Source organism: Lissotriton helveticus, chromosome 2_1 (assembly GCF_964261635.1).
Source record: "Lissotriton helveticus chromosome 2_1, aLisHel1.1, whole genome shotgun sequence".
Taxonomy (NCBI): Eukaryota; Metazoa; Chordata; class Amphibia; order Caudata; family Salamandridae; genus Lissotriton; species Lissotriton helveticus.
In genome coordinates, this window is record NC_136059.1 from 1,991,087,847 (window position 1) to 1,991,159,935 (window position 72,089).

Below are 72,089 nucleotides of genomic sequence, written 5' to 3' on the forward strand. Positions count from 1 at the left end.
TAGGCCATGGTAGTAACGTTCCAACTTGCACGCCCCACCGCCCCCGAGGGGGTGGGAAAGGGCATCGGAATGGATTCATGGGGGTTCATAAGAGTCTAGATACGTGTCGAGTGATTTCCACATCCCCTTGGTTGCTGGCCTCCAGGGTGAGTTCTGTAGTGCAATGTAATCCGCACCTCTGAGGTGCGTCACCCAGTTGACCCAGCCTTTGTATGAGGTCTCAGTTGTGTCTTTCCAATTGGTCAGGAGCATTTTTACTGCCGCGGTCAGAAGCAGGTCTAGTAGGTCTTTGTCATGCTCTGATCTTAGCCCTGTGGTCAGGAATGCGGTGGTGAGGGAAGAAAATTCAGCTGTTAGTGTGCAACCCAGTGCTTTATTTATGAAACCAAAGATTTTCTCCCAGAACGTTTTGAGTGTTGGGCAATAGTAGATAAGATGTGCTAGGTCCCCCTTAGTTATAATAGAATTTTACGTGCCAGACCCAGTTCAGAGTGCCATGGGACATGCAGGGGCTACATGGCCCCAACCGTGTGGATCAAGGTTGTTTGTATTGGATGTGCCAGTGCCCATCTTACTATTGCTCTGCAAATTGGGCCAAGTACAACCCCTTCAGCACTTGCCTCTTAGTGGTAGCGATGGCAAACAGTCATAAGGTTCTCAGGAAGGAAGTATGGGAGTACTCGAGCGAGCACAGAGCTCAACATTGCAGTAAATGAATGTCTAACTCAGTGCTTATCTTTCATGAAAGATAACACTTTATTGCATACTAGAAAGTAATACCACACATTACCACAACAATTTACAATTAAGTGCCCATAGGTGCTACAGGCAGTGCATGCCTCTAATGTTGCTCCATGTATAATACCAATGTATGTAATGGTACCTTGTAAAGGTGGCACATGACAGCTGACTTTTCTCTTGGGTCACTAATAGCAACATCAACATGGGGGAGAGGTTCATGATATTTCTAAATTCATGTTTAGAAACTATCACTTCTAATAAATGCCACTCAATGCAGTGATACCATCTAATGCAACAAAGTGAAACACATTCAGGCGTTGAAGGAATAAACGTTTCTTTAATTTTGAAGACTTTTTTTTACTTATTTCTAAATTACCTTTAACACAAAACATAGTCATACAGTTTGATGGATATTCCAATTGTCGTGTTTTAATAATTTTTAGAATTACATGATTAATTTGTCAATGATGCTGATTTTAAAGTGCATTTTAATAATTTTGAATTTACTGCTGCTGTCAGTGAGCAGTCCAACGCTGAAAGTGTTCTCTTAATGTGATACTGAATAATTCCTTTCCTTATATCTTCAGTACTCTTTTTGACTGGAGTCAGGAGAATTTGTCGAAAAGAAATTGTGGGCTTACATAATGATCTCTGAGCTAGAAAAGCCGGGTGGGAAGTGATGAGAAACTATGAACCTGCACTGTTCGAAGAGCTCACCTCTCCTAATGCTGAGCAGTCGAACTACTAAAGACCAGTGAACACAGGCCCGGCATGTCAATGACTGCCCTAAATACACTGTACAGTAAGAAGAGTTCAATTGAAGCTGGGGAGACAGTGACGTTGTTGATAAATACTGCCAGCACACTGTGTGCGCTGACCCACTAACAAACTGTTCAACCCAGCCAGCACTCGGCAGCTGCACTGGAATGGTACCAGCAGGACGTGCAGTGCAACCAAAAGCATAACATTATGCTGGCCCCTCGCCTGACCTTCGCCCCACCCTCCCCCCTCCTTGCTCTGTCAGTAGGGCTCTGTCTGCATGTCAATAATAGGGGGAACTTAACTCCTGCAAGGCAGGGTGGGGGGTTTTGGTTATCCATCTGTCTGGATATTTTGGGACAGTTATGTCTGCTGCTGTCGCTTGGAATGAACTTTTATGAACACAATGGGAACTACAAAACTGCAAACAAGCCTAGATTACTAATCTAATAATGAACTGACTTTGGCTTTTTAAAAATGCTTTCTTACGATTTCTGACTTTAATTACTTGTCTGGGTGAACAACAGCCAGCATGCTGACAGTATGCCTTGGATAAAAACGTAACATTTATAAATCTACAACCGTATACCACTACCCAGTTTTTTCAAAAAGATGGTCTGATCAGACAAAAATCACTTTAATGTGCAGGTTTTCATTTTACTGGTTGAAATCAGATTTTTGATGATAAGAGACCTACGTGCTTTTTTGCAAAGACATCTTATGTGAAGGGAGTAAATAGAAAAATGCAAACGAAAAATAGTCGTATTTTCCTTCTCTGAAATATTATAATAAGTTAGAAAAGTATTGGTTTCTCTGGCTGGTATGGCTAGCAACTTAAAAGTCACGGTAGTCTGAAACAAGCATTTGCAATGCAATAGGTCTCACATTTGTGCAAGTTAGAGCAATAGACGTTGTATGGTGCTATGTAAAGCGCTGTGATACCCGATTCGGGTCAAGTTTGCGCTATATAAAACTTTGTAAAATAAAATAAATAAATAAATGGCAATGTCTTTTACCTATGCATTTTCTGATTGGAGTGAAGTGAATGTATGTGGTGTGGAGTGGAATTGTTAGTGGCGGAATTTTGTGTGGGTGAGTTGTGTGGTGTGGAGTGGATTTGAGTATTGAAATAATGTGGCAAGGTGTGCAGTAGATTTATGTGGATAGTAATTATGTGGTTTTGAGTGTACTGGAATTATGTGTAGTAGGATTGTGTGTTATGGCGTGTAATTATGTGGAATGGTATTCTGTGTTGTGGAGTGGTGTGTCGTGGATTTTACTTATGTGGTGTGCTGTTGAATTTTGTGGCATGATGTAGAATTTTGTGGTTTGGATTGGATGTATGTAGTGTGTTGTGTAATCGTGTTTAGTTGAATTATGTGGTTTGTTGAATTATGTGGTGTTGAATGGAAATGTGTAGAGTTGAATAGGGTGGGGTGGAAGTGTGTGGCATTGAGTGAAAAATATGTTAAATGCTATTGTGTGGCATGTTCGGAGTGTATTTATGCGGAGTGTTGCTCTGTGGCATATACTGGATTAATGTGGAGTGTATTTATGTGGTATGGAGTAGAATGTAGTTATGGTGAGTTGAATTAGGTGGTTATGAGTGGTATTTAGTGGAGTGTAAGTATCTTGTGTGGGAATTGTGTATGGCTGAATTGTGGAATTGAATGGCATTGTGTGGAATTTTGTTGCATGGTGTGGTGTATAATTGTGCGGGTGGAATTATGTGGCACAAGGTGGAGTTTTATTTTCTGGAGTGTAATTATGTGTTTTGGAGTCTTGTGTAAATATGTGGTGTGAAGTGTAATTATGTAAGTTAAAGTGGAATTATGTGTAGTAGAATTGTTTGGAGTTGAATTGTTTTGTATGGAATGTAGTTATGTGGGTTGGATTGGTATTAAGTTGCATGGAGGGCTAATATGTGATGTGGTATTGTGTGGTATGGAGTGAAGTGGAAATGTGGTTTATAATTTTTAAGATTGTAAATATGTGGTAGGGAATGTTGTGGAGTGAAACTATTTATAGTTGAATTGTGTGTCATAGAATTATGAGATGTTCAAATGTGCTGTGTGGAAAAATTATGTGGTGTGGATTTGGAGACGCCATGCACGCTAGGGCTTCCATTTCATGCAGTATAATGTTGTCAGTTTGTTGGAAGATCACTTCTTTGGTACAACTAAAATGCAAGCGTAAACCGTTTACAAGAGTGTGAAGGGAAAAGTTTGCACGTGAGGGGTAGCCCATACATTAGAACAAAGCATAATTTTTCCCAGAAACCTATCACCTGAAAAATTCTCTTTGTATGTTTTGGTTGGTGCACGAGTTTGTTCCCATTTATATAAAACGTGCCCGAGTCACACACTACAAGGTTGGAACACAAGGTGTACATTGTATGTTATTGACTTTTTAATTTTAAATGTACAATAAAACCATCCTGTCTTCCTTCAGAGTGCCCCTGTTCATGTTGAGTTCACACCGTGTCCCAGACTGCAAATATACATTGCAGTTGAGAGAAATGTGGGGCTAAGACGACCCCTCCCACCAAATACACACACACTAATTCCCTTTTTGCACAAAAGTGACGGAAATGAATTATTATTATTTGCCTGGAGGCAAGAAGTTCAAACGTGAGAAAAGGGATCCTTTGTTGGGGTGTAACCCAGCGTGGTTCTCATCAGGTGCAACACTTGGAAGTATTTACACTTCAGTAGCAGTAATTTTTAGTGAACAACTTGGTAGAATTGGCAGCTTCATGGCAGGCAAGCGCTTCTAAATAGTAGCCATTTCTTTAGACATCGAGCGTGACCTTTTTTTATATTTAAAGTCTATTTGAACCCTGCTATTGCCATATAGGTGATCTGGCACCAATTAATCAGAATTTATGCACAAGGGACTGAATACCAGCATTCACTTTGCAAATATCGCAGTGAATATTTAAGTGGTTTACTGTAATAAAGAGATCATTAGGTTACACGCAGCGCACACCTTAATCACTGCCCTTATAGTAAAATATGTTTGGAAATACACCTTGGAATTCAATAAACCTCAGCACGAACGAGAGAGACAATCAAATATTATACTGCATGGAGTACTCCAGAATAGCTACCGAGTGGCAGTGATGAACACTAACAAATTTCCCAGGCCGGACCTCACGCAGATATTTGCATGCCTTGATGCCATTGGTCATCAATCTACGCACCTTTATCTAACCGTCATACTGACCAACGTCTTTTCTCGTCATACATGATTGGTCAACGTCAGAGACATCAATCATCTAAGATGTGCATAGTGCAGCTTTGGTTTTCGAACATCTCCTGTCCGGACTGCATTGTACTCATAGGAGGAAGGTTGCTGCAAGAGCCCAAAAGCGCTCATCCATGGAAAATGTTAAACGCTTTGCACATAATTGTTGCACTCACGTAATAGTTTACACTAACTGTTGCCTCAGGAAGACGCATGCGCTCACCGTCCACGCACTACAAAATTTCAATTTAGGAAAATTGTAATTAAGGAATTGCTATGTAATAGATCTTGAGAAACAAAAGCAATCTGCCGAAATTCAAAGTGGAAGACTACAAAAAATATTGCAAGTGTAGCCTTTTAATGATGTTACCCGACTGTTTTGCCTTTGCCAATCCTGGATTAATGCATAACAAAATGGCACCACAAAGCTGCTAGGCGCGTTCACTTGGGATTAGAGAGGGGCCGGGCGTGACTGTTGTGGGAGGGGTAAGGGGGTCAGGAGGGACAGAAGGAGGTAACTGTGAAGCGGTACTTTAAATTAAAAAAAACCTATTGGCATAGCAAGGTGAGTTGTGGAAAACAGACTTAATTTGTATTCAGGCCAAAAGCAGTTATTTTGTAGCATGGTATCCCCAGACCAGAGAGAGAGGCTGTGGTGCAGTTGTCAGAGCTGCCGAATCTGAGGATCCATGTTCGAGCCTCTGCATCGGCTCAACATCCATTGATATGTAATTCTTTCCTGCAGCGCACATAAAATAAAAACAAACAATAAATAGTACCTGTGTGAAAACGCACGCCCGTTAATTAAGGTAAATTAATCTGTAGTTGAGCGGTGCTGCTGAACTACAAACGGAAGAGATGTATCGGGTGCGGGAACCAACCAGGTGACAGCAAAGAAGAGTGACGCTGGACTCAGCATTTGGTGAGTAGCATGGCTTTAATCCATTAAAGCCCTTTTAGTGATTACTGAATGCTTACAGACAGCGCATGTGACGTCACGCTCGACCTAAAAAGGTAACATCCTTGGAAGATCTTTTATTATTTTGATTCTTTTTGTGACTGCTACACAGTATTAATCAGGTTCGGGATTTTATTTAAAACCAGTCCCTGAGTCCAGTAATGGTGGCTGCTAAATTTGAATTCATGTTGCGGCTGTCAATCATATTGTTTAGTCCAGAGGGACTCCAATGGGTGCAACCGATCAGAATTCATTTTTTCTTTTTTTTCTTTAGGACCCGGATCCCCCAGCATGCTCCACACCCGCATACCCACCAATCAATCAACTTAGAGAAAATGGTGGGTGCAAAAAGGCCATGTTTAATCACAAATTCATAAACATGACATATAGATTATTAAAACATTATCAAATTATGAGCAACATTCATCATTTATTATTAACTCATCTTATCAACTTGTATTATGCATTATTCAACTTGTATTTGCTCATAACTTCTTTATTCCCCCAGCATCAAGGGGCCCTCTGGTTCGCATCCCCCAGGTAGAGATGCCCACGCAAGGTGCAACCCACCTGCGCCCCTGAGCGATGGGCCCCAGCCCTCGGGTCCTTGTCCGCCATTTCCAGGGCCCCACCTCTCGTCCACCAGGCTGCCTAGGAGGCTCGTACCTGTCGCCCTCGCCTCCCCAGCCGGTGGTCTCCATCCCCCTGCGGAGAGCTTACCTTCTCTCACCTCAGTGCTGGCCTAGGGAGTGCGCAAGGCGGACTCCCATCCATTTTGTAAGTCTATCAGTGGTCAAATGTCTCTTTTCCGCAACACACACCTCCAAATCACTTCCCTAAGGGGACGGGTGGGTGGGAGATTAAACAAAATTCCTAATGGCGAGGGGAGTGGGCGAGCAGGTCCGGTGCTGGCGAAGAAAGAGGCCGAGTTGTCCGTGATCTTGACCTAAATAGGTCATGGCCTCTGCCCCCACGCCCCCACCGGACGTGCGTCACCCCTCCCCGACCCGGAAGTACTTCCCCGGCCGGTCGCCCATAGGGCAGCCGGCCAGATACTTTGGCCAATGGCGTGGCGTGGGCCGAGGGGCCTGGCCCTAAAGGCGGGCTCGTCTAGCCTCGCCCTTTGTATAGGACCAGGATCCCCCAGCATGCTCCACGCCCGCATACCCACCAATCAATCAACTTAGAGAAAATGGTGGGTGTAAAAAGGCCATGTTTAATCACAAATTCATAAACATGACATATAGATTATTAAAACATTATCAAATTATGAGCAACATGCATCATTTATTATTAACTCATCTTATCAACTTGTATTATGCATTATTCAACTTGTATTTGCTCATAACTTCTTTATTCCCCCAGCACCAAGGGGCCCTCTGGTTCGCATCCCCCAGGTAGAGATACCCACGCAAGGTGCAACCCACCTGCGCCCCTGAGCGATGGGCCCCAGCCCTCGGGTCCTTGTCCGCCATTTCCAGGGCCCCACCTCTCGTCCACCAGGCTGCCTAGGAGGCTCGTACCTGTCGCCCTCGCCTCCCCAGCCGGTGGTCTCCATCCCCCTGCGGAGAGCTTACCTTCTCTCCCCTCAGTGCTGGCCTAGGGAGTGCGCAAGGCGGACTCCCATCCATTTTGTAAGTCTATCAGTGGTCAAATGTCTCTTTTCCGCCACAAGGGAGACTAGGGCCCAAAGGTCCGTCGCCCTTCCCCCCTTCAGCCAAGTTCAGCACAAAGGACCCAATCCCTTTGATCCACGTGTCAGTGCCAGTGTCAGATAAATGTACTCCATCATGGTGAAACATATTTGGTCCTGAGATCATCTTGTGTGAGAGATGTAGCAAGCGGCCCTTTCCTGAGCACAACTTTGCCAGCTCCCCGTTGAGACGTCTGACTGACACATTTAACGGCCTCGCCCGGATTCCGTTGCCCCACCATTGTCGTGGGATCATGCAAGACCATGTTATCCTGGCCTGAGGGAAGGTCCGCCCAAGCCAAGCAAATTCCGTGAGCAGCGCTTCTTTGACTGCCAAGCGTCCCCTGTCTACCATATCATTGCCGCCCAAGTGGATGATGATCAAATCAGGAGACTTCTGTCCCCCACGTCCTCTGATTTCTTCCACGAGCCGCCGCAGGTGCCGGATACGCATTCCTCCCACACCGTGCCACAAGAATTCCGTCCCTTCCAGCCCAGGTGGTTTCCGCACTCGCCGCTGCCGCAATCGCACTGCTGCTCTCCGAACGAACGAGTGTCCCAATACCCACACCACCTTCCCTGGCATACTAGTAATCAGAGAAGAAATAGAAAAGTCAGGCATGGGCATGGTATTGCACGAAGTCAAAGTAATTCAGGCCTTACGTATCGCCTAAAGCAGTTGGACGACCAGTGGCCCACCTTCTTCACTGCATTGGATGACAGCCCCGCTCCTGCTGCCAAAGTAGCAGCCCCTATCCTGAATGAATGGGATGAATAACCAGAATCCCCCAGGCCCAGATCTACTAAGACCATCCGCAGCACTGCTTTGAATTGGTACTGCGACACACAATCCCCTCCCTCATGAATGAACAGGGCCTGACTCTTCCCCCCAGGGCGGATGGCTAAGTATGACTGCATACAGGCGACCGGGCAAATAGGCGCCTCCGGCGCAGGGCACAGCTGAATCACTGCCCCTTTCCCCAACTGATCTGTCTTAGATTTCCTCAGGATCACTTCTAAAGACCCCGCTCTAACCCTGGTGTCCCCAAACTGCAGTCCCCCGCTGTGGTCACTGCGAGATGTTCCTACAATCTCCCCCAAGCGGAATGCCCCATAAAAAGCTAGGGAGAAAACTGCCGAAAATAACGTGCCCTCAAAAGTAGAGGTGCACAGTCTCGGGAGGGCACCTAGCATGTCTTTTAAGGTCCTAACATCTAAAGGCCGTCTACTATCTCGCTTGGGGCCCTCCTTCCTGGCCCAACCCGCTAAGGCTCTTTTGACTACATAAGACGTCCCAGGGTCATACAAGCCCGCTAATCTGGGGAAAAACCCCACGGAAGTTACATGGGTCCTAGCATAAGACAGTGACCTGCCTTGATCACTAATTCGCTGAAGAAAATGAAACATTGCATGATCAGTGTGCCAACATGAAAAAACAGCCTCTTGTACCACTGTCCTGTAATAGAAAAAACTCTGTTGATATGCTTTCCGAGTGCGGTCACTCAATGAGGCACCTACCAGCCCCGCTAAAGCGGGGCTCCAATCTTCCACAGTGATGGTGGGAACACTGTCATCCGTTCCTCTGCTCCGGGATGGAACCTCCGAAAATCCTGCAGCTTGGAACGAGACAAAGCATCAGCAGCATGATTGTCAACACCCGGGATGTGTGCTGCCTTGAACATCAAATTCAATTTCAAACATGCTAACACCAGATGCTTCAGTAATCTCAACACATTTCTACATGTAGCCCCCTGCCGATTAATGGCCTCAACTACAGACATGTTGTCTGACCAAAATATCACTGATCTGTTCCTAAAGTGCTCTGCCCAAACGGACACCGCTACTAGGATAGGGAACAACTCCAAAAAGGCTATGTTTTTTGTCAATCCACTCTTGTGCCACTCTTCTGGCCATTCCGCCCCACACCACTGAGAACCCAGGATGGCCCCAAAACCAATGCTGCCTGCTGCGTCCGTGTACAATCCCAACTCTGAGTTAGACACCGGGGGAGATGGCCAGACAACAGCGCCATTAAAGTTTGCCAAGAAGTCGCGCCACACCCTCAAGTCCTCTCTCACCTCTGCACGGAGGCGCACCCTGTGATGCTTCTGAGTTAGGCCGACCATTGCCCTAGCAATTGATCTAGAGAAGGGGCGGCCCATTGGGATGATTCTCAGTGCGAAGTTCAACTGCCCCACCAGGACCTGCAACTGATGCAGTGTAACCTTGGGTCCAGCCAAAGCTGCATCTATAGCCTGGGAAAAAGCCTGCACCTTGTCAGATGGCAACCTGCACTCCCCAACCACTGTGTCGATCTCAATTCCAAGGAAAGTCATACATGTCGCTGGGCCTACTGTCTTGCCCGGGGCCAACGGGATATTAAACTCCTTGAACAAGGCCACCAGCTGGTCTAACGCTCGATCACATGCTGTTGATGCAGCTGGTCCCATCACCATGAAGTCGTCCAAGTAATGAACTACCTCTTTGTACCCTGTCCTATGCGAGAACAACCATTGGAGCATACAACTAAAGGTCTCAAAATATCTGCAAGAGACAGCGCACCCCATAGGCATACACCTATCATAGTAAAATTGATGGTTCAACTGGAACCCCAGCAAATGATAATCTTCAGGGTATACAGGCAACAGGCGAAAAGCTGACTCTATGTCTGTCTTGGCCATGATGGCATTAGGCCCCAGGGTCCTTACTTTATTCAACGCCACGTCGAAAGAAGAGTAGGTCACCGAACAAAGGGCCGGGTCGATAGCATCATTCACAGACTCCCCTTTTGGAGCTGACAAATTGTGAATCATTCTAAATTGGCCCGGCTCCTTCTTAGGTACCACTCCCAGTGGAGAGCACACAAAACCAGGGAGTGGAGGGGCCGAAAAAGGACCCCCACGCGCCCTAGCCCGCGCTCCTTTTCTACTTTCAACTCCACTACTGCAGGCTGTGACCTTGCAGACAATAGGTTATTGCAATACTCGACCGGCGGGACACCCTGCGCTGGAATGCGGAACCCTTCAGAGAACCCAAAGTACAACAATTTGGCTGCTGACCGGTCTGGATACTGATTCAGCCAGAAAATCAGTTTCCCAATGTCTACAGGAGTGGGCAGCTTATGGCTGAGAGGGCTTGGCCTCTCTGCCCCCTCCTCCCCGCTCCTTGGATTTTTTAATGCATTTGAATTCGGGATGGGAAGGGTGCCCGCAAAAGGAACACGCATGCTTGTATCTGCACTTCTCAGAGGACCATGTGCACACTTTTTTATTAAATGCCCAGCATGCCCCTCTCTGCTCCCCAGACCCTCCCTGTGAAGTCCGAAAGGGCTGCCTATTGCTCTGAGAGCCGCCTGACTTGCTATTCACATTTTCTAGCCATACATTGACCTCCACCTGGTCCCAACCCATGTCCGGGTCCTGCACCTTTTCCCCTGAAATCCCTATCGTAATCCAGCCAAGCTGTACCACCATGCGTCGTGTGCGCCTTCAAAATCCTATGCATGTAGTATACCAATGGCCCTGCCAACTCTGTTTTTTTCTCAATGACTACTGTTATAAACACCTGGAAGCCAAAGAGCCAATTCTTATCCCTAAAGGAGCTGTCCTTTCCCTCCTTGTCTTTGCTCTCAACCTCCACTCTTTTTGGTCTGATCAAAGAGAATATATCTACGAATTCTCCTTTCCAAATCTTCTCTTTCATTTCAGGAGATACATGAGTAGCCAGACGGCCTGGTTTAGATAAAACATAGCCCTGGCCCCCTCCAGCCTTCACACCCCCTCCGGGCTCAGTATTCCCGCCCTCAGGCTTACCTCCTGAAAAACTGGGAGCATTTGAAGGGGCCGAGACCACTGGATGCGCCGCCGGTACAATCAAGGACTGTGCCTTAACCAATAAAGCTAGCTGTTCCCTAATCTCGCCAAGGGGGCCCTCATCCGCCCTTCCCGGGGCCCAGGGCGCGACTGCTGCCGACACGGTCGCTACTGCTGACAAGGGGGGTGAAGCTGCTACACTCGGCAATGCCCCCGCTCCCCCTGGAGGTGCCTGTCCCTGTGCCAGAGCCCTTAATGCACTTAGTATTTCACTCAAGGCGCCCCCTTCCACAGCGCCCTCAGGTTGTAAGGGAGGGGGGCGCTCTCTGGTACAGGAGGAGTCACAGTCGCCATCCCAGGCGCCACCGGGACAGATCCTAGCGCTGCTATGGCCCCCCGAATTTCATCTAAAATCCCCCCAGGCGCATCTGCAGCAGGAGGCACTACCGGGGTACAAGGGGCGCAATGCGGTACTCCCGGGGTACAAGGGGCGCAATGCGGTACTACGGGCATCTGAGGTGAAGGAGGGGGGATAATCGTGACCACTGGTTCCAAGGGAACCCTAGGTGGATGGATCGCTCCAGCGCCCTTACCGCCCACTTTCTTCTTCCGCGTGCTTTTTCCACTCGGTTTCTGCACCCTAGGCTTTTTTAGCAAAGGAGGGAAAGCTGCTTTGGGCGGGACCCCCTGCCTGCGCAGGCGCTCTACAATGATCGGAGCCTCTCCCTCGGGCTCAGAAGGAAGCTCCTCGGCCTCCCCCTCGCTGCTCTCATCGTCCCTACTGAATTTCGCCAGCAAAAGGGAAAGCAACTGCGCTATTTCAGGATCCTTGTCCTTGCGCTTGTGGCTCTGCCTCCTGGCCAGCATGGTTCACAAAGGCTTACGCCGCTTTCACAGGCCTCCTTGCACGCCGCACCACAGGCGCTGTCGCTCCCTCCCCTGCCGGCGCACACCTACCCACCACGTCGCAAGGTGACGGTGCCGGAGCCCCCTACCCACGCTCAAGGCAGCTGCGGGCGCACGCGGGTCTCCAAGACGCCCTCCGTGCTGTGCACAGGCGGGGGGGGGGGGAGAAGGGCAAGAAAGCCTAGTTTCAGAACACCCGCGCCTGCCCGCAGCCTCAGCAAGCCCCGGCAGCTCACCTGACGAGTTGGTCGACGCTCACTCCGCCTCGGCTCGACTCGGCTCGACCGCAGCCCGCTCCTCCTCAGGATTCTCCGGCACGCGAGGGACTCGACTACGGGGGAGGGGAAGCTACTGGGTCGTGGCCAGAGAGATTAAACAAAATTCCTAATGGCGAGGGGAGTGGGCGAGCAGGTCCGGTGCTGGTGAAGAAAGAGGCCGAGTTGTCCGTGATCTTGACCTAAATAGGTCATGGCCTCTGCCCCCACGCCCCCACCGGACGTGCGTCACCCCTCCCCGACCCGGAAGTACTTCCCCGGCCGGTCGCCCATAGGGCAGCCGGCCAGATACTTTGGCCAATCACGTGGCGTGGGCCGGGGGGCCGGGCCCTAAAGGCGGGCTCGTCTAGCCTCGCCCTTTGTAGCAGGACTCCCTTGGTAACAGATATCTATACATTTTGAAGCTTAATTTTCTATAATACACCTGAACAGATTTACACCATATCACAAAAAGCATGCCTTCTGATTAAAGAACTAGCTTTCTACTACATTTGGTGCAATCCTGTTTAGCTGTTTTTTTCTATCATTGTCTTAATTTTCCCTATTAAAATTACATGAGGGAACAGCGTTTTGGGCCCCACTTTTTTCATGGTTCAGTTTAACAGTACACCCTGAAACTTTCCAGGAAGGAGCTGAAGTGGATGAACTCTTTTTTGTAAAACTTTTGTGCAGATTCCTAAAACGGTACCAAAGGTATTAGTGAAACAAAAAACATTTGTCCTACGGAAATGCTGACCTGAGGGGATTTACCCTCACTGGATGATGTCATCAGTGATGTCATGAGTGATGTTCTCAGTGATGTCACTAATCATGTCATGAGCAATGCAATATGTGAGGTCATAAGCAGTGCATTCCAGGGGGGTAAGTTATAGTTAGCTCAGGTTACTATAATTGCTGAATTTCTATGGAGGGAAATCCGAGCCTAACTATAACGTTCCTGTAACCTTTGTTGTTTTCAGTGAATTTCGAAGGTTTTTTAAACTCTATTTCCTAACTATAACGTTCCTATAACCTTTGTTTCTTTTAGTGAATTTCAAAGTTTTTTTTTGCTTTACAGTAAATATGCAAAACTAGACGTGTATTCGTTTTGCCATAAAAAAATGCTAAATTACTACAGGTAGAAACCAGCTCCATAATGAGCCAAATTGTTTAATTGTAAAATGTTTCTTTACAAATAAAATCAGCTAAGAAAACAGCTGGACTTAAGTGTCCATAAATTGTAGGCAAAACTGCCATTTCTGATGGACTGACCATTACAATTATTGTGTATATAATTTATATAACTACATAGAATACGTTTAAATAACTAGAACAGCAAACACAAAGGGCAGGCAGATGAAATATGTCTGTAAATTAAGCAGATTAAATGCGTCTTTAAATGAGCTGGACAGAGCGATTCATGAGTTAGTGCCCTAAAGTACATCAGCAAGGGGTCACACTGGGCAGAGGCCGGGAGGCTGCCCTGCCTGTTCACTTGCAGGATGCTGGAGATGTTGCAGGGCCGGGCTCTGCTGTGTGCGACCTCCACGATCTTCTGGCGGGTGGAGTTGAGCAGGGGTCTGCCATTCACAAATACTCCCCCGAGCTGGGTGACTTCACTATGACCTGCAAGAAGGGGCCAGAAACAGACAGGGTGAACTCAGTTACCACTTCTACAGTGAGACACCATACAATGGCCGCAGCAGAAAACCATGTGCAACAGCACTGTAGTAAACAGTGATCATATCTGACTAAAAACAAATACTAAAAAAGTCAGTTCCAGCAGAGTATTAGCATTTCATTATGCGCTACGGCCTTTTAATATATATATAAAATTGGTTGTAATTTATAATAACATTTTACTTCCTTAACAAACAAAAATATACCAAACAAAAAACCAGAGAGAGGATACAATGATTTCCACAACACAAAATAAAACACAGCAAACTATTAAATTTAAACATGTCCTCACTTTCTAGGACACTGAGCTGCTTCGCAAACCTGCAGGGCCCAGCCAGAAGCTTGCAGGTCATGGTACAGTCTCCTTTATGGATATCCCTCACCCAGTTAATTTGTTTGCTTTGCCTCTGCAATGCAATATTCTTACTTTTCCCATGCAGAGCACAGTCTGCCAAGGAGGGTACCCGGATGCAAGTAGACAGTGTTAACACCCCACATGAAGTGAAATCCAGAAGAACCCCGATGTCGAGTAGGAGGAAAGTCATTTTTTTACATTTACAGTGTCCCTTGATCACCATTACACAGTATTTCAACCTGTGAACACACAAATGGCCAGAAAATAAAGTTAACCTCACATACATTCAGGAAAGGAGAAACCAGCAGATGCACACAATATGTTATGGAAGGCAACACATATTTAGGCTTGTACACTTGGTGGAGTATAAACATTCAGGCCTTTAAACATTGAAGCCTACAAACTCTCTGACTTTCCAACATGGTAGAATTCGGGGCTGAAATACAATCAAGTGCGGGAGACCGTGTTTGTTTTTATTTTCAATTATGAGGCAAATTTGTGGATCCACTGTAATTTAGAGGCAACATTGAAACAAATGTTTTTATCCCCGACTTGGTCACTGTGGGACCCCACCACCAGACCTAGGGGATCAGGGTATTCCTACTCTGCCCAATTTTCTTTGTTTTTAAAAATTTTTGTGGGGCTGAAGACGAGTCCCAAGATGGCTGCCAATGCTTCCTGGCTGAGGTGTTGGCAGCGAATCAGATTTCAGCATGGGGACTGTCAGATATGCGGAGGATCTGTGCCCCCAGTGGAGAAGTGTGGCTCACTGGTTAGAGCAGGCAGACCCTGAAGCAGAGGTCAGACCCGGGACCAGGGTTCAATTCCCGACGCGGCAGGGTCTCGAGCTCAAATGTCCACGGACTCGATAATTCTCGCTTCGGTGCCTGACCTAATCATGGGTTCACACTCTGCAACTCTGGGCATTAAGCTTGCTTAATCTCCACAACGGCCCCCTGTGGCGGGATGCCTGGCTTTCACCTTGGGGATGCCCTGTAGGGGCTATCTCACAGGGAAAAGCCAGGACGGGTTCCCAAGGCAAAGCGCTTAGAGACCCCTGGGTTATAAGCGCTATATAAATCCAAACATACATACAAATTTGTTTTCAATTTAATATCTCTAAAACTACTGAGCAGATTTACACCAAATCACAAAATGCATGCTTTCTGGACCAAGAGCTAGCTTTCTGTCAAATTTGATTTAATTCTGTTCTGATGTTTGGGCTGCAGTCATGTTCAAAATTTCTATTGGAATTAACATTGGGGAAAACGTGTTTTGGGACCTCCCCCTTTCTTCTGCCCGCTTTATGGATCACTCCGAAACTTTTCAGACAACAGCTGGAGTGAGCATTAACATTTTTTGGAACATTTTGTGAAGATTCATCAACCGGCACCAAAGATGGAGGCAAGTCAAAAAATGTTTCTCCTGTAGAAACTAGGTACTAACTCTACCTACCTACTGGCAACCGTCAGTACGTGATATATATATATATCTATATATGGATATATATATATATATATATATATATATATATATATATATATATATGTGTGTGTATATATATGTGTGTATATATATATATATACATACATATATCTATAAAATTCACTGAAAAAACCATAGGTTTCAGGGACGTTATAGTGAGAAATTAGCATTTAAAAAACCATAGAAATTCACTGAAAAAACCATAGGTTTCAGGGACGTTATAGTTAGTTGGACATTTCACTCGTACAAAAACAGAGAAATTCGGCCGTTATAATTAGTTGAGCTAACTATAACTTGCGTGCCTGCAATGCACTGCTGATGATGTCACATATTACATCACTCATGACATGGTCAGTGACATCACTCGTGACATCACTGATGACATCTCAAATGACATCCCTGATGACATCACTGATGACACCATCCAGTTAATGTATGTTACTGTAAAATTTAAATTTGTTTTATAGATGTATATGCCAAGGTGTATTAAAGAATGAGTGTGTATATAATTGTCTGAAAGGATGATTTTGTTTGTATGAGACTGATTGTATAACTGACTGATTAAGCGTATCTTAGTGAATGCATGGGTTAGTGAGTAATCTGTAAATGTGTAATATCCATATTAGTCTGTCACTTTGTATATAAGTGGCTGCATGGGTTGGTGAGTAGCTACATGAGTGTCTATAAGGATTATTGATTGGTTTTCTGAGTATCAGTTTGGGTGCCTGAGTGTCTGGGTGGTTGGGCGGGGGTATGACTTAGTGCACAGATGCGTAAGTGAGTGAAACAGTGTGTGTATCTGTTGAAGACAGCATGTGTGCAGGTCTGTATGTGTGGGTGAGAGTGTGTATGGGTGTGTTGGTGAGTGGATGGATGTCTCAGTAGTGTCTGTGTGAGTAACTACATATGTTTTAAACTAGTATATGTGAGCATTAGTGTATATAAGTGAGTATATGTGAGTGTGAGAGATTGGAAGTGTACCTGTATAAATGAGTGTGTGTTTGTATAAGTGATTGTTTAAGAGAGTAAGTATGTGTTAGTTTCTGTACAAGTAAGTGCTGTGGTGTGTGTATGACTGTATACGCAAGTAAATGGGTGTTTGAAACTTTCTTTGCAAGTGTGACTAGGTGTGTGAGTAACTGTATGGATGAGTGGTGGTGTGTGAGTGTATGTATAGGTGTATGAGTACATATGATGAGTGAGTGCATATATGAAAGACTGTATAGGACAATTGGTGAATGAGAGGATGTGTGTGTAGATCTTGGAATTAGTGAATGGGCATGTTGTAACTGGTATTGTTGTAACCATGCTTTTGAAAATTGTAGTTTGTATTTAAGAATGTGTGTATGAAAGGTTATATTAGAATGTGAGGAGGTCCGCCACTCTATCACAAGGATGATGTCACCATTGATGTCATCAGTGATGTCATTTGAGATGTTATCGGTGATGTCATGAGTGATATCACTGAACATGTCATGAGAGATGTAATCTGTGACGTCATCAGCAGTGCATTGCAGGCACGCGAGTTATAGTTAGCTCAACTAACTATAACAGACTAATTTCTCTGGTTTTGTATGAGTGAAATGTCCAACTAACTATAACGTCCCTGAAACCTATGTTTTTTTCAGTGAATTTCAAAGGTTTTGTGAATGTTGATTTCTAACTTTAACGTCTCTAGAAATTATGTTTTTTAGTGAATATAGAACATTTTTAAAATTGTTATTTGTTCCTATAATATCCCAAAACAATTTTTTCTAATTGTTATAACAATAATATATTATTTTCACATTTCTATAAAATAAATATGGGATTTCTATTTTTTTAATATAAAACTGGGTTCGTGCCCCGGTCGTGCACCAGTCTCGGTCGGTGCGCGTATCCAAGCTGCCATATTGGTAAAGTCGTGTAGGATCCGCGCTATGTAAGCTATAGCTGCGCGAATTATGACCCCACGTAACGTTATGTACGTTGTTGCGGAGGTCGCGCCGGGTGCGCGAATCCCCACAAAAGTTTTAAGTTTTCAAACTACATATATATAAGCTTAATATGTATATTAAACAAAGAGATTATTTAATTCTTTTATAAAAATCATATATTTGTGTAAACTAGAATAAAGATAAATTATTGTTAAATATATTTTTACAGGTTCGCGATCGGTCCACGCTGGGTGTGTGCAGCGGTCGCGAATCCAAGTGACCTTTTTAAAAAAGACTTTGATTGGTTCATACCTTTCCTTCTAGAAGTTACAAGACCCCACCCAATTTTTCACTTCTTTGCAGAACATCACTAGAGACACACCTGCTGTGATTTCTCTCTATCTTTTGCTCATTTGTTCTATGTTTTGCTTACCCACAAACGGCTTCAACCAGCTCTAAGCAACAGGATGAAGAACAGCAACAACCATTGCAGCCAGAAGAAAGAAAAAAAAGATATGAAAGTGTGGTCTGGACCTTTTTTACATATCCAGAAGGACAAAAGAAGGTGAATGCTCAAAAGGTTACCTGCACTCTGTGTGATACTGTCCTCTCACGTGGGTCGGACAAGAAATACTCCTGCGGAGCATCGTCGATGCTCAAACACTTATCGACCATCCACCCATGGACCCTTGCACGTGAGCAACATCGACATGCAATGGAGAAGCAGGCTAAGGATAAAGCTGCAGGAGTACCTACTTCTGGGATGACATCCAACATCAAGCCAGAATTGTTCCGGGTGCAGCAGTGTTGCATTAAATGCAACAAAGTTCTTTCTCAAGGAGAACAGTCTGTGGAAGCAGTTGTGGTAGCAATTAGCAACGACTTTTGTTAATTTTTGTTTTGCATTTTGCAACTAGTTACTGTTTACAAAATGTTTTCAAAGTTATGAGTCTGTTCTGTTCATTTTTTGTTTCATTTAAAAAAAAAAAACAATTATAAAAAGTTAGAAAATCACAAACAAAAAAAGAAAACACAAAAAGAAAAAAAACCCAGTTCTTGTTAGAACTACCTATTCTGGTTAAAAAAAGAGAAATTTGTATGTGTTGTATGTAGTATATGGATATTCTCTACATGATTACATGGATACATGAGTAGTGCCTGCATGACTAGATAAAGATTGCATAGTAAAAGAGTGATTGGATGTGTAGTTCAGTACTGAATACATGGTTGCAGTATTCCATTTATACTGCATGGGTGATTGCATGACAGTATCGGTAATGTTTGGTTAATAGCTAGAGACTATGAGTAGTGCTTGATTGATAGTGTGACTACATCAGTAGAGCCTCCTGCGTGATTGTATGAACGCATTAGTAGTATTTATGTATTTGCATGAGTGCATAGGCACAGCTTGTGTGATAGATTGAGTCTATTGCTAATGCATGTGATTGCATGAGTACACGGATAGTACCTGAGTGAATGCATGAATGCATAAGTAGTGTTTGGGTGATTCAAAGAGTGCATGGGAACGGTGTGGGTGATTGCAAAAGTGTATGTACAGTGCATGGTTGATTGTATGAGTGCAAAAGTAATGATAGGGTGATTGCATGATTGCATCAGTACTATGTACATTGTTAAATGAGTACATAAGTAGTGCTTGCAATATTGGTTGACTCTATAGATAATGTGTATGTGTTTGCAAAAGATCATGGGTAGTCTCTGAGTGATTTTATGAGTGCAGGGATAGTGCATGACTGATTCGGTGAATGGAAAGAAACTCTGTGAATAATTGAACTTGTTTAAGATGAATGTCTAGGATGAGTGCATGTGTCCATGGGTAATGACCTGGGGGTATATTATCAAGGGGGTTTACCTCCGTTGTTTTGGCTTTAAAAGCCAAGAAAGCAGAGATAAAATTATCTCCCTATTACCTAGCTGTCGCTAACACCAGTTAGCGACAGCTAGTAGGAGATAGCGACCATCTTGGGCCCCACTTTGCATGTCAGTGATATTTATCACTAATGACATGCAAAGCGGGCTATCTCCTATTACCAGCTTATGGAGATATTTGCGCTAAGCGCGAATATCTCCAAAAGCTAACACCTGCCCTGAGCAGTTCTTAGCCATGTTATCCAATGGGAGGTGGATAACATGGCTAAGAGCATTAGCTCGGTAATGCATGAATATCGCTGACTTTTCAGCGATATTCATTCATTGCGGCCGATTTTTATCGCATTTACGATAAACCTTGGTAATACCAAGGTTTATTTGCGATAAAAATCGCCGCAACTCAGCGGTAAATTTTTGTCTCTAACCAAGCAATAGCGATAATTATCGCTATTGCTTGGTAATATGCCCCTGAGTTATTGCACAAGTATATAGATAGTATTTTGGTATTTGCAAGAGTGCATGAGTAGTATTTGGATAAATACATAACTACATAGGTAATACGTGGGCGAGTGGAGAAGTACATTAGTAGTGTTTGCATGATTGGATAAGAACATGGTTAGAGTTTACTAATTCCATACATTTATGTGTAGTGACTTAGTGAATGGATTACTGCAGGAGTGCATCAGTAGTGTCTGGATTGTTGCATAAGTGCATCTATAGCATGTAGGTACTTGTATTACTGCATGGGTAGTGATTGGATTATTGTAAAACTGCAAACATAGTGTGTGGTGATTTTATATACACTTTAGTATTGATAGAGTGTTTGCTTACCTATATAGCTAGTAGCTTCATGATCAAAAGAGTGCATAGGTAGTGTACAGGTGAATAGAGAACTGTATGTGTAGTAGTTGACAGCAAGGTGAGTTTATAAGTACTTTTGTTTTAGCAGAGTGATTAGATAAGGACATGCTTCTGTCAGGATTATTGTAGGAGTGGACACAGACTCACAGTGTGAGTTCAGACAAGCATGAGTATACATCGATTTTTGCAGGACTGAATCAGTAGTCTGCAGGGACTTAGGTGTCCGCATACATTGTGCACATTTGACTGTAGCACTGCTTGTCTCAATGCCTGAGTCATTGTGCAAGTGCATAGAAAGTGACTGGGTATCTAGAGTGCTAGTAGTTGATAGCAAGGTGAGTTTATAAGTCCTTATGTTTTAGCAGAGTGATAAGATAAAGACATGCTTCTGTCAGGATGATTGTAGGAGTGGACACAGACTCACAGTGTGATTCCACACAGGCATGACTATTACCTGGATTTTTTCAGGACTGAATCAGTAGTCTGAAGGGGGTTAAGGGACCACATACATTGTGCACATTTCACTGTACCACTGCTTCTGTCAATCCCTGAGTCATTGTACAAGTGCATAGATAGTGACTGGGTACCTAGAGTGCTAGTAGTTGACATCAAGGTGCGTTTATAAGTACTTATGTTTTAGCAGAGTGATTAGATAAGGACATGCTTCTGTCAGGATGATTGCAGGAGTGGATACAGACTCACAGTGTGATTCCAGACAAGCATGACCATTACTTGGATTTTTGCAGGACTCACTTAGTAGTCTGTAGGGGGTTACGAGACCGCATACATTGTGCACATTTGATTGTCTCAATGCCTGAGTCATTGTGAAAGTGCATACACAGTGACTGGGTACCTAGAGTGCTAGTAGTTGAAAGCAATGTGAGTTTATAAGTACTTATGTTCCAGCAGAGTGGTTAGATAAGGACATGCTTCTGTCAGGATGATTGTAGGAGTGGACACAGACTCACAGTGTGATTCCAGACAAGGATGAGTAATACCTAGATTTTTGCAGGACTGAATCAGTAGTCTGCAGGGGGTTAGGGGACCGCATACATTGTGCACATTTGATTGTATCAATGCTTGTCTCAATGCCTGAGTCATTGTTAAAGTGCATAGACAGTGACTGAGTAACTAGCGTGCCAGTAGTTGACAGGAAGGTGAGTTTATAAGTACTTATGTTTCAGCAGAGTGATTAGATAAGGACAAGCTTCTGTCAGGATGATTGCAGGAGTGGACACAAACTCACAGTGTGATTCCTGATTTGCATGACTATTACCTGGATTGTTGCAGGACTGAATCAGTAGTCTGCAGGGGGTTTCGGAACCGCACACATTGTGCACATTTGATTGTAGGAGTGGACAGAGACTCACAGTGTGATTCCAGACAAGCATGACTATTACCTAGATTTTTGCAGAACTGAATCAGTAGTCTGCAGGGGGTTCAGGGACCGCGTACATTGTGCACATTGGACTGTACCACTGCTTGTCTCAATGCCTGAGTCATTGTGCATGTGCATAGACAGTGACTGGGTACCTAGAATACTAGTATTTGACAGCAACGTGAGTTTATAAGTACTTATGTTTCAGCGGAGTGATTAGATAAGGACATGCTTCTGTCAGGATGACTGTAGGAGTGGACACAGACTCACAGTGTGATTCCAGACAAGCATGAGTATTACCTGGATTTTTGCAAGACTGAATCAGTAGTCTGCAGGGGGTTAGGGGAGCGCATTCATTGTGCACATTTAACTGTACCACTACTTGTGCCAATGCCTGAGTCATTGTGCAAGTGCATAGACAGTGACTGGGTACCTAGAGTGCTAGTACTTGACAGCAGGGTGAGTTTATAAGTGCTTATGTTTCAGCAGAGTGATTAGATAAGGATATGCTTCTGTCAGGATGAATGTAGGAGTGGGCAGACTCACAGTGTGATTCCAGACAAGCATAACTATTAGCTGGATTTTTGCAGGACTGCAACAGTAGTCTGCAGGTGGTTAGGGAACCGCATAGATTGTGCACATTTGACTGTACCACTGCATGTCTCAATGCCTGAGTCATTGTGCAAGTGCATAGACAGTGACTGGGTACCTAGAGTGCTAGTATTTGACAGCAACATGAGTTTATAAGTACTTATGTTTCAGCAGAGTGATTAGATAAGGACATGCTTCTGTCAGGATGATTGTAGGAGTGGATACAGACTCACTGTGCGAATCTAGACAAGCATGAGTATTACCTAGATTTTTGCAGGACTGAATCAGTACTCTGCAGGGGGTTAGGGGACCGCATACATTGTGCACAATTAACTGTGCCACTACTTGTGTCAATGTCTGAGTTATTGTGCAAGTGCATAGACAGTGACTGGGTACCTAGAGTGCTATTAGTTGACAGCAGGATGAGTTTATAAGTGCGTATGTTTTAGCAGAGTGATTAGATAAGGACATGCTTCTGTCATGATGATTGCAGGAGTGGACACAGACTCACAGTCTTACTCCAGACAAGCATGACTATTACTTGGATTTCTGCAGGACTGACTCAGTAGTCTGCAGGGGGTTTCGGAACCGCATACATTGTGCATATTTTATTGTATCACGGCTTCTCTCAATGCCTGAGTCATTGTGAAAGTGCATAGACAGTGACTGAGTTCCTAGAGTGCTAGTAGTTGACAGCAAGGTTAGTTTATAAGTACTTATGTTTCAGCAGAGTGATTAGATGAGGACAGGCTTCTGTCAGGATCATTGTAGGAGTGGACACAGATTCACAATGTAATTCCAGACAAGCACAAGTATTACCTGGATTTTTGTAGGACTGAATCAGTAGTCTGCAGGGGGTTAGGGGGCTGGCGTTTAGACACATCGGCTGACAACAAAACCCGGTACCGTGAAACCATTACCGAGTACAAAACTCAAATAAAAGCAGCTCAGTCGACGTATTTCGCCGACAAAATCCTGAAAGCTAGATCTAAACCCAAAGAGATCTTCCAGATCATTAAAAAGTTAACGAACCCATCCCTTGCGGTGCATGTCGAGAAATCTGTCACCCAATGTAATGACGCTGCCAAATTCTTCTATCAGAAAATCAACAAAATGTATTCAACTTTTTCTTCCCCAAACATTGGCCCGTCTAGTCAACCTAATAACCTTCCTAGCCTGCCACATTCCCCCACTCCTTACAGCCTAACTCACTTTCCCCCACTAGACCTCTCCACTTTAGAATCATTAGAATCATTAGCCCTCAGTGTCAAATCAGGTTCTCCGGCCGACCCTGCCCCTCCTGACATCCTAATGGCAGCATCCCATACCATCCTGCCCGTCATCAGAGAGGTACTAAATTCTTCCATCTCCTCTGGCACCGTTCCAACCGTTTGGAAGCAGGCCATGGTTAGGTCACTGATCAAGAAACCCAATCTGGACCCGTCTGATCTGGCTAACTATCGCCCTATTTCTCTGCTCCCTTGGTTGAGCAAGGTTCTGGAGAAATATGTGAACCCACAGTTAGTGAACTATCTAGAGGACCATCACATACTGGATCCCACTCAGACGGGTTTCAGACCTAAGCACGGGACAGAGACCGCCCTCCTCATGGTCATAGAGGAAACGAGAAAAATCTTGGATCAGGGAGGATCAGTGGCAGTGATCCTCCTTGATCTAAGCGCGGCCTTCGACACGGTCAGTCATGACACCTTACTGAGCCGCCTGTCCTGTGTGGGGATTAAGGATAAAGCTTGGGCATGGTTTGAATCCTTTCTGGGGAACAGATCTTTCAGGGTTTTTGATGGCGATTCAGTTTCCTCCAGCAGACCTCTAAATTGTGGAGTACCTCAGGGCTCCTCTCTGAGCCCTGCTCTATTCAACCGCTGGCTAGTGTCGTCTGCCCATTTGGAGTCAAAATCATCTCATATGCGGACGACACGCAGCTGGTGGTCTCACTGGCGCAGGAGGCATCTCGAACTGCGCCAGGCGGGCTCAGAGAATGCCTGAAGGAAGTGAGGAACTGGATGTCGTCATCATCCCTGAAACTGAACGGAGAAAAAACTGAGCTGATGCTCCTAGGACCATCAGAGCCGGCATTTCCCCCTTCCCTATGGCCCTCATGCCTAGGACCCCCCCAACCCCAAAAAACACCATCAAAAGCCTCGGTGTGTGGCTGGACAGTTCACTATCTTTCAATGTCCAAGCCACAAAACTGTCAGCCACCTGTTTTGGCATTTTGAGAGTGCTAAATAAAATCTTTCCCCTCCTTCCCATGGAAGCCAAACAGGCTGCCATTCAAGTCCTTATTCACTCACGCCTTGATTTTAATAACGCACTTTATCTGGGCGCACCAGAATATACCCTTCGTAGGCTGCAGACTGTACAGAACTGCGCAGCTCGCCTTCTACTAAAAATCCCTCGCAGACACTCAGTGAGGACCGGACTGACTAGCCTTCATTGGCTACCGGTCCGGCAGAGAGTTCTGTTCAAGGCGCTATGTATAGCCCATCAAGCCTTCTGGGACATGGGACCTATCATTGCCCGTGATCTGGTCACCCATTACATCCAAAATCGTAGTCTTCGTTCCAGCCAGACTCTTTTAGCAGTAGTCCCAAGAATAAAAAGATCTAGAACCGGCGGAAGGACGTTCATGTACAACGCAGCCAAGGCCTGGAACACTCTGCCATTTCATCTCAGAGCCACTCAGAACCTTACTATGTTTCGCAAGCAACTGAAGACTCATCTATTCACATCCGCTTGCTAAACCCGTTGTTTTTCCCCTTCCTTGTTCTCTGTAGGTCACGGTTATCCCAGCGCTTGGACGCCTTCGGGCAACAACTGCGCTCTATAAATTCCCAAGTTTACAAGTTTACATACATTGTACACATTTAACTGTACCGCTACTTTTTGCCAATGCCTGCGTCATTGTGCAAGTGCATAGACAGTGACTGGATACCCAGAGTTCAAGTAGTTGACAGCAGGATGAGTTTATAAGTGGTTATGTTTCAGCAGAATGATAAGATAAGGATATGCTTCTATCAGGATGATTGTAGGAGTGGACAGAGACTCACAGTGTGATTCCAGACAAGCATGACTATTACTTAGATGTTTGCAGGATTGAATCAGTAGTCTGCAGGGGGTTAGGGAACCGCATAGATTGTGTACATTTGACTGTACTACTGCTTGTCTCAATGCCTGAGTCATTGTGCATGTGCATAGACAGTGACTGGGTACCTAGAGTGCTAGTATTTGACAGCAACATGAGTTTATAAGTACTTATGTTTCAGCAGAGTGATTAGATAAGGACATGCTTCTGTCAGGATGATTGTAGGAGTGGACACAGACTCACAGTGTGATTTCAGACAAGCATGAGTATTACCTCGATTTTTGCAGGATTGAATCAGTAGTCTGCAGGGACTTAGGGGACCACATATATTGTGCACATTTTACTGTACCACTGCTTGTTGCAATGCATGAGTCATTGGAGTGGACATATACTCACAGTATGATTACAGACAAGCATGACTATTACCTTGATTTCTGCAGGACTGAATCAGCAGTCTGCAGGGGGTTAAGGGACTGCATACAATTTACACATTTGACTATACCACTGTTTCTGTCAATGCCTGAGTCATTGTGCATGTGCATAGATCATGGGTACTCACAAACTTTCTCTCGGGGGCCAAATTTACAGTGTGGTTTGTGTCCGAGGGCTGCACCGGTGGGGGCGGGGTCAGTGGGGGAGGGGGCAGGGCTAGAAGAAAAAAAAACTGACCATGAGGTTGATCACAGGTCCCTGCAGCGGACGCCTTCGTCCACTGAGCCACCACACATTTCTCTCTCTCTCTCTCTCACTCACTCTCTCTCTCTCTCTCTCTCTCTCTCTCTCTCTCTCTCTCTCTCTCTCTCTCTCGTTCTTTCTCTGTCGCTCTCTCTCTCTCTCTCTCTCTCTCTGTCTCCCTCCCTCCCTCTCTCTCTCCCTCCCTCTCTCTACCTCTCTCTCCCTCTGTCTCTCTGTCTCCCTCCGTCTCACTCACTCTGACTGTCTCACTCACTCTCACTCCCTCTCTCCCTCTGTCTCACTCACTCTGACTGTCTCACTCCCTGTCACTCCCTCTCTCCCTCTGTCTCACTCCCTCTCTCCCTCGGTCTCACTCACTCTGACTGTATCACTCTCTCTTTGTCTCCCTCTCTCTCTCTCTGTTTCCCTCTCCCTCTCTCTGTTTCCCTCCACCTTCCTCCATTTCTCTCTCCCTCTCTCCTTCCTTCTCCCTCCTTCCCTCTGTCTCCCTCTGTCTCCTTCCCTCTCCCTCCTTCCCTCTGTCTCCCTCTCTCTCCTTCCCCCTCCCTCACTCCTTCCCCCTCCCTTACTCTGAGGTCTCCCTCACTCACTCTGAGGTCTCCCTCACTCACTCTGAGGTCTCCCTCACTCTGAGGTCTCCCTCCCTTGATCTGTCTTTCCCTCGCTCTCCCTCTCTCTGCCTGTCTCCCTCCCTTACTCTCCCTCTGTCTGCTGTCTCCCTCCCTCGCTCTCCCTCGCTCTCCCTCTGTCTGCCTCTGTCTCCCTCGCTCTCCCTCTGTCTCCCTCGCTCTGCCTCCCTCGCTCTCCCTCGCTCTGCCTCCCTCGCTCTCCCTCTGTCTGCCTGTCTCCCTCCCTCACTCTCCCTCTGTCTGCCTGTCTCCCTCCCTCGCTCTCCCTCTAGCTGGCTCAGCCTCCCTCGCTCTCCCTCTGCTTCCCTCGCTCTCCCTCTGCTTCCCTCGCTCTCCCTCTGTCTGCCTGTCTCCCTCCCTCTCCCTCTGTCTGCCTCTGTCTCCCTCCCTCGCTCTCTCTCTGTCTGCTTGTCTCACTCCCTCACTCTTCCTCTGTCTGCCTCTGTCTCCCTCGCTCTCTCTCTCCCTCTGTCTGCCTGTCTCCCTCCCTCCCTCTCCCTCCGTCGCTCTCCCTCTGTCTGTCTATCTCTGTCTCCTTCCCTTTCCCTCCCTCTCCCTCTTCATCTCACCCTGCCTGTGTGTGCCCGGGCTGAGACAGCTTCTGGACACACACACACTCAGCAAGCCAGCCAGCCGCACCCGAGCACTTAACAGGTCTTTAAAAGACCATTCGCATGCTAATGAGGCTTTGTTCACCTCTTAGGCCCCTGCAGCCCCACTCTGACGGAAATCGCTCGGCCCTCACAGAGAGTCTCTGCATCGCGCTGCAGCAGGGGTGTTTGCTGAGATTCTTTAAGAAAAAAACCAAACACGCGTACGATGTCTGCACGGTCCGCGGGCCGCCAGGGAAGGCTTGCCGGGCCGCATCTGGCCTGCGGGCCGTACTATGAGTACCTGTGGCATAGATAGTGACTGTGTACCTAGAGTGCTAGTGGTTGACAGCAAGGTGAGTTTATAAGTAGTTATGTTTTAGTAGAGTGATTATATAAGGACAATGCCAGCAGGGACTGTGGGGGCATTGGGGCTCCTACCAGGGCCCCCAACGGAAAGGGCCGACCCCGGGGAGAGGGTCCCCAGGACCAGAAGGCCCACTTCCATTTTATTTTTTTATTTTATTTAAAAATAGGGGTCAAGCCCTGGGGGATTGGGTCCCCAGGACGCCAAAATGGGAAAAGAAGGGGGGCCACACAGCCCCATTCTGAGGAAACAAAAATGGTATCGCGCCGGAGGCCCACCCCCTCCCTGCAGCACTCTGCAAATGCACCCCCCTGGCGCGTTGTAAGTTAGGGTATTAAATCCCCTTGAATACTGACAGTCCCTGGGGGCCAATTAGTCCACCAGGTACCTCCAATATGCGCCAGGGAGGTGTGTTGCAGAGATATGGTCCAAGGCCATTCCCAGTTTTTACACCACTTTGCAACACAGCTCTGTGGTGCTTACTGGAGGTACATGGTGGGCTAGTTGTCCCCCAGGGACCCCCACGACTCAAGGGGACTTAATCCCCCAATTTACAATGCGCCAGGGGGCCTGAGGAGATGTGTGCAAACACGCCCTGTGGCGTGTTTTTAGTTAGGAAATAATTCCCCTTCAATCCTGAGGGCCCCTGGGGGCCAACTAGCTCACCAGGGGGCATATTATCAAGGGGGGTTATCTCCGCTTTTTTGGCTTTAAAAGCCAAGAAAGCAGCGATAAAATTATCTCCCTATTACCTAGCTGTCTCTAACACCAGTTAGCGACAGCTAGTAGGAGATAGCGACCATCTTGGGCCCCGCTTTGCATGTCAGTGAAATTTATCACTAATGACATGCAAAGTGGGCATGCCAAGATGTTAGCGACTGGAAACAGTCGCTAACATCGCTATCTCCTATTACCAACTTTTGGAGATATTCGCGCTAAGCCAACATAGCAATAATTATCGCTAGTTGTTGGTAATATGCCCCCAGGTGCTTCCAGTAAGCGCCACTGCGCTGCGTTGCAGAGAGGTGGTCCAGGCCTTGCCCCTTTTTACACCTCTCTGCAACACAGCCCTGTGGCGCTTACTGGAGGTACCTGGTGGGCTAGTTGGACCCTAGAGACCCTCAGGATTCAAGGGGACTTAATCTTCCAACTTAAAACAGCCACAGGGCGTGTTTACACAGTGGTGAAGGGAGGGGACGCGGCTTGAGGTGACATGTGCAAACAAGCCCTGTAGCACATTTTAAGTTGGGGAAATAATTCACCTTCAATCCTGAGGGTCCCTGGGGGCCAACTAGCCCACCAGGTGCCTCCAGTAAGCGCCACTGCACTGCGTTGCAGAGAGGTGGTCCAGGTCGTGCCCCATGTTACACCACTCTGTGGAGGTTACTGGAGATACCTGGTGGGCTAGTTGGACCCAAGGGACACTCAGCATTCAAGGGGTCTTTATCTCCCAAATTAAAATGGTCATAGGGTGTGTTTGCACACATGTCACCTCAGGCCCATCCCCCTCCCTTCACCAGGGTGCAAATGCACTCTGTGGCACGTTTTAAGACGTAGTTTTAATCCCCCAGCCCTATTATGTACAAGGGTCTTACAGAGGAGTTCATGGTAATCACAGGGGTACCTCAACGCATTGTGTTCCCTAGTGTATGTAGGTGTTTTCACTGTATTTTAAGTGTCTTTTAGCATAGCACTGGCTCTAGGCCTGGTTAGTCAGATTCCGTTACCACCAGTACCCATCCGAAAAAGTTGTGCGCACAGGAGGACTTTCTGCTCCTCTGTTGGTTCTTTCTGTACATCTCTTCTTCTTCCTGCACTTTTCTTCGTCCTTGTGGACTTCTGTTGCTTCTTTCTACATTTCTTTTTTCTTCTTTCTGTGCGTTGTTTCTTCTTTCATGACATGTCCTACCTCTGTAGGCATAGCTAGAAACTAGTATTTAAAAAACCTTTGAAATTCACTGAAAAAACAAACCATAGGTTTCAGGTACATTATAGTTAGAAATTAGCATTTAAAAAACCGTACAAATTCACCAAAAAAAACCGTAGGTTTCAGGCACGTTATAGTTAGAAATTAGAATTTAAAAAACCTTAGAAATTCACTGAAAAAAACATAGGTTTCAGGGGTGTTACAGTTAGTTGGACATTTCACTCGTACAAAACCATAGAAATTCCCCCATTATCGTTAGTTCAGTTAACTTTTACTCGCGCGTCCGCAATGTACTGCTGATGAGTCACATATTACTTCACTCGTGACATGGTCAGTGACATCACATGACATCACTGATGACATCTCAAATGACATCACTGATGACGTCATACAGTGAATGTGTATTTTTCTGAAAATTAAATATGTTTTATATATTTACATCTCTAGGTCGATGGAAGAATAAATGGGTATATATGTGTCTAAATGGATGTTGTTTTTTGTAATATTGATTATATAACTGACTGATTAAGTGTATCTTAGTGAATACATGAGTTAGTGAGTTATGTTTAAATATGTAAATATCTGTATCAGTCTCTCACTTTGTGTATAAGTGGCTGCATGGGTTGGTGAGTAGCTACATGAGTGTTTATATGGGTTATTAGTTGGTTTTGTGAGTATCAGTATGAGTGTCTGAGTGTCTGTATGGTTCGGTGGGGGTATTACTTAGTGCATAGATGCATGAATGAGTGACACACTGTTTGTTTGTGTTGAAGACGGCATGTATGCAGGACTGTATGGGTGGATGAGTGTGTGTAAGGGTGTATTTGTGAGTGAATGACTGTCTCAATAGTGTCTTTATGAGTAACTACATATGTTTTATACTAGTATACGTGAGTATTGGTGCATGTGAGAGATTGGAAGAGTTCCTGTATAAATAAGTATGTGTGTTTGTAAGTGATTGTTTAAGAGAGTAAGTATGTGTAAGTTCTGTAGAAGTAAGTGTGGTGGTGTGTGCATAACTGTATATGCAAATAAATGGATGTTTGATACTTTGCATGTGTGACTATGTGTGTGAGTAACTCTATGGATGAGTGTCAGTGTGTAACAGGATGTATAGGTGTATGAGTACATATGATGAGTGAGTACCTGTATGAGTGACTGTATAGGATTGTTGGTGAATGAGTGGATGTGTGTGTAGATCTTGGAATTACTGAATACGTTTTTGTAACTAGTAATTATATGCCCATTGTTTTGGAAATGTTAATTTGTATTTTTGAGTGCGTGTATCAAAGGGTATATTAGGGTGAGAGGAGGTCTGCCACTCTATCACAAGGATGATGTCATCAGTGATGTCATTTGAGATGTCATGAGTGATGTCATCAGTGATGTCACTGACAATGTCATGAGTGATGTAATATGTGAGGTCATCAGCAGTGCATTGCGGGCGTGCAAGTTATGGTTAGCTGAACTAACTATAACGGGGAAATTTCACATGGTTTTGTACGCGTGAAATGTCCAACTAACTATAACACTCCTGAAACCTATGGTTTTTTTCAGTGAATATATATATGTATACACCAACGCTGTCTCCTTATCTCGAACAAAACCCCATGCTGTGGACAGCAAATGTTGCAAAGCGGTATTTATTTAAAGCTTAGACAAACACCCTACGCGTTTTGGAGCTTGAGCCCCTTGCTAACTCGTGAGCAAGGGGCTCAAGCTTTGAAACGCTTAGGGTGTTTACCTAAGCTTTAAATAAATACTGCTTTGCAATATTTGCTGTCCACTGCATGCTGTTTTATTCGTGATAAGGAGACAGTGTTGGTGTATGTTGAGGGATTCGCCATCCCGCAGTGGAATGCCATCATTATGGTTCGGGTAAGGCGACTGCACTTTGCTTTTGATGTGGGGTATATATATATATATATATATATATATATATATATATATATATATATATATATATATATATATATATATATATAGTATTCCACATCATATTCAGTCAACTACTTAATGTAACATTTGGTATTTTGCGGATTAGCAAACTGCACTGTACCCCTATTGAAAGGAGAACTACTATAACGTGCAAAATTGGCACAAATACCAGTTGCAATCGTTATTCCCTTATTTTATCCTGATTTGTGAAACTCGGTGACCAAGTTTGCGTTATTTAGGGGAATCCTTCAAACCTAAGCCAGGTAGAGAGGTTCACACGTTTTGGGATCCAAAGTGTCCTGATGAATGCTGGAGTGACTCAACACTGTGGTCACATATCAGATGGAAGAAACACGTCGACACCTTGGCAGTAAGGAGGGTTGAAGGAAATCTTAATCTTTTCCTATCACCACCATCCTTCACGTTTTTAACCTAGCCGGATGGCCCAGGAATAAAATATTGAGTGAGGATACGTCCGAGCTAGTTACGTTATATGTTATAAACTGTTTTGTAACGCACTCAATTACTACCGGAGTATCCTGGCGCGGTATACCGCTGGGGAACCCGTCCTGACTTTCCCTGTGGGATGGTCCCTACTGGGAGTCCCCAAGGTGAAGCCAGGCATCCCCGGCGTTGATGGGGCCGTTGTGGAGATTAGGCAAGCTAATGCCCAGAGTTACCGAGTGGGACCCCTGGTTAGAGTAGGCACCGAGGCGAGAATGATCTAGTCCGCTGACCCTGGTCCACGACCCTGCCGTGTCGGGAATTGAACCCTGGTCCCGGGCCGACTCCTGCTTCTGGGTCTGCCGCCTCTAACCAGTGAGCCACACCACTCCACTGCCATAATTTTAACCTTCACTGCACTTTTCTTAGGTGATCCCAATTTTTATGTTTGTTTTGTTTTCCCCTCCCTTTTGCTCCACCCCAGGCATTGGTCTGCACAGGGGTGTATTGAAGCAAGCCCAATGATGTAGCATGTCCCAATTTTGTGAGTGAGGGCAGTATTTTCTCAGTGAGCACATGCCACCTTTTCCTACTCCTTTGTGTGTGTTGTGGAAATAGGTGAGCCCGCATTCAGCCATTGATTTTATAGTGCCGTCCAAAAACATAACATATATCTTGGGCTCTATGGCTCCCTTTTTTTAGGTTGAGCCTAGATGCAGAGCACAATCGCTGCTCTGCGAGGCACGCTGTATTCACTCTGTGAAGATTGAACATGCCCACCACTTTTCATTGGTTGCTTGGTCTGCCTTTACAAATTCAGTAGCTTTTGTTGGTGAATAGTTTACATATGTTCTGCCTTATGGCTGTTTTCTTTCCACCCTGGCGACTGTCCCTGATACGTGAATCCTTTCACTATGGGCCATATGTTTTTGTTTGAGTGTACTACTTTTTCTTTCATCCCTCTCCTGAGGCTCACTGGCACCTGGCACTGCTTGCAGTTCAGTTAATGTCCCTGGGCCTTCCCCCAACAACACCTCCCGCCCATCGCAGTTTCTTTAAAATTACACAATGTTGTGTTGCTAATGCATTCTGTGCTCGCACCACTATTTTATCATTTACATCATCGTCTGGACTCTCCTGTGTACTGATGGAGGTTTGAACCACTGTGGGAATACACCATCGCACCCATGCTCCGCCACACCATCAACCGCTCCCTGGAGAACGCCTCCTTCCCCAACGACTGGAAACATGCCGAGATCAAGCCCCACCTGAAGAAGCCCTTGGTGAACCCCAAAAACCTCAAAAACTACAGACCCATCTCCCTGCTCCCATTCCCAGCAAAAGTCATTGAGAAAGCCATCAACAGCCAACTTGCCACCTTCATCGAGGAGCACAACATCCTCGACTCCTCCCAATCCAGCTACAGAAAAAACCACAGCACAGAAACCACCCTCCGCGCCGCAACAGATGACATCTGCTCCCTACTGGACAGAGGAGAAACAGTAGCCCTCATCCTCCGTAACCTCTCAGCGGCCTTCGACACAGTCTCCCACCGCACCCTGACACGCGGACTCCACAACTCAGGGATCCGGGACAAGGCCGTCGACTGGATCCACTCCTTCCTCTCTGGCAGAACCCAGCGGGTCAGACTCCCTCCTTTCCTGTCAGACCCTACACCAACCACCTGCGGAGTCCCCCAGGTGTCCTCCCACAGCACCATGCTCTTCAATGTCTACATGGCTCCTCTCTCCCCCATCGTCAGAACCCATGGACTCAACATTGTGTCATACGCAGACGACACCCAACTCATATTCTCCCTATCCAACGAACCCAACTCAGCCAAACACAACTTTCAAGAAGGCATGGAAGCTGTTGCCAAATTGATGAACAGCAGCTGCCTACAACTTAACACCGACAAAACTGAAGTACTCATCATGGGCCCAAACCCCGATGCCTGGAATGACACCTGGTGGCCCCCTGCCCTCTGAAGCCCACCCACCCCCACGGACCATGCACGCAACCTTGGAATCATCCTAGACCCTGAGCTCAAAATGGACTGCCAGATCAACTCTGTTGCATCCTCCTGCTTCCACACCCTCCACCACCTATGTAAGAACTTCAAATGGATCAACCTCAAGCACAGAAAGACCAACACTCACGCCCTCGTCACCAGCAAACTCGACTACAGCAATGCACTCTACGCCGGAATAAACAAATACCTCATCCGTAAGCTACAAAACATTCAAAACGCCACCGCAAGACTGGTCCTCAACCTGCCAAGAGACTGCCATATCTCCCAGCACTTTCACACACACCACTGCCTCCCCATCGAGGCTAGAATTACCTTCAAGATTCTCACCCACGCACACAAAGCCCTCCACAACACCGGACCAACATACCTGAACAGCCGACTCAAATTCCACGTACCCCAAAGGACCCTACGATCAGCCCAGCTCTCCTACGCTGTGGTCCCCTGAACCAGAGAGACCAGATCAGGAGGCCAGTGTCCTTCCTCGCAGCCAGTGCCTGGAACACCCTACCGCTCCACCTCAGACAGACAACATCACTCCCCATCTTCATGAGAAACCTCAAAACATGGCTCTTTCGCAGACTCTCTCCTTGATGGACTGGAACCTACACCCCCACCCCCACACCCCAGCACAATGAGACCCTTACTAGTGAGTAGTTGCGCTTTACAAACATGTGATTGATTGATTGATTGAATATAACTATTTTCTTAAAAAAGCAGACAGGTCTTAGGGTTGCCATCTTTTTCAAACAAAAATACCGGGCCATTTATACATTGGTGTTCTGGAAGGACTGCGTACTGATATTGTAATAGCAGTTTGTGTACAATTCTTTTCCACTTTTTGTTTGATCAAGGGGAGGGACTAGCAAGCAACACACCAATCGCAGCACATAAATGGTGAGATAGCGTCAGCCCATCACTCAAGGAATTATTTATATCACGTGACACTCACTAAGGAAGCTGCTTCTCCCATTTTGGTGACTGGAGAAGTGGTGTGTGTTTCCGTTAACTTACTAAATTAAGGTGCTATTAAATAGTAGTGAAACACTAGTTATTCATTTAAACAAAAAGGCACATATGATTCGTCTTCTCTTAAAAAGGAGCAGCAGTCTTAGTGGTTGGCGTACGTTCTGCAGTTCACACAACATAACTGCCATTTGGCACAGTGGTAATGCACGCTACTGCCATCTATAATGAGTTGAAGGGCTTTACCCCCTCTTTTCATGCTGCTTTACCCCTTCCAACCTCCCTGTCATAGCACTTTCTTCATAAAGTTTAGCCCTGTTCCATGGTTGAAAGTTATTTTAAAAAAGCCCTGTGCTGCATTATAGCGCAATCATAAAAGAGCTCTTTTTTTTCTTCCAGCCATGCGGCATGCCCAGCAGCCCTGCTGCTGTACAGTATGGACATTGACAAAGCCTATAATTCTCAGATCAGCGAGATCTATTGGCTTTGCCAATGCTTGTTTTATAGCATGTGCTGCCCAATTGGGGTAGGAGGAGTGGCAATGGTGCCAAAAGGCAAAGGCCCTTATCAGCAGAAGAGAAGGGAAAATCAGTGTTTATTATTTTGCCCCTGTGGGGGGGGGGCACCCATGGTAAGTCAGCTGATCCCTCCATACAACAGATATCTCTGGTGTGCACCCTCGATCCACAAGCAGGGATCAGTTTGAAAAGGGCATCATTGGAAAGTAGACACCCTTCCCTTTCCAACGATGCCTCTTCAAACATTGTGCTTCTCGAAGGTGCCAGAAAGGCCCTGGGTAGGACATGGTCTAACACGAAATGCCTGGCGAATTTTCTCTTCCCTAGGGGACAAAATGATGTCCCCTTTGGTGACCAATCAGCCCCCCACCGAGTAAAGCAAAAATGATTAAATATAACTATACCCCCAATTGATGGCGACCCATGTCAGGAGGCTAGCCTGCCCACACGAAACAGAAATCCCTGGCGCCTAGTGGGATTTCTACTAGAGGATCGCGGTGCACTCTCAATCCATGAGCTGGAATCTGTTTGAAAAAGGCATCGCTAGAAAGGGGATACTCTCCCCTTTCTAGGGATGCCTACCTCAAACATAGAGTTGGGGGCTGGTGGGAGATATCCCACCAGGGGTGCATTAAGCTGTACTCAGCTGCTGGCACCATCCGATGGGATCTTTGATGTTAGCATGCCATGTGGTACGCTGATGCCACTTATGGGCTTTGGCAAGGGTAGTGGCTGATACAGAAGTGATTCAGTGTCAGCCCATACAGTTGCCCACATCTCGGGAAGCCTCATGTGGAAGCACCAGAGTTCCCCTCCCCCCCACACAGGTTCTCCCTAGGAAGATGATCTTTTGACATCCTCCATATTGTGGCGGTAGCACGGAGGACATCAACAGGTTGTCCTCTGCACTGATAGGGTTGATATAAATAATTAGAAATTAAGATTGCAACATTAAAAATTAAGATTCTGAAAAAAAGTTATAAAAATGTATTTACCAATTACAACACAGACCACCAACAGCAGCGATAGTTGATAAATATTGCTTGAAATGTCTGGAAAAAGACAACCCACATTTTTAGAAATGTAGGTAACTGGGATGGTGACTGAGATAATTAAGGTTGATCCCCAGTTGTCTGGTGCACAGTCCCAAACAACAACCAAGAGCCGGAGAAGGGAAATGTGAGCCAGAATCATGGAAAAAGTGAATGTGGTTTCTACAAAACCGAATGCTCACAGGAGAGCATCTGCTAGCAACGGAATGACCTGCAAAAGAGAGACTGTTCCCTTTCGTCTAGAGTATACCAAGAGGGTCTAGCAACTGGTGGTGGATCTCCCAGGCCCCTCAAGCTTATTAAGGAAATCAAAAGGGGGGAGTGAAGAGGTGATGCCGGTGGGCACCGAGGTGGGCACGTCCTCCTCTTATCAGGGATATAAGTTAATCAAAAAGGGCCACCTCACAATGGGTGGGTGTATATCCGGATGTCATTGGAATACACCTTCTTTGTTAAAATACCCCTCACACACCAAAAGGGCCCTTGGTGTCATGCTTCATCATCGGGGTCTTCCCGTCCCGCTGCGGGGCGGGGCAGTGCTGCGACAGCGGATACGCTGGAGCACCTTTAGATGGAGGTGCTATGTGTTGGGAGTGAGTGTCAGTGGGGTCAGGAGTGATATAAGAGTGAGTCGTTAAAAAATACCTGGCCTAGTGGAAAAAAGAAATTTAATTAAACACTGGCTGGTATTATTAAAAGAAAAGTGAAGCGGAGAGATGGAGCTAATTAATATCCACGGAAGCCGCAGACGAAGGAGGAAGCACGAGCGCGCGAGGGGCCCATTGGGACCCCACCTTACCCTTCTGTCTCAAGCTGGCTCATGGGGCATTGACTCCTATATTGATAAGCATACTACATTATTAGTGTGGAAGCATAAATGTGTCGTAATTATTAATTGTAGTTACACACATAGTTTACCCTTTTTTTCACTTTTACTGTATATACACTTTTTCTACCTCTGTGGAGAAACACTAGTGAGTGACAGGGGGATCTTCCCCTAGGTCCTGACGAAGAGGCCCCGCGCCTCGAAACATGTTGACCCACATAGGAGAGAGAGCCCATTAATTAGCTCCATCTCTCCGCTTCACTTTTCTTTTAATAATACCAGCCAGTGTTTAATTAAATTTCTTTTTTTCACTAGGCCAGGTATTTTTTAACGACTCACTCTTATATCACTCCTGACCCCACTGACACTCACTCCCAACACATAGCACCTCCATCTAAAGGTGCTCCAGCGTATCCGCTGTCGCAGCACTGCCCCGCCCCGCAGCGGGACGGGAAGACCCCGATGATGAAGCATGACACCAAGGGCCCTTTTGGTGTGTGAGGGGTATTTTAACAAAGAAGGTGTATTCCAATGACATCCGGATATACACCCACCCATTGTGAGGTGGCCCTCAAGCTTATTCCCTGAAAGGAGAAGGTTTTGTCCCAACTCCACACTGAAGATATTGTGGTAATGGCAGGTTCACGGGAGACTAGTAAGTAAAAACACCGGGGGCCAGATTTACTAATCTTTCACTCAACGCAGTGTAGAAAGGCAACTTGCTGCACGGTAGTGCGTTAAAGGAATAGAGCAGAAATGTGCCATGTCTAATTAGATAAGGTGCAATTCTGCTCCCCCATAGCGCTGGAGCACTTCAGGAAGCCAAGTTCCAAAGTAGGCACCCTTGCACTACTGCCTAAGTTAAAAGGAGAATTTTTTGGGCCAGAAAAACAAGCTTTTTACAAATTCACCCTCTTTGTACTGTTCCATCTCCAATCTCTAGGACACATCTCTAAACTAATGACAGCTTACTCACACAAAAATGTTTTTTATTGAGCAGAATTATTAACATAGAGAAAAAAAAGCAATTTGACATAGAGAAAAGCAGTACTCATCACAAATTATTCTAATCTGGGAAATGATCAATTCATATGGACTAAAGTGCAAATGCTAAAGTGCAATAAATCCGACAAATACAGTTCATCCTTAGGTATCCTGTTACTTAGAAAAGGCATTATATACATATTAAATATTAATGCATTGAAAAAGATCGTATTTACTAAAGTGCAGGTGCTAAAGTGCAGAAGAACCATCGAATGTATAAGCCCTAAAAATCATTTCTATTAAATCAATATTCAGATCACAGAGCAATGACATTTTAAGAGAAATCACTTCATATAATGAAAATCCAAATGCCTAAAAGTAGCATATAGCAAACAAACATAATATCCCTAAAAGTCCTTTTCCATTTATGTCTTAATTCAAAAAGGAGATGTCAAAGTGACAGTGCTTAAAGTGCAAAAAAAGTCCAATAAAGATGTTACACCTGGAGATCTCTTTCCATTTGATCCAGATACTTCCAAACTGAGATACATTTTCTACTAGCTCCCACCCTTTTTGCATAGGCTTCTTTATAAGTTCTTACTCGTTTCATTTTATTATACCATTCAAGGAACATCGTATTTTGGTAATTTTCTAATTATGTAGAATCAGTGAGCGTGCAACCAAAAAAGAGATTGATAAAAACATTTGCCCACCTCTTGTTAAATCCTGGTTTAGATTCTGTTTTAACAGGCCAAACAGTACAAGCCCTGGCTCGGGTTGTATAATGTTTCCAAGAGCGCCACTAAGCTTGACACTCATTTTCCCCCAGAACTCGCTCAAATTTGAACGTGTGCAAAAGATATGAAGCCAACCGCCCTCCCCAACCTGCTGGCAGCGGTAACACTTAATTTCAACCTCAGGATATGTTTTATGGAGAGCGTAAGGGGTATGATAGGCCATCCAGTGTGACAGGGACGACATTCTCTTAAAATTTGTGGCTCTCAGAGCCTTGCTGCCATGTTGAGATATAGCCTGCCACTCTCCAACTGAAAAATTGCAGAGCAGTTTGTGTTTTATTTTTTCGAGAAAATTAGTAACGACTAAGGGCTCCCCTTGATTTAGAAAAATTCGATACAAATTCCCAATACCTCGTAATTTAGTTCTAAACACGGCAGTAAGAGCTGACGGGGTCCCTAAATTTGCTAATGGTATATATTTATTTATCAATGATTTAATCGGAAGGAAGCTAACAAAAAGTAACCTGCTCTGAATACCGCATCTTGCCTCAACCTCCTCATAGTTAATACATCTGCCTCCTATTATAAAGTGGCTTACTTCTTCAAAACCTTTCGATTCCTAAAGTTTAGTATGACCATTGCGGATGTAAAGGCTCAGACTTCTGGCCTCTGTCAAGCCCAGATATTCAACCCCCGTAGATTGGGCCTTTTGAGAATACAATTTCTGGAGCCTATTAGAGAGAACTTGAAGAGTCTTGTACCTTACTTTTTTAGGAAGCTTTGATGTTTTTAAGAAAACCAGAAGGTGAATCATGGCTTCATGAGCCATCTTACCAAGGAAAAAGCTATCCAAAGATCCCCTATCTTCAAGCAAGATGAACTACTATGTCCATAAATGCTGCTTCATAATAGGTATGAATATGAGGGAGAGCCAACCCACCCCAGCTAGTATCGAGTTGAAGGTTTGTTAATTTTAACCTTGGCGTCTTTTTGTTCCAGATAAACTGGCTAAATACTTTTTCCATTTCTCTAAAATAAACTGCGTTGACTTTAATCGGTATGTTAGAAAAAAGAAAAATTAGTAAGGGTAGTAATGACATTTTTATTAGCGCAACCCGGCCTATCAGTGTAAGGGGAAGAAGAATCCACTTTTCCAAGAGATCTTTAACTTTATTGAGTGTGTCTTCATAATTTTGTCTAAACAAATCCATATAGTTATTTGAAACATAGATTCCCAGATAACAAATCGGCTCCGAAGAACATGCTTGTTGTTTTAAATCGTCTGGGAGAAAATTACAGCAGGCATTTAATGCCAGTACTTCAGTTTTTTATGATTGATTTTATATCCTCCCTTAAAATCAGCAAACACCCTCAAAATCCTATCAATATTTTGTTTCTCTGGTTCAAGATAAAGTATAACGTCATCAGCAAATAATTTTATTTTTGACATCCCCTCTATTAGAGTTTTTATATATAAATTATCCCTAATCCTGACGGCTAGGGGTTCGATAAAAAAAGTAAATAAAACTGACAACAAGGGGCAGTTCTGGCGGGTCCCGCGTCCAATATCAATTGTACCTGCCGACTTAAAATTGATCCTAATCTGAGCCTGAGCTCCTTGATAAATATTCTGGAGCATAGTAATAGTTTGTGCTAGAAACCCAAACCTTTCAAGTTAATAAAATAACGCACTCCAGTTCACAAGATCAAATGCCTTCTCAGCATCAACCATAATTATTATTGCAGTAGTTTGATGGGTATTAAAATAATCAATTACTTGTATTAAATAGCAAGTGTTTGATGACATTGACTGACCTGCTATAAAGCCTTATTATTATTATTATTATTATTTTTAATTTTATTAAGCGCACAGCTACCCAGAGGTTTCCCGGCGCTGACCAACAAGGTGTGACAATTGCAACAATTACTGGTTGAATAGCCATGTCTTCAAGTTCCCGCGGAACTTCAGATAGTTGGGCTCAGTCCGAAGATAGAGCGGAAGAGAGTTCCACAGGGATGGACCCAAGAAGAAGAATGAGCGGCCACCCATTCTTGCTCTCTTGATCCTAGGAATCAGAAGCTTGGATTGGGAGGATGATCTGAGAGTGCGGGAAGGAACATACGAGATAATAAAAGATTTAAGGTATTGTGGGGCATTCCCCGCAATAATTCTGTGTATAAAACACAGAGCCTTAAACTTAACCCGACTCTCAATACGGAGCCAGTGAAGACTACGTAGAAAGGGGGAGATGGAAGACCTGCTCGGGAGTTTGCCAAGGAAGCGGGCTGCCATGTTTTGAACAGTCTGAAGTTTCCGGACAATCTCCTTGCCGGCACCCAGAAAGAGAACATTCCCATAGTCCAGACGGGAGGTGATAAGTGCCTGGACTACGGTTTTCTGGGTGTCAGGAGGGAGCATCCAGATAATTTTCTTTAACCACTTGAGAATGACGGTACAGGTGGCACAGACTTTAACAGCTTGATCCCTCATTGATAATTGGTCATCAAAAATGATGCCCAAATTCCGAGCAGTTCTGGAGGGCAAGGGGAGAGTGCCCATTTGGTCAGGCCAATGAGAGGGCCCCCATAAATCACGATTAGTACCAAACAGGAGAAGCTCAGTTTTCCCTCCATTCAGTTTTAATTTGTTCTCATACATCCAAGCAGAGATTTTACTAAGCCCGAGACGTAAGGAGGAAGGGAGGGATGTGTGACTGGTGGATAATGAAAAGATTAGCTGAGTATCATCAGCATACGAGTAAATAGCGAGCCCCGCTTGCTCCGCAATCGTAGCCAAAGGTCTTACGTACAGATTGAAGAGAAGGGGGCTCAAGATGGAACCCTGCGGAACCCCGTATGCTGATGTATGGGTTTTGGATGCTGATGAGGCTGAAAAAACTTGAAACGTCCGATTACTCAGGAAACTAGTAAGCCATTCTAAGGCAAGATGGGAAATGCCAATAGATCTAAGGGTGTTAATAAGGATAGAGTGGGAAACCGTATCAAATGCGGCACTTAAATCCAGTAGGATAAGTGCCACGGTTTCCCCTCTATCTACCAGATGCCTGATAGTTTCCGACACTCCCAATAATGTAGATTCGGTGGAGAAGCCTGAACGAAAACCCGACTGAGAAGGGTGTAGGATAGTATGGACTTCGATATAATTGGTAAGTTGTTGATTAATGTGCTTCTCCAAGATTTTTGAGAAAACTGACAGAAGGGAGATGGGACGGAAGTTAGCCAGATTATTCGGGTCAGCATTGGCTTTTTTTAACAGTGGTACAACCATCGCATGTTTCCATGATTGGGGGACCTTGGCCTCCCTGAGTGAGGTATTAAGTAACTCCAGAATAAGGTTAAGTGAAGGGGAATCAAGGATAGACAGAATTTGAGGGGGGATAGGATCTAAAGGAGAACCAGATTTTATGGTACTAATGATGTTGCATAAAGTGAGTGTGGTCAAGGGAGTCCAGGCAGCAATTCCAGATTCTAATGTACAGAGATCCGATTCCGGAACTTGGGAGTAAGACGAGGGGGGAAGAGTAGTGGAAACAACAGGAATAGTGGAGCCGAAATCAGAGTAAATGTTTTCAATTTTTGAAACAAAGAAATCAGCTAAGGCATCACATTGTGTCTCATCTAAGCAGGGTGCCTTAGGTTGCTTAGTGGCACCCGAGAGTTCTTGGACCACCTTAAACAAAGCTTTGGGGCGGTTCTGAGCATTAAGTATAGAAAGATTCACATATTCCGTTCTAGCGTTTTTACAAAGGGCATGATAGCTGGATAGCGCAGCTTTATATTCTAGTTTGACGAGAGGGTCATAATTGGAGCGCCATTTCCGTTCAAGATGTTTGCAGCCGGATTTAGCTATTTTGAGCTGTTCATTAAACCAGGGGGCTGGGGGGTGGTGTAAATTACATTTCTGTTTTCGAAGAGGGAGGCAGGAATCAACAGCAGAGGTAAGCCAGTTATTAATGATGTCTGCCTGCGCAAGACAACTAACCTCACTAAGTGGTGTAGAGACCAAGAGGGCAGCATTCAGTTTGTTTATATCCAAGTTTTTCCAGTTTCTAGTCATTCTAGGTCTGGCTGGTGTGGCTGGAGAGGTTCGGCCGGGTTCGGTACTGATAGAGAACTCCACAAGAAAGTGGTCAGACCACGGAACCGGTAGAGCAGGCTTACACTCAACCGCCATAAGATTGGATAGCACAGGATCCAGTAGATTGCCAGCTCTGTGAGTGGGGCCGGTATTATGCAGGCTAATGTTGAGGGCAGCTAAGTCAGCTAACAGAATAGAGCTACTGGGACAAGCGTTGTCATTAAAATGAATATTGAAAACTCCAACGAGAATAAAGTTTGTTGAGCTCAGTAGCAGTGGAGCTATATACTCAGCAAGTGAGGATGCCCATAAACCGGCTGGACCCGGGGGCGATAAATAAGGACACCAGACAGCGTGTAGTTGGCAGATAAAGATATTTTAAACAACCCAGCTTCACAGTTGGGGATGTTTTGGTCCTCCCATTTGCATGAGTAGAGTTTTTTTTAAACAATCGCAATCCCTCCACCCTCCTTTTTTTTTCTATTCCTGGAACCATAGGTATAACCATCCGGAAGAGATGCGACAATGTCAGGACCGGAGTGGTCATTTAACCAAGTTTCCGTCAAAAACAAAGCATCCGGTTGAAATGAAACCAGGAGATCAAAAATATTTCTGCAGTGTTTTGGAAGAGATCTGCAGTTTAAATTGATAAACTTCATAGTATTAGAGGGGAGTTTCCGTTTCTTTTTACATGGAAAGATTGATGACGAAATGTCTAACCTGGAGGGTAGTGCTAAAAGGCTGAAAGAACAATCAGGACAGGAGCAGGGGGAGGATTGAGCATCCATGGGAATAGTGTGCGAACATTGGGGAGGTTTAAGAGCCATAAGGATATCTCTGGAGTATGTCATATTAGAGGCTGAGTTTTTACTAACAAGGTGTGTGGCCCCTGGCCGCGTCCGGTCGCGGACGGGCGCAGACGGGCTGGACTCTGGCACGACTCCGGCGCGCCATCGTCGCGCCCGCTGCGCTCGTCCGCTGCGCGTCGACCAGCACATCGATTAATATAGGGAGGCGGCGGTGTGCTGACTAGACCGCTCACCCCCGCTTCCGCCGGAAATGGAAAGGGATAGAGAGACCTCCCTCCACCCACGAGCGAGGCTCGGGGAAGAACAGGGAGGGGGAATAGCAAAATTCAACAGTGAGTGTTACTTCTGTATTTTAAATGCGATGTAAATATTAAAAGTTTGCATAAACACACAAAGCCTGCTGCCGGTGTCTCCCTGCCCTCTCACAGCAGAATACACACAGAAGCTGCAATGTTAAGTATTTTCGTTGAAGAAGAAAAAATAAATAAAACGCTATGTGCGGAGCACCTCAATCGAGCCCCACACAGATTAAAATCATCAGAGCAACACACACGCACAATTTGGTGCAAGCACAAAGTCGTGCCCCCCGCAGAATCAGGCTTCAAAAGAATGCACAAATGTAACGCGGTACCGACACATAAATCGTGCCCCCCGCAAAAGATCTTAAGTCAGCAGTATTACAAACACGTACCCTTGTTCAATAGGTCCAGAGCCTAACTTTCCCCTGCATTAAGTAGGGAGGCGGCGGTGTGCTGACTAGACCGCTCAGCCCCGCTTCCGCCGGAAATGGAAAGGGATAGAGAGACCTCCCTCCACCCACGAGCGAGGCTCGGGGAAGAACGGGGAGGGGGAAGAGCAAAATTCAACAGTGAGTGTTACTTCTGTATTTTAAATGCGATGTAAATATTAAAAGTTTGCATAAACACACAAAGCCTGCTGCCGGTGTCTCCCTGCCCTCTCACAGCAGAATACACACAGGAGCTGCAATGTTAAGTATTTTCGTTGAAGAAGAAAAAATAAATAAAACGCTATGTGCGGAGCACCTCAATCGAGCCCCACACAGATTAAAATCATCAGAGCAACACACACGCACAATTTGGTGCAAGCACAAAGTCGTGCCCCCCGCAGAATCAGGCTTCAAAAGAATGCACAAATGTAACGCGGTACCGACACATAAATCGTGCCCCCCGCAAAAGATCTTAAGTCAGCAGTATTACAAACACGTACCCTTGTTCAATAGGTCCAGAGCCTAACTTTCCCCTGCATTAAGTAGGGAGGCGGCGGTGTGCTGACTAGACCGCTCTCCCCCGCTTCCGCCGGAAATGGAAAGGGATAGAGAGACCTCCCTCCACCCACGAGCGAGGCTCGGGGAAGAACGGGGAGGGGGAAGAGCAAAATTCAACAGTGAGTGTTACTTCTGTATTTTAAATGCGATGTAAATATTAAAAGTTTACATAAACACACAAAGCCTGCTGCCGGTGTCTCCCTGCCCTCTCACAGCAGAATACACACAGGAGCTGCAATGTTAAGTATTTTCGTTGAAGAAGAAAAAATAAATAAAACGCTATGTGCGGAGTACCTCAATCGAGCCCCACACAGATTAAAATCATTAGAGCAACACACACGCACAATTTGGTGCAAGCACAAAGTCGTGCCCCCCGCAGAATCAGGCTTCAAAAGAATGCATTGATCTTTATGAATTGCATGTTGTGCAACAGAGGTGAATCAACTAGCCCAGATTTTCATCAAAAGTTTATAAATAACGTTTAAGAGGCTAATTGGCCTATAAGAGCCGACCTCCCTGGGATCTTTACTTTTCTTAACAAAGCTAACTATTGTGGATTCTTTAAAGGTCGCAAGAACATCGCCTTCCGTTTCAACATGATTTAATAGCTCCTGCAGGAATGGAACTAACTCTTCAGAGAAAGCCTTATAGAATTCAATCGGAAGGCCATCATTCCCACAAGCCTTACCTCCAGGCATTGAGGCCAAAGCCCTAGAGATTTCTTCTACTGAAATGTACGCCATTAGAACCTCTTTCTGACCTGCAGAAAACTGAGGGAGAATGAAGTAATCGAAGTAGCAGTGAATAGCTTGTTTGGATACCTAGTATTCAGTAGAATATAGATCCTTAGAATGATCTACAAAAATGTTCCCTGTTCTATCTTTTTGAGAAGCTATTATCTGTGACCCAGGTATTACCACTTCATCAATTACCATCGCTTCTTGCTTGACTCTGGTAGACCATGCCAGTAATTTTCCTACCATCTGGCTTTCTTCATACACTCTCTGCTGGTATGCTCTTGAACTACTAATTTCTTCCATAATAAAAAACTCCCCCAGTTCCTGTTTGGCCTTAGTTAGTTCCTCCCCAGCTCGACATCCCCTCCCAGAGGAAGCACTCTTTTTTTGCCAAGGCTAGATCGACGGCTTTCTGAAGTTCTTTTATACGAGTTTTACGCTCACTGACTCGTTCCACCATAGAAGCAATCATGTGACCTCGTACTGAGGCTTTAAATACCCCCAAACTGAGAAAGGCCTCGCACTACCCCTGTTAATCTTAAAAAACTCCCTGATTCATTCTCAACTGCTTGTTATCCAATGTTAATTGGTCAAGAGAAGTCTATCCATCTGCCACCTGGATTTTCCTCTATCTCCCAGTGCTAAATTAATTTCACATTTTAGTAGAGAGTGATCTGAGAAAGAGTTGGCCAAGATCTCAGTATTCAAGCAGCTCAGGGAGGGTGAGACCAGAAAGAAATCAATCCATGAAGCAGATTTGAATTGACTAGAATAATAGGCAAACTGTTTAGTCAGACCATGAGCCCTTTGCCAGGGATCTATCAATTGATAATCCTGTTTCATGATATCAATCAACTTTTTAGTTGTTGGCTTCATCTGTTTCTTTGCCTTATTTGAAGTATCTACTTGCAACTCTTGTATAAAATTAAAAACGCCCCCTAAAATAATTGGGCCCTCCGCTGTTCTGGCTTTATCACTTATATTTTTAAGGGCCACACAATCATCTATCACATGTGCGTAATAATTCACAAAATTTAGCATATTGCCCTCCACCTTTGCCACTATCCAGATCCATCTTCCAAATGGATCTCTTTGGATTTGAATGATTTCCCAGTTTATCCCACGACCAAAGTAAATAGCCACCCACTTATTGCTGCCTGGGCTGAAGCAAAATAGGTTTTAGAGAAAGCCTTAGGGATAAACAAATTTGGCTGAGTAGTTTTAAGATGAGTTTTCTGCAGGAACAGGATTTGGGGCAAAAATGCTCCCAACCATCTCATCAAGCCACCATACTTTCGCTTATTCAGGATGCCATTTACATTGATCGATAAAATACGGAGATTATTATCCAGGACTATTACTTTGGTTCAACAATGTCAGTAGGCATACCCTTCATACTAAAATGATATTTTAAATGCAGCGCAGTTGCTTTATTCCAAACCCTCAATAAATAATTCTGCTCATTTTCTTTTTCTGAACCACCAACCACCCTCAGTACCCAGACCCCGACTCACCCTGGAACCCAGTGACCCTCCCCTCTACTGGCAGTTGGGGCATTGCCCGCCTTACCCCCTGCCTGCCCAAAATTTGGGCCCTTGATATCGGGTGCCATGCTGTTGCACCCTGGTGTGAACCATTGCCCGCCCACCCTGGAAGAAAACAAAAACAACCAACAAAAAAAGAAAAATCCCAAGACCAGCAGCAGAAATGTACTACACCTCAACCAGACAAATCCCTTTACTTATCCTTTGTGATTTGTTGCAAACGTTCCTGAGCTTCAGCTAGACTTTTTGACTGTTGGGCAATGGCTGCTTGGGCTCCCTGCGCTTTAAACAGATAGAGGAGCTTGACAAACTCTTTCCTGCGACGTGCTGCTGCTGCACTCAAATCTGAGAATATACGGCAGCTAGGAACCTCTCTGGATGAAAATTGCTTCTTCTCTATTGCCCTGGTTAGAATCTACTGCTTCAGACGATAATCTGAAAAATTCACTAGGATAGTTCTGAGCAGTTTAGAGTTGGGTAAAGGCTGTGTTGGAAGTCTGTGGGCATGAGTGATCGTAAGATCCCCTGAAAATTCCCCCTCAGGAACCCCAACCAGCCGTAGATTGGACCACCGTGAATGATTCTCTAGTACCTCGAGTTCCGCTTCCAGCAGATTCTTTTGTTTTTTGTCCGCTAAAACCTGCTGCTGCATAGAGGTAATCTGGTCCTCTAACTGTGAGATTCTAATTTCGGCCTCCTGAAGTCTGGATGGTAGGGCCCCCACTACTTCTTCAATTTCGGATAGGCGGGCACGCAGTACAGCAATTTCCGTTGCTTGTGTGGCCTTCATTTCCCTGATCTCATCAAGAATAAGATTCAGCATGCCTTTAATATCGCACTGAAAAATAGGGCCATCCCCGTTTGCAGACTCCTCACCCCCTTCTGATAATAATGGAACTACAGGTAGTGAATTTGTAAGTGGATGAAAGAGTACTATGAATTATTAGTGCTCGCTTTTAAGGTAGACTTAATGCTGAGAGCCTTTCATGGTAAAATGATATAATTTACGCAGAGAGTGAGGTAAAAAGTCATCCCCTCAGTCATATGTTACAGACAGGACATGCCAGTGCCCTAATAATCAGCCCATATTCATTAACCATGACTTGTATGTAAATGGCATTCAAGAGGTTGGTAGTTTTTCTCTACCTTACCAATCAGTGGTAGAACAGTTGTATAAATCTACAGATAAGCAGGAGCAAAGGAATCCACCACTGGCACCACCTCGCTGTACAGCTCCACCACACATGCTCTCTTTCCCAGCTCTTGAACTGAACCTCCGCTTCCTAGCATATGCTCTTCTTTTTCAGTGATGTCCTGCACTACATCTCTACCTCTGGCACGTGTTCTCCCGTCCTTCACTTGGACTGGAGCTCCTCACTGCTATGTATCTCTGCTACCTGTTGATCTGCAGTACCACTGCCAGGCCCACACTGCCCTGCCTATCAGGCAGCAGCAATAGGTACTTTAAGCTATGATTCATGCCCTGTTGGCAGCTCTGGCCAAATTCTGTGCCCAAGAGGCAAAACAAGCTGAGAGATGATGAGCCTAGGTAGTGGTCAGGTGAAGGGATCGGTCAGCTGGGGACATTTGGCAACAGGAAATTCCCTCCACTTTTATCAGGCATGACCGGCTCCCCCTTGCTAATATTTCACAAACATTGACAAAGGTCTTCCAACTGCTGGGGGAAGTTAGAGAGAAGTATGCTGCTTTAAGCAAACTACTGGGCATTTGCCGGCATACACACTGGCCCTGCACTAATAATTACTGAGTTCAGTTATATTAATTTTCTTAGAAAAGGGATAGCCACTACATTTGACACATTTACTGGTTGGCCAGTAAAAAGGATGTTTAAGCAGGCTTTTCTCTTACTGCCATTTTTATGATTCTACCCAAATATCATATTCTTAAGAACTTCCATCTCTTACAGGGCAAAGCAATGGTGGAATGGATTCCATTTCTTGGTCACTGAAGTAACAGATGTTATTTGTTATCTTATTTATCCTTGCCTTGATTTCATCAGTGGGTAAAATGTTGAGTTTTCATTGTGGTCAGGTTGTTCTTCATTTGGGGCGGGCCATCTGAAGCTTTGAACCATAATAGATATTTTGTTAGTGCCAGCTTTCTTTTCTTCTACTATGTTTTTGATGTCTCATAGACTAAATACAGTTACAGTTTTGTCAGTACTGAAATAGACATGCTCTTCTCAATTTAAAAGGGAAGCATGCAAGACCTAGTGTTGGAATTGGCACTTTCTGGTTGGCCAGGGCAATCCCCCAGCCAGACAGAACCTATGACTCCCTTCAGGAGGAGATGATTACACACACTGCATAACCTGCGCTCACCCTTGGGTAGCTTGGCATTGGGCAATCAGGATTACCACAGAGGCAATGTGTGAAGCATCAGCACATCACTCACTCACAATAAATAACTTGAGTGTCACGAAAGAGACTTCACACATGATGTATGTAAATAACTTTTCTAATCAACACACACAAAATAATCAACACAAGATGAATATCATGTATTTCTGGGCATAAATCACATTGGGAGTTACTTCTAGCAGTACTAGGCCCAGCCATGTTCGAATGACATCAACAATATGCACACTTGGGATAGATTCTACTCTACACCCTACCCCAGGACCCTATGTGGTGCAATACTTGGTCCACAACAGGCCCACCCTCACAATTATTATAAGTCAATACCACACAGTTAGAGGATGCACCCCGGGTCAAACCGATATCAAAATTATATGCATACACTGAATTATACCACTTTTTAGCAGCACCACAAGCTGAGGCTGTGTGGGTAAAACCAATGTCAAATGTAATGATTTTCCAGTGAGAAATCAACGTAAAAAGCAAACCACCGGCAAGTGTCTTGAATCACACGTGGCTCACCTACTGTCACTCCCACACAGACGAAGCAAACAATAGTAGATGATGGACAGAGCGCTAAAAGTTTTCAAACACTCACCCCTGGTCACAGATCTGGGTTGAATCCATCATCGTTCTTTAGCTCACTTCACCACCCTAGTTCAGACCAAGCCTTATGCAAATTAGTCTTGACCCTGTTCCTCATGGTGACAGTCCAGCCTGAACTGCCAAGCCAGGTTTTCCCTAGACCAGAAACAAGCATCCTGGGACCGGTTTCGGGTTAACACCCCTCATCAGCGAGACTAGCTTGACTCCAGTGGCAAAGTGAGCTAGGGACCCACGTCTGGCCATACCCTGCCATTTTAGGGCAAACAAAGCAAACACAAGGAATAATAGATGGTGCCCTGAAACTTTTCAGACACTCACCTCCAGTCACAAATCTGGATTGAATCCATCATCGTTCTTCAGCTCACTTTGCCACCCCAGTTGAGACCCAGCCATATGCAAATCGTCCTTGACCCTGTTCCTCATGGGAAAAGTCCAGCCTGAACTGCCAAGCTAGGTCTTCCCTGGACCGGAAACAAGCATCCTGAGACCGATTTCGGGGTAACAACCCTCATCAGCCAGGCTAGCTTGACTACAGGGGCAAAGTGAGCAAGAGACCCACGTCTGGGCATACCATGCCAAATTAGGGTGAACAAAGCAAACACAAGGAGATGATGGAAGGAGCGCTGAAACTTTTCAGACACTGACCCCCAGTCACAGATCTGGGTTGAACCCATCATCATTCTTTAGCTCACTTCGCCACTCCAGTTCAGACCCAGCCATATGCAAATCAGTCTTGACCCTGTTCCTCATGGGAACAGTCCAGCCCGACTTGCCAAGCCAGGTCTTCCCTGGACTGGAAACAAGCATCCTGGGACCGGTTTCAGGGTAAAAAACCCTTATCAGCCGGGCTAGCTTGACTCCAGTGGCAATGTGAGCAAGGGACCCACGTCTGGGAATACCCTGCCAACTTAGGGTGAACAAAGCAAACACAAGGGGATGATGGAGGGAGCACTGAAACTTTTCAGTCACTCACCCCCATTAACAGATCCGGGTTGAATCCATCATCATTCTTTAGCTCACTTTACCATGCTAGTTCAGACCCAACCATATGCAAATCAGTCCAGCCCGAACTGTCAAGCCAGGTCTTCACACACTCCACACCACTACGTGGTGCAATGGTTATCAGGCAGGTCCATAAGGAAAATGTTCACACACATACACACCCAGCACCCTCATGTGGTGCCACTGATACCCAGCAGGTCGACTGGTAACAGGCTACAAACCCCAAACCTCCTTCCACCCTCCAACTTCCCCTACCATCCTACACCACCCTGATTGGAGACACCCCGTCCTCTCCCAGGCACTAGGCTGCAAATGGATGAAGTCCCTCTTAGTCAGGGTCTCAGGGAAAGAGGTGGGGATAGGCAGCAAGGTCAATTAGGAGCTAGTTGGCAAAAGGGGTTTGGCAGCCACTCAGGAAGTTCACCCACAGGATACGGAGCAGGAACTGGCTGAGAGTCATACCAAAGGGGTCCACAATGGTATTTCGATACCGGCTCAGTTCTGCAATGCACAGGAGGGTTACACAGTCTCTGGAGCCACCTTTGATAATTCTCAGAAGCTTTCCTCTAGGCCAGTCAATCACTCTCACCACCCAGGCCCCAGCCGGGCAATACTACATGGCAACACAATGTCATCAGGAAAGGCTGGGAGAGGAGAAGGCAGTTGATCAGCCACGCTGAAGGCCAGAAAGGGATCAATGGAGCAATGGAGAATGAGGAGGGAAGGGGGCATCTCAGAAGGAGGAGGCACCCCTTCAGGTACATGTTGATCAGAGTCGCACCCAGGCACAACGTCTGGAGCACGATGATACGGTTCGCACCAGACCATCTTGGTCACACACAATGAAGAGATGCAAAATAAGCACCTCCCTGGAAATGAGTAACAGCATCCAGTACACATTGACATTGGTCACACCAGACAGGTCTGGCCACAGACGCAAGTTCAGCAATGTCTCATGAGGTGGGATGAGACACTATGCCCCCATGTCTGAGGGCCTCAAGCTGTGAATCAGATACCATATGCAATGAGCATGCAGTCGGCGTCAACACCAGAGAGATGCAGCACGATTGGCGAAGTGGGACATGTTGGATCCCAAAACCGGTAAATCTGCTCACCAACACGATGCTTATGCGTGCCAAGATCCCCATGGTGCTGGGCCACACGTCTTCGCTGTGGGCAAGACTTCGGGACGCTGCATGAGGCAATCCAGTCTCCAGGCGCTATTCTCAGTTGGTTTCTAGCACGTGTTGTGGCCTTTGACAGGGCACCGCTTTTTAGGTGTCACAAGTAGACAATTGGGTCCCTCGCAGGAGATTTATGATATCCCTGAGACCTCCGAAGCACTGGGGCCAAGTTCAACAATTCCTTGGAGAGTACACTTTAGGTGCCATACAGCAGCAGGTAGTTGGCCCAGGCCAGCCACTGTTTAGGAAAGACAGCGGTCCCTTTCAATGGCATTAATCCTCGTTGTGCACAACAAACCCCCCTGGCAGTGTGCATCACATAGTTCCAGGTTCTCCGGTCCCCCATCACACAAGTGTATTCCACCCTTTGCTGAAGTGTGGCACCAGTAGTTATACTACAGTGTGCCTTTGAAGTTGGGTGTGGTTCAAAGAATCTCCCTTTAAGCCACAGATATCTCCCCTACATTTCAATCCTGTTTGCCATGAGGCTGTGGAATGCTGATCCTAATATTTAGTGGGGCCATGATCTAGGTCCAGAGGCCAAGTGGCAAAACATCTTCCTCCAATCTCTCCATCCAGACCCGCAAATGGCAGAGGTCTGTTGTTCCCCTTGCATGCCCAGTGGTTTATAGCTGCCACTGGGGAATGCCCAGATGTGCTCCCCCAACCTCCAGTATTGACTGGGGCCAAGCACAAAGGCACACAAAAGAGTTTTTGAACAGAGAAATGGCCACATTCTAGTAGTAGTGGCATTTCTGTGTGAATCATGACAAAGCTACCTTTACCACTGGAAAGGGGTTGTCACTGTGAATCTAGTGATAAGAAACATGATAATGCTGGCCCACTGCAATGTTGCAGCCCAAAGTACCGGTTTGCAATGGCAAGCTGTATACATATTAAGAGGCCCCATTGGTGCAAGTGTACCCACCAGCCCGCAATGGCAATCTGGATAAAGGTTTAGGCACACCATTGGTGCAACGCGCATACCAGTCTGCACTGGCAGTCTGGTCACGTGTTTAGAGTTACCATAGGCGCAAAGCATACACCAACCTGCAATGGCAGGCTGCACATGTAGTTAAAAATATCAGTGGTCCAACACGCACATGAGTCTGCAATGGCAGTTGACCATGTATGCTTAGGCACCATCTGTGCAAAGTGAACCCCAACCTGCAATGGCAGAATGAACATGTGTTCTGAACCCTAGTGGGGCAATGCACACACCGGCCTGTAATGGCAGACTGACCTTGTATGCAGAAAACACCATTGGTACCAATGCGCACACCAGATAAGCTCCACTTCCTAACGTGTGTAGGAAGGGTGCACAATCACTTTTCCACTGCATCTACAGTGGGGAAGTGTCCGAATCCCTATGGCCACCACAAGAGAATCAGCAAAATAAGGAAGGAGAAAGCAAAAAAGTCTGGGCAATCGCTTCTTGAAGGGTTAGGGTCTAATGTGCGTTACCCTAGCCGAAAGTGGGGAGGTTCTACCCAGCGTCAAGGTTGTTCTCACTAAGGTGGAAGAACCTAGACAGACCTTTAGAGTTGAAGTGATCAACCCCGGGTTGGCGTTCCACTCTAAAGTCCATCCCCTGTAAGGAGATGGACAACTTCAACAGCTTTGGATCTCGCCCCTAATCTGCATTAGCCACCTGAGGGGTCTGTGGTCCATTTGTACCAAGAAGTGAGTGCCAAACAAATACAGCTTCAACTTCTTTAAGGCCCAGACCACCGCGAAGACTACCCTTTCTATTGCGCTCCACCTTTGTTCCAAGGGAAGCATCCTCTGGGAAATGAAGGCTAAAGGCTGGTCTAGGCCCTCATTGTTCAACTGAGACAGCACTGCCCTAATGCCATGCTCAGAGGTGTCCGACTGAACAATGCATTCCTCTGTGTAAAAGGATATTGTGTGAAAGGAAAGGCAGCTTAAGAAACATGTTCATAATAAAAGAGGATAGCGTTTTTCCATTGGCCTATCTAAGACACATAACGGTCGAGGAGCCGTGCCCAACAGTTCTGGGGTGCTTGGGGCAGGCCCTGTGGTCCACCAAGAACAAGTGAACACTGATGCAGCAATGCTTATATTGGTAGGCTGCTCACGCCGGGATTGCGAGGATCGATGCTAGGATCGACAGCTGCTGCTGCACCACGTTGTATTCTGCTCCCTAGAGGGGTGTATTGAGTTGGCGCTGACGTCTTCTGGGCCCTCTCTGTCGCATAGGCAACGTTTCTCTGCAGGAATTCGGCTTGGTTCGCAGGGCCTGTGCGGGAGAAGTCGGAAGTGAACCATGCTCATCCTGGGTGCCGCACTTTGTCTTTGAGTGTCTCTGCCGGAGTAGCGCAAGTCACTCGAGGACAGTGTCGATGAAGCAGCAGGCCAACAAAGTGGCTGGGACTTGCTTCACGATCCTCAAATGGTTGCAGAAGATTATCTGGATGCTGCCCGTGGATACCCAGAAGACCGTAGTCAATGCACTAATTACATCTAGGCTTGACTACGGTAACATCTTATACCTGGGTTCCAATTTGGCAGTAATCAGACGGCTACAGCTTGTCCAGAACTCCGCAGCCAGGCTGTTATGTAAGATCCCGAGGACAGCGAGGATCTCGAAGCACCTCAGAGATCTTCATTGGCTGAAGGTGGAGAATAGGGTCAGGTTTAAAGCCTTGACTTATATGTTTAAGATCAGAGCAGGAACTGCCCCTAAATATCTGCAAAAATTGGTTAGGCCCCATGTCCCTGTACGAAATCTCCGTTCTCTCAGTGGAGCAACTTTCGTGGTCCCTAGATTCAAACTGGCCCGAATGGGGGGGAAATCTTTCTCCCATATGGGACCAGTTCTCTGGAACTCCCTCCCTCTAGCCCTTCGCAAAGATGACAATTTTGCCAGTTTTAAAAAAAATGTCAAAACGTGGTTGTTTAACAAGTAATTGTGGTTATTGACAGCTGTTGCTTTTTGTGGTTTGATCTTTGAGCCCTGGCGCCGGGAAACCCTTTGTGGGTATCTGTGCGCATTACAAATGCAAAAAATAAATAAATAAATAAATAAACAGTGCCGATCCTTCATAAGGCACTTGACTGTGCTAAGCAAACAGCGCTTTGTCCTCAAACAAACAGTGGATCAGCGACACGTTGATCATGCCAACAACACCCCCCTGCCAAAGCCCCCCCCCCCGGACTCACCAGTTGCAGAGTCTCATGGCAGAGGCAGCCAGGGGATCTTTGATGGCCCAGAGATTCCCAAAAGAACAGGGGGCAAGCCAGCAAGCCCTTGGAGAACACTTGTGGTGGGGCACAAAAGAAGGGAGCAGGCCAGCACATTAAGGCAGGTTGCACAGTGGAAGTCTACCCTGCTGCCCAGCAATCAGCAGGCAGCAGGCCAGCACAGAAAAGCAGTTAACACTGTGGCAGTCCCTGCTGGCAGCACAGCAGTCCTTCTGGCAATGTGTAGATTTAGAGCCTTTAAGGGTTCAGAGACCCAGTACTTATATCCAAAAGTACCTTTGATGTAGGGGTGACTTCAAATGAATTCTCTGATGTGCACAAGGATCCCTTTCATACCAGCCCTGGCTCCAGACTACCAGTAGCGGGGAAATCAGCCTGTTTGTGTGAGGACAGGTCACAACCTATTCAGATGTAAGTGTGACCCACCTCTTCCCCTTCCTGCCCAGGAATGCTATCAGAATGCAGATGAATGCAAATTGATCTCCTGTCACAACCAGCCCTTCCTGTGTTGTGGTTGTCCAGAGGGAATGCACAAAGTGTAGCTGTCACCCAGCTCAGATGAGTATTGGAGACAGGCTGCCAGGCACAAAGAGTTAGAAGCACAGAGAAATGACAACTTTCTAAAAGTGGAATTTCAAAAATAGTGATGTGAAATCCAACTTCACCAGTTAGGAGTATTTATATAATTACCATTCTAAACAAACCACACATGACAAAGCCACTCCTTTCTGATCAGGAATTAACTCTTACAAAGTATATAAGGGAATTCCCAGTGCTAGCCTATGAGAGGGGTGGCCTATGTGTAATAAAAGGGGAGTTTAAGGCTTGGCAAGTAGTTTTAAATGAGAAGTCGAATTGGCAGTAAACTGCACACAGGCCCTGCAGTGGCAGGCCTGAAACATTGTTAAGGGACTTCTTATGAGGGTGGCACAAGCAGTGCTGCAGGCCTTCTAGTAGCATTTAATTTACAGTCTCTGGGCACATGTAGTGCATTTTACTAGTAACTTATAAGTAAATAAAAAATGCCAGTTCGGTGTGAACCAATACTACCATGTTTTAGGGAGAGAGTACATGCACGTTAGTACTGGTTAGCAGTGGCAAAGTGACCAGAGTCCTAAAGCCAACAAAAATGAGGCCAGAAAAAATAGGGGGAGGAAGGCAAAAGGTTTGAGGTAACCCTGCAAAAAGGGCATTTCCAGCAGTGAGACTATCTTTTCTTCCTGCATTTCACAACATAGGGGTAACAACATGTGGAAATGGCGGTGAATAAGGCGATAGAGATACTAGGTTATGCCACCAACACACCCAAATCGGCAGAGGAAGAACTGACCCCAGTAAATTATATTCTTTTACAGGGTTGTTGACCCAAAAATCAAACAGGGAACATAAGGAAAATTGATGTCTGCTTCATTTAAGAAAGCTAGTGTGTAGGTATGGTTAATCAGACTTTCCCTTGAAAAAACATGTTTTGTTTTCTTAATAACTAATAAATGTGATGCTGCTTGACAAATCAGCACAAAACTTTCCCAAAAAGGATTTGTGTTTGGCATGGTTAAGTTTTGTTCGAATCAATCAAGGGTGGATTAAGCGAGGGGGGTGGGGGCAGTGGGGTTAAAAAGTCATACTTTCCCATTTTGCTCCCACCCTTTGTTTTCCTTTACTGAAAAATAGGTGAACTAAATTACACTTAACCTGTCATTAAACTAGAACCCTAATCAAGGAAGGCCTTTGCTTGGTTTGGTGTAAATCCATGCAGTAGTTTCAGCCCGGTTTCCTCCACTAAGGTGGAGGAGCATCACCCCACTACTTTTAAGCAGTGTAAATAAAGAAACATAAAATTATAACTCAAAGTTGTTATCGTTTTATATTCCCATGCAGCTCTGCTCTCAGGGTAGGGAAGGAGTGGTTTGCCCACTCCAAGTGCACAATGACTGTTTGGTCGGCCTTCTGGGGCCGGCCAAACAGTCATGCGCACTTCACATGTTCTCCATAGAGGCTATCTGATAAATTATAAACCTCCAGCTCATGCTTAGCCTTGACATTCTCACAAGAACTTTCGACTGCCTTACATAAAGCCCTGGAGATGCCACCCTGGCCTGCACCCTGCTAGGCCACAACCTGTTGGTTACACACTGGTGAATCAGTTGCTCTAGCTACCCACAAATGTTTTCCTGTTCCCCACGTATGATGGACCGACTTGTACACAGAGAAGATGACCGCTGACACTTGTCAGGCAGTTCAGTAGACGGCATGTTCCAACATAAATCAGGGCCCCAGCAGCCATCTTGCATAGAGCCAGGTGAGGATGAATATACATCCCACACAATAAAGAGCAAAATACTTCTGCAAGCAGCTAACCATGCTTCTGGATTTTCACTGAACTAACCCAGAATTTTAGTCTCCTTATCGTGTAAATTGGGGGTACCGCATAGCATATATAAAAATGATATAAGCCCACATTTGCATACAAATGTAACAGTGGTTACTAAGAGCTGATAAATCTTTTTTTTCTTCTCACAATACTTAAAAAGTGAATTAATATATCTTTGCCGTGCCACCTTCAGTGCCCACACAGACACATTGCCCATTAGCTTTTTTTAAGGACTTTAATTCTTCGTTGGAACTTACTCAAACCCTGTGCTTTGTATTCTCTTCTCATTGTAAACACGTCCAATCCGCAAAATAAAGAAGTCGTCAGCGGGGCATTAAACACATTCTTCCAAAGCGCTTGTCTGTTGTTGGCCTTTGCAGCGCTGAGGAGGAGCCGATGTCAGTAAATGGGCCCAATGTCGCTCCGGTCCATTGATTTGCCTCCCTGAAGTGGACGGGAAAGATTGGGCGCTTCTGGTAATCGGAAAAACCCAGTTTGTATATTTTTATTGCCTCTGAGCAGCGAAACGCTTATAATTTTGAGAATAAGTCATTTATTCACGGGTCAGCAGGCGAGGTTCCACAAGCAACTGCCCTTTGCACCCCTTCCTTCTGTGTTTTTTTTGTTTCTCTTTTCGAGTCACTTTGTAAAGACTCCGTAATTTATTGCTTGGTTGGTCTGCTGAAGCCCCGTGAGGTCTTTTTAAGTAAAGACGCTCCTAATTGCACGCATAGAGCTTACAAAGGACGTAAAGGGAGCGAGAAATATCCAGCGCGGACGAGGCAACCGAGAGCCAGAAATCATTTGGGAGGCTCTGCAGGAACTGGCCCTTTGTCTGGTTTTGGGAAGAGGGGTCAGCGTTTAAGTTGGTGTTTCACTATGCTGGGAATTTACTGCCATCAGATAAGCAAGTCAAGAATAAAGACCAGTGGTCGAAGCAACAGATGGAATGCGAGCTTAGCCTGGAAAAACGTGTGCATGTGCACGGAAGCCCTGCACTGAATGAAAATGTGGGGTCGACTTTTACGTGCTTTATGTTGCAGTAATTTACTGAAACTACTTTGTTATTGTTGTACAAAAGCCATTACTTCCTAAATGCAAGGCGTTTGCCTAAGTAACTTTCACTTGTGCCTTTTTACTCTGAAATATTCAGCCAGTGCTGAAACCGGTCCTGGAAATGATTCGTGGTGTGGGGTGGGTGGACCTTGTGGGAACAGAAGAAATGACATTTGATGGCAAATGACGTTTGATGGCGGTGCTTTTGCTCCTGTTTATTAGTTTTTCTCCTCAACAGATAGTGAGGTGCTTGACCCATCCTATCTATTTTACTTAAGGCATTTGATTAAGGACGGCCCCCCTTCCAAGTATCAGAAAACCACTTTTTATGCTACCAGGTATTTGCATAGTGGAACATTCTCCATTTACTTGGTCTCTTTGGGGAGGGGGGGGGGGGTTATTTACTATTGCACAGGCTCTAATGTGGTGCAAAGAGGCCGAAGCTTTGCGTCGATTGACACAATTAAAGAGGCCCACAGGCATAGCACAAAGTTGTGCAGCGATGCTTAAGTTCCAGTGCAATTTTTAGCAAATCTAGGCGCTAGTGATTTGTTGTTGTTGTGATTCATCTGTGGGAGATTCTACACAGAGATTTCCCCTCCTGCATTATATTTGGGGCACGTGGTTGGTGGAGTTTTTCAATTGCACCCGAATGACAAGATCTCCCTCACAGACCGCTGTTATCCATTCACCACCAACAGTCACACATCTCACTCAGATGCAAGCAGGTATGAATGCTCTCACACGCATGCACACACACATATAAGGAACACACACACACACACACACACATACACTCACACTCTCACAGTGTCAAAAAGTGCGTCACAAACTTTTGCTGGGTTCAGGAGAGGGAGAGCTGCAGATTGCAGCTTTCTGTACCCTGACCTAAAGGGGGGGGGGGTTGACAGCACAAACAGCACCAAGGATGGCCAGGGCTCAGGAAACAGGCCAGGAACACACTGAAGATGAGCAGGCAGTTTTGGAGGCAGAGACATGCTGTGTACTCTTAAACCCATTCTGTTCCCCACCTGTTCCTCTCATTAGAAGGAAACCTGTTAGATTAAACCAATCAGGAAAGGAGGCTAGAATGTGGTTCTTAAATTAAGGGTCTTCATTGTACTAATTGTGAGAAAGCTAACAGTTTGGCAGACAGTTTCCACTTTTACCCCAGTCTCCCTTTCTTCAATCTCTCTTTCTCTCTCTCCTCTCACTCTCTCTCTCTCTCTCTCTCTCTCATTCTCTCTCTCAAAAACACAAAGCAAGCAAAACATTTGAACGGACCCCCTCACTCACATGCAGTTTTTGTATTACACTGCTGTTGGGTCGGGAATACTCCCTGCATGGTTTATGCATAGGGACATGTTCCCCTGTTCACCAAGCTTGCCCTTTTTATAGTGTACTACTGTCCCTGTATTGGGTGCAGCACATATAGCAATGGTGGCAGCATGCTGTGTTTTGAGACTGATAGTCTGCTCATACCTTTTTACCCATGTCACTAAGAATTTGGCTCATGGGTCTCTCTTGTGTAAAGTTCCATTGTTATGTGGCTGCTCATAAGCTTGGGCTGACATCCTGTGTGTATGTTGAATGCAAGTGCTTGTCTAGTGTGCCCGTAGCACATGTGCAGAGGTAGGACCCTGAGTATGAGTGAGTCTGAGTACTGAAGCCACAGAGATCCATTTTGGATGCCCCTAGTTTGGTAAGGCACACGATGGAGGATGATGACAGTTTGCTCTGACAGTGGAATTGTATTGCCTGCATTCCTGTGGCTGAAGGTGGCGAATCAGACACTGAAGTGTTGAGGATGAAAACAGTGCTACCCTTAGAAACCCCATAAAGATGTCTGTTAGCATGAGACTGCTGATTATTTTTTTCTGGGCACTGCCATTTGTCTCATTCTAGGGCTCACTGGTAGGACTGCAGTTTCAGTTGTGCAAGGTGAGGAGGTTTCTAGGTCAGGCTTGCCCTTTTGTTTAGCAAGCTTACAGCTTCAGAGAGGCTGATGACAGCCAGATACAGAAACCTCACACTCCATTGTGCCCAGTTTGGACACAGCACCAGTGGTATCTGTTGTGACAAGTAGCACTCTACACAAATGCTCTGTTAGGAGTGCAGCATGAGAAAGACACTTGCAAAGAGAACCACCACTAGTTTTGAAGATTGAGGCAGTTGATCCACACCACCTATGTAGAAGAAATTGTGTATGAAAATGGCATCCAAACCACCCCACTTACTTTCACTTTCAAGGCCTTCATGAATAAGGAAGGGAGTACTCTGCAAAGTACTCAAAGGACCGTTGTGTGACCATGGCTGGTGTCTTCCTCACAGCCATTCTCCAGTAGGTGAGACTTTCACCTGAAGCCTGCTCTTTCTGATAGAGGAGCTGAGGGTCTGCCTAGTACCTACAAGTCTGCATAACATGCTGACAAAAGAAGTCTGCCTGGCACCTGCAGGATGAGAGACTGTCCCAGAGGAGAAGCCCAGGTTGTAACTGGATGGCGGGACACCAAGAAAAAGCTGACTGCTTGGGATCGAAGCATGGAGCGACATGTATTTGCAGAAGGTTCCCTATACTCTCAGAAGGTTTCTGATCGGAACCTTGAAAAGCAAAAGTGAACACAACTGTCTGGTCAAGGATGCACCTACCTTCATGATTGGGATGGCCTAGTTGGGGCTGACATTTCTTTGGTGATTGTGTTGACCTGATTGTGGCTACACAAGCTTGTCAAGCATCAGACAGCATGAGGGGGAATTCCAGGTAATCTGCTAAAAGGGGGAATCATGATCAAGATCACTACCCTGTGTAGTGGATTGATTTGTGTAATGCTTAGTACTACTGTGCGATCAAAACTCATTTTCTTTAAAAAAAAAAAAAAAAAAGGCAATCACTGCGCTGGACATTGAAGATATGGTATCTATTGGTTGATGGATGACTTCTGAACTTCGGCCCTCCATGCTAACCTCATGAGTAACCTGTGACTGCTCGCCCCCACTACCCTGGATATCAAGTGGTGAAAGGGTTGTACCTATCCCGGTTTGGAGAGCCATGGAAATCATCTGTCCTTTATACTCAGGTGATGCTCCAACCCACGCACCAAGGTTAAGGAGTCAATGCAACACTTTTCTAATGTAGGGTTGGCAGAGCTTTGGGTGTCCAAATGTTCCTTTAGTAAACTGGATCCTCTGGTATGGGCTAAAAGATACACAGCACACTCTTTTTGACTGATTGAAGTGTAATCAAGATGGATGTCAACCAGAGAAGACCATTCCCTATGGACAAATGAGCCACAGCATTGACATTTTTGGAGCACTGCTTAAGTAGCAATATTAACTATAGGATACTACGATGGAAGGTACCATTGCTTTGGCACATTAGCTGAACCAAGTTGAATCAATCGTTAACTACCTATGGTTGGTCGGTGTCTGTGAAAACATTTGTGTTTTAACTCTGTGGTGTATTATGATGCGCTGTAGTCCACCTTGAGAAGAAGCGTTTGGATACAGGAGTTTGCTGGAATACATTCCCAAGGCAAGAGGGTGCTTTGTGGAGCATGCCCAAATGCCTTATGACTAAGGTGCTGAACAAGGGACATGATTCCTGACCTTGCTAGCAGTACCGCCCACAAGATCTTCAAAGGAACAAGCAAACTAAAGCAACAGAACGGGTACGAAAGGCATCCCAAAAGAACAGCACTGCTGAGGAAAAGTGTCCTTCTTGCCGGCATCCATTTTTGTGTCATGACTCCATTGTTTTTGCATTGCCATTTCGTGTCAAACACCTCTGCACGACCCTCCTGGTAATTTCTGCTGATGTCTGTTGAAATTCTAGCCGTCACAACCACCCTGTCCTTCCTGCTCCTTGTGGTTGAGCCAATTTCGTACAGAACTCCGGCACACATCAATCCTGTTTCGCAAGACTTGGTCACGCCACCGTCCCAGAACTTGTTTCTTTTGCATATCCTGTTGTTCAAGATCTGTCTGTTCTCTCACATACATATCCTGTTTTGCAAGACCTGTTCGTAATCTCTGTACCATCTGTTGCAGCCCCCGTCCTGCCTGAACTACGAATGGTGTAACTGAATTTTTGACTCGGGGGCCCCAGGCCCCCACCCAAACTGTTTTCTTAAAGTGGGAAATGTGTATATAAGGCCTGTAAGCTGCAGAGTGACCCAGCAGCCTCCTCAGTCTTGTTTCTAACAAGCTTGGGACTCTGTTCCATAGCCCGGGCTATTCGAATAAAACTTGGTTCCTCCTTCAGACGAAGGCTCCTGTGTCTCCTTTTACTAAATAAGGAAGGTATGGTAGACTTGGGCGGTTCCCCACCACCGAGACCCAGTAAGTGGGTATAAACGGTTCTTCAAATGAAGGTCAGGCCCGGTGGATGTGAGGAGGTGCACGGAGAGACACCAACGGAAGGTACCCTACACGAGGGACTCTGGCAGTCCGGTAGCCGAATGACTCGCCCGCTGTTCCTCCCCACCCGGTCTGGGCCACGTGACCGCGTCCTCGCTGGAGTCCCCTAACAAAGTGATTTCTGGAGCAGGACACAGCTCTACGTCTACAAAAGAGAACTACCCCTGTCAGGTAAGGGTGAGCTGATCACCCACCGAGTCTTTATGATTCTGCTGTTATTGACTTTTGCAAAAGCCAAGCCAGCGAGGTGAGTTTTTAAACCCGCTGTTGTCTGTTATCTGTTATCTGTTTACAAGCATGCCGGTAAGTAGTAAGTTAAAAAAATTATGTTGTTATATCTGTGCACAGGACTCCCAGCTGGAGGCGGCCTGTCCGCTTCCTCCAGAGGGGACCCCTGTTCACACCATGTATACTAAACATGGTCCTTCTGCTATAATGTTTCCCCCTTTTTGGACCAAATAAACTAAAGAAAGTAACTCAGAATTACAATGGCCTCCTTTTGGGTCTTTTGACCCACAAGTTCTGGCAAATCTGTAGGAACAGCTATTAAAATGAAAGATTCGTCCCTCGATGTTTGAGTCTGTCAGGTTGTGGAAGAAGGAAATGGAGCAGAGAGCAAAGAGGGAAAAGGCACTAGAAAGGAAGCGGGAGCGGATGTCAATGGCTGACCATGTTAGGGAGCACTTACAGGACCGAATGGAAAAACTGTAGAGATAGCCGATAGGGAACATAGGGCGCTGGTGTAGAAGGGCTACAAGGCCCGGAAAGAGAAAGGAAAAGGCTTTATGGAAGGGGGAGAAGAGGGCGATTCCCTGCTCGATACCATGTTGGAAAGTCTCCTGCTTATGCCCCCAGGTACCCTGCGCTGATACCCCCTGCCCCACATACAGCTGCACCAGCCGTGCTACACACTTCTGCCCCCACTGCCACTCCTACTATTCCCCCGTCACACCGACCCCCCCTATTTTTACGCCTACGACATCGACTGCCCACACCACCCCTGTCCTCACCACGGGAATGACAACGAGTTCCCATCCGCGCAATCCCTGCAGCTTTATCCCGGTCCGCCCCTTCCCTTCTTCCCTGTGGTCTACGGTTAGGCAGGATTTATATAGATTATTGAATTCCCGCCGACTGGCTTCCTTGCGCTTTGCAGTCAGATTTTCGTCCCTTCGGGAAGATGACATGCAAAAGCAACAGTGTGAATGATGGATAAATAGCAGGAATATTTGACCCATTTAAAGAAATATGGTCCACCTTTTCCCAGTGGACGATTATGGAACAGACCACCTGGGCTGAATGCATGTGTACCTAGGTTATGCAGAGATTCGAGAATTCATTTATGCAGATACCAACCGGATTAGTGGACCTCAGGTCACAAATAAAAAAAAGGTGATGTGCAGGGAGAGGGGATGTTTGGCGCTATGTCTGCTTTGATAGCTTACCGTGATTTGACCGCCTTCCCCAAACCCCCCCGTAGAGACAGCAATGCCAACGAGAGAGGCTGCCCCTGTCTTTGTTAACGCACTCAGCGATGCCCAAAATAATGGCAGAGGGGCCGTTGAAGCACACTGGCGCAGGCTATTGGTTCATGTCCCTTGGAAAAGGTCAGAGGTAATGCAGTTGAAAGGGCTGTTACCAGATCCTTGAAAAAATCCAGCTGCCTTTTACAAAGAATTAGGCCAGATAATATCTGCTGGTACACTTATTCTTGAAGACATCGACTTGCTCTTTGGTACGGTCGTTCCTACTGAAACTTGGGATAAAATTCGACATACTGAACATGAAATAGAGCTGGGAGGTAAATTGGCTAATCTGGAAGCTATGGAAGACGCAAGGGCAGGGGGGACTAAAACAGAAGCTGCCATCCTGACTTTGCCCGGTAAAATAATAACGGTTATGAAAACATTTTTGCCAGAAACAGTCATTAACTGGGATAAGATAAATGCCTGTAGACAGCGAAAAGATGAAAGTGTGGCCGACTTCTTTACCCGTTTTGAAACAGAATACAAGGGACATAGTGGCTTGGACCCCCAGATCCCAGGCTCTAGCCCAGTATTTGTCGATAAGTTTGTCAGCAACCTTCTTCCTGAGATTTCCGCCAGGCTCAAGAAAGTTGAGAGTACATGATCCGCCCAGACTATGACTGGTATCTTGGCTATGGCACAGTATCACGAGAATAGAGAAAATGAAGATAGAGAGAAGGAAAGTAAGAAGGCTAGGGACCTTAAGACTAAGGTACTTCTACAGCAGGCTTACCCTCCCCGAGGTCCCGATGCCCGCGGGAATTTCAGACCACAGCCCCAACCCCCTCCGAGGGCTCGCCAGTCTACCCCCTTAGGCCCTCCATGCACGTGCGCCCCCCAAACAGATCAGTGTGCTTATTGTAAAGGGTACGGCCATTGGATAGATGAGTGCCCAGTATTAGCTGAAAACATCCGCACAGTAAAGACTCGGCCTCGCGCTCCTAGGGAGGGGAGGCCAACTAGGGACCATGGCCCGCCCCATTCGCAGGACAAAGAACGTAGATTCAGGGATGATGCCCCTGTCCGGCATCGCCCGGCCAATAGGTTTGATGGATACAAAGCAACACGCACTTATTACAATGATGATTATGACGAAGTTGATGAGACAGGGTTCCAGCAAGCATAGGACAGCCAGGAAAGGGGTATTACTAGAGTGCAAATTCCAGTGAATCAAAGGGGCCCGTATGTTCAAATGTCAGATGTGGGTAACAATCAAAATTTTCTTTTGGATACTGGGGCCACCAGGTCTGCTATTGCACGTTTGTCAGTCCTGGAGGCACCCCTTTCTGGCAACATGAATGTCTCCGTGGGTTTCGCAGGAACACCTGTGACCAGCCCTGTCTCTGAACCCCTCCCTCTCGATATTGGTCCCGCACATGTTGACGCTCGCTTGGTCCTTACTACAGGTTACAGTGAAAACTTATTAGGCCTGGATTTACTGAAAGCTCTGTATGCGAGCGCTAGGCCAAAAAATACAGCGCTTCCAAGCGCTTGAAAGGTGAACAAAAAGTCTAGCAAAGTCCTTAGGTAGTCAGGGGGCAAGGCTGGGCCCAGAGCCAGCTCACTGGGCCTCCAGACAGGGAGGCAGTCCAAGTGGCGGTCCTCCTGCCCAGCAACAGCAGCAGCCCCTTCAGACAGGATCAGCAAAGAACAACATTCATGGGGACACAGCCCCTTCTTTTACTCTAAAATCCTTTGTCTGTAGGTGCAGGGTGGGGGGACACAAGTCGCTGGTTTTGGAGTACCCTTGATGGCTCAACCACCCCTTTCATTCACTAGGGAGGCTAGGGTCGTTAGACGCACCACAGGGGGCGGAGCCAGCATTGTGTGGGGAAAGCCCAGCCCCATTCAGGGGACCAGGTGCAGCCCTCCCTCACATCACTCAGGCTGATCTCTCCACTCACTCCTGGGCACACCCATCCAGACTTCCTGGAGCCAGGCTTGCCAGCCAGCTCCAGCCAATCACACTCCAGCACCCTCACAGCACACGTACAGCCATGTCTAGAAGTGGCACTTCCATACTAGACACACACACGCCGCATACATCATTTTGCAGCATTCAATCACACGAGTCCGCACATACCAGACTCGAGCCTGTACACCCCACGCATCAGGAACTACCAGTGACACATACATTCCCCATGCATTCCTATGGGAGGGCAGGCCTATCTCACCACATGCACTCAAAGTGCGCACGCACTTTCCACTGGGACACAGTGAAAGTGCGCAGAACCCAAAAATCACCATCACCAGGTCACCATTAAAAGCAAAAAGTCCAGGGGTGAACCTGCCAGAAGGGCCAAGTCCAACAGCGACCATATCATGTAGTCCCCAAGGTGTATCCCTAACAATTTCCCCCACCGCAGCCTCCTATATGTAGCTGTCTGGTCCTCTCCCACAAAAGTTGCAGTCTTTACCTTCCTCCCTCTGGGCATCATCAGACACTGATGTGGGGTGTCTCAACATACCCCCTCATGTGGTATGCATTCAGCCAGGTGCACTTCTCCCCCGCCTTCGACAGTACCGACTACCCGCGGAAGTAGAAGCGGCCCTTTTAACAATAATATCTGAATTGATGGACAAGGGCATAGTGGTTGTGAATGACCTGAGAGCCCTTAACCAAATAACGATCTCCCAATACCCTGTTGTCCCCGACATTACAGCCCTCTTGATGATGGTCTCTTCTGACGCCACGCACTTTTCTGTCATGGACCTGAAGAATGCCTTTTTCAGCATTCCTATACATCCTGAGAGCAGATATTTTTTTGGTTTCTCCCTTGGTGGGTGGAGCTTTAGATTTTGCCGTGCCCCTCAAGGCTTCACCGAGAGCCCCAGTATCTATAGTCATGCTCTCAAAAGTCAACTAGATTCCTTGGAACTCCCTGATAATTCCACACTGCTGCAGTATGTTGATGACCTCCTCATTACTGCAAATTACGCCCCGACATGTAAAGAGCCTACTCTCTGTTTGTTACGCCACCTTGCCCTCCATAACCACAAGGTCTCTAAAAAAGCTTCAGTTTTGTCAAGAGAAGGTGACCTATTTAGGTCATCTCCTCTCGAAGGAGGGAAGGCAGGTCAGCGCTGATCGTGTAGCCGTTATCAATTCTATGGTGGCCCCATGGACACAAAAGCAGGTGCGAGCCTTCATAGGTCTAACCTCTTACTGCAGACAGTGGATTTCCAATTTTTCAGCCATAGTCAAACCTCTTCTTGCCCACACCACTAAAGATGTATCAGACAGTTCCTTTCCATGGACTGGAGAGCATACGCAGGCCTTCCAGGATTTAAAAAGAGCTCTGTGTACTGCTCCAGTCCTTGGTACTCCTGATTATAACAAACATTTTTTTCTTTTTGTACATGAGACAGATGGCTGTGCATGCGCTGTCTTGACCCATATATTCGGAGGTCACCATCGGCCATGTGCCTATTTTTGAGCCACCTTAGATCCTGTTGCGAGGGCTCTCCCAGGATGCCTACGAGCGACAGCTGCGGCTGCACTCATGGTCTGTCAGAGTGCGGGGATCGTCATGAACTCCCCCTTGACTCTGATGGTTCCCCATTCTGTGGATACCCTCCTTAATAACACCAAGACACAGTACCTCAGTAGCGCACAACTCACAGGATATGAATTGACACTCTTTTCCAGCCACATTAACATTAAGAGATGCACTGTACTGAATCCCGCCACATTACCCCCACTGGATACTCAGGATGCCTGTTTAGATCCACATGACTGTATATTGAGGAGAGAAGAGGAGACAAAGGGATGGGTTGACTTACAGGATACCCCAATAGCAGACCCAGAAGGTTCACTGTATGTGGACGGATCATGTCTCAAAGGGCCAGATGGTAACTGTTAGACCTGACACCTTTTGGCGTGGTTCTTCCCCCATCTTTTTGCCTCTGACTCATGTGTTTTGATGCTGTGCTGGATTTCGTTTTTGCTGATTTAGATGTTTTGGACACTCTGCCACTGCTGATCAGTGTCAGAGTGTAAGTGCTCCTTCTGTAAATTGTGATATTGATTGAGTATACCTAATTGGCATATTTGTATCACCACGAAGTCCCTAGTAGAGGGCACTGTGTGTGCCAGGGCTGGTGATGACAAATGCTGCTAGTGGGCCTGCAGCGCAGATTGCGCCACCCACATGAGTAGCTTTAAAATGGTGACTCAGGCCTGCCAGCGCAGAGCCTGTGTGCAGTCAGTGACTGCCATGTCAGCCTGGCCAGTGTCCCCACTGGCTAGGCCTAATCCTTCCCTGTCTGTGCACATCAGTCACCCCTATGGAAGGCTCAAGGTACCCCCCTGGGCAGGGTGCAGTGTATGGATAAGGTAGAGCATGTGCTAGTGCAGGTACTATGCTCTGGTAGTGGGCTACAGCCATTTTGTGTGCTCACTGCTGTAAGGCTATCTTGCTCCATAGAGTAACATGGAGGGGGGCTGGGCCCATGTGATACCAGCCTATCTCCCCATAGGAACAAGATGGGACCTAAGTGAAAGATATCCCTGGACTCAGAATTTAATGACACATCTTTTAGTGAAGGGTGTTTTTAAATCCTGGGTGGGAGAATAGCCCTTTTAGAAAGTGGCTGTTCTCTTGTCTAAACCTTTCTGTGTGCCTGGGTTTGTGGAATGTCTGCCTGGTCTGGATGTGACAGGAAGGGGCTGCAGAGCCCCAGAGGAGAGGGTCGGAGCCATCCCGGGGATGAAAGGGCACATCTGCATGCTTGGGAGGAGGGAGGAAGGAATGCCAGATAAGTGCTGGGCTGTGCCTGCCTACCTCCCCCACATTAGCTCTCTCCTGGTGGTCAACTGACCCCACTGGCCCTGAAGCTGACAGGAAGAAGAAAGCCAGAGACACCTCAGTGCTCCGCAACCCCCAGAACTGGTTTAGACTGGACCCAGGGCCTCCATGCACAAGGAACTTCAAAGACATTGGGGGGTATAAGGAAAGGACCCCTGTCTGCAGAGAATTAGATTCTGAAATTCTGCAAGCAAGAAGGAACCCTCGCTGGAAGGAGGACAGCTAGAGAACTGAAGGAAGACTGCCTTGCTGTGTGCTCTAAGGGCTGACTTGTTCTGCTGTCCCCCTGGAAGCTAAGGAGAAGAAAGGGACTTTGCTGTGTGCTGTGACCCTGCCTACTTGAAACTGCCAAGACTCTGCTGTGTGCTGTGTCTACAATTGAATCTCCAAGGGCCTGAGAAGAGCTGGCCTCCTGCTTGGAACCCAGGGCTAAAGGTTCCTAAAGCTATCCCAGGAAACAGCTGCAAAATCGTGCTGTTGGGACCCGGGACGCGTGGTGCTGGACTGCGGAGCGTGAGGAGGAGATCGGTGTGCTCATCGGCACATTAATCGTGAGGGTTGGAGGCTTGTGGAGCCTCCCCTCGTGAAATCTGCTCCCCGGTGGTGGCAAGGTCGAGAGGGGGGTCTAGTTCTGACCAGCGCCCTTTAAAACCCTTTGCTGCCAAATCACCGTCGCAGCCCGGGGCCAGGATCACCCCTGGAAGTTGCTGTTCGTGACCAGGGGCGGCCGCGGCGAAGAACGAAGCCGCCGCGACCCCATTGGCTGAGGGAGCCGAGCCCCCTCGCTAACGCCGCGACGGGATTGGCCCGCGCGGCGCAGCGTCATCAGCTGTGGTGTGCCGTGATTGGTTGAGCCCGTGGAGCGTCATCGGCGAGGCCGCGCTGCCATTGGTTGGCGGCCTCGCGCTCAGAGGGGCTCGACTGAGGGCCGCGACCGGATTGGCTGCCTCCGCTGAAGCTGCGGGAGGTGCCGAAGGATTGCCCAGAATCACCGCCGGGACCGGGGAAGAGCTCCGACCCCGCCGAGGGACCTGGAAGCGTCCCGCACCCCTGGCCCGCCGTCCCTCCATCAGGTGAGCTTCACCGCCCCCCCGCCGCTCGTTGGATTGTCGAGAGCGGGCGGGAGAGGAAAGGGGACCGGCCGGGGCGGGGACGCGTGCAGTCTGCACGGCTGGTGCGCAGTGGTGCGCCTGTATCTCAGGAAGACGCGAGGCTGCCCCGGGGACGAAAAAGAGTCCCTGGGCCTCGCGAGGGAGTTACCACAGCGCATGAAGCCCACGGATATAAGTACACGTGGGCCTTGTTTTCTTTGCGCATGCTGGGAGCATCACAGTATAAATCAGTGGCCATATTCTTTTAAGTGCTGATTTGAGAGACTAGAGACTATTTTTATTTTTATGCTGAGAACTGCCTATTTACAAGACCTACTAAGAATTAAGTGCAACCTTGTTCTAAATTAAGTGTTTAACGTGCAACCTTTAAGTTAGAAGTGCTATCTGTTCTAAAGAAGTGATTATCATGCAACTGCTTCATTTACATGCTGAAACTAGATAAAGTTATATTTTATATATACTTACCTGTGTGGTCTCAGTTTGTGGTGGATTGGGAATTGCTGTTGTGTTAAGTGCAAATGTTATCCACATTGTCTCCGAGTTTAGCCTAGACTGCTCGCGCCATGCTACCTAGAGGGTGAGCAGGGGTTATCTCAGAGG